General features: G+C 36.1%; 3 protein-coding genes across 3 annotated transcripts; 1 reads left to right on the top strand and 2 right to left on the bottom strand.

Moving 5' to 3' along the window:
• Window positions 1-45,192: 45,192 nt before the first annotated feature.
• LOC131868334 (uncharacterized mitochondrial protein AtMg00810-like) lies at window positions 45,193-46,822 on the bottom strand. Its single transcript, XM_059215631.1, has 4 exons — window positions 45,923-46,822; window positions 45,705-45,814; window positions 45,412-45,505; window positions 45,193-45,297 (listed from the first exon to the last, which is right to left on the bottom strand). The coding sequence occupies exons 1-4, from the start codon at window positions 46,820-46,822 to the stop codon at window positions 45,193-45,195; spliced, it is 1,209 nt and encodes a 402-aa protein (XP_059071614.1).
• Window positions 46,823-49,041: 2,219 nt separating this feature from the next.
• Window positions 49,042-50,232, bottom strand: LOC131070388 (uncharacterized). The gene is made up of 2 exons (XM_059215630.1): window positions 50,004-50,232; window positions 49,042-49,922 (listed from the first exon to the last, which is right to left on the bottom strand). Exons 1-2 carry the CDS (start codon window positions 50,230-50,232, stop codon window positions 49,042-49,044), a joined length of 1,110 nt encoding a protein of 369 aa, XP_059071613.1.
• Window positions 50,233-53,372: 3,140 nt separating this feature from the next.
• On the top strand, window positions 53,373-58,056 carry LOC131078713 (homeobox-leucine zipper protein ROC7-like). Its single transcript, XM_059215629.1, has 10 exons — window positions 53,373-53,503; window positions 54,542-54,659; window positions 54,790-54,978; window positions 55,068-55,481; window positions 56,242-56,343; window positions 56,439-56,648; window positions 56,850-57,012; window positions 57,173-57,405; window positions 57,500-57,595; window positions 57,679-58,056. Exons 1-10 carry the CDS (start codon window positions 53,373-53,375, stop codon window positions 58,054-58,056), a joined length of 2,034 nt encoding a protein of 677 aa, XP_059071612.1.
• Window positions 58,057-72,089: the final 14,033 nt, after the last annotated feature.

Genomic DNA, 72,089 nt, shown 5'->3' with positions numbered 1-72,089 from the left:
AAAATTCTGCAGAGATTCGGGTATGATGGAAAAAGTCCTCTCGGACTACGCAAAGAAGGTGTCATGGAGCCTCTACAACCTGAGCTAACTACAAGAAGGGAACGCTCTAAGGGGCTTGGTTTCCTAAATCCCAAGATTCAAAACAAGAGAACAAAACAGATATGGCTAGTCAAAGTGGCTGAAGTTCAACAAGAGGATAATTATTCCACAGACTCCAATGAGTGGGAATGGGGTTCAGACAAATCCTCCAGCGACTATGAACTTAATGAGACATTTAGAGAGCCAGATGAACCTACAGAGGAGGAGGAGTTTTACAAGAAATTCAGAGTTGGTCAAGAACCGACCTATAAGGATCCCGCACAAGCTTCGTTTCAAGGCCCTAGGTCAGGATCACATAGAATGAGGACACCTGTCCCTGAGGGTGCTACTAGTGATGATAATTTGGACTCACTCACGATCGACACTGATGAGGAGAGTGCCATTGACGACCTCGATGACTACCTTGACATACCTGAATATAACCACATCTTCACTATCAGCCTTGCGGACTCTAAAAACACTAAAGACCTTCCCCTCGTTCACCCCCAACTCATTGACTGGGATCACGATGGACCACCACAGTTTGATACATTTCAAAATGACGAAGCTATTGTTGATTATCTTGGCATTCGCGATGATCTTCCTCTTGGAGACCATAAAGCGGGATACGCCATAGAGCTAAATAACATGGCATACTTTGGTGAGGGTGTCGGGCCTTCTAGTCGCAAAAATGTGAAAATAAAGACAAAACAAGGGTCTTATGGCGAAAACCACACTGTGGCGCTCTCTGACTCTAAAAAAGTAAAAAGAAAGGACGTATCTGAGGGTGAAAACCTCTCTGAGGCGCTCGAAGATGGAAGGCTTGACATTCTCCCAGCATCATATGAGGAAAAATCATCCATGTTGGTAGAGGAGACTATAAAGACAAACATTGGTACAGCAGAGGTTCCACACAACATATTTTTGGCTCAATCATTGACAGAGGCCGAGAAAGCAAGGTTCATAAGCTTCTTTAAGGAACGACAAGTCAACTTCGCATGGTCTTATGCTGATATGCCTGGACTAGACCCCGACTTAGTAATGCATCATTTAACAGTCAAACCGGGGGCAAAACCAGTAAAACAGAAATTGAGGAAAATGCATCCACAGGTGGCATTGCTAGTCAAGGCAGAGCTGGAGAAATTACTAGATGTCGGATTCATACGCCCAATTGATTATCCTGAATGGATTTCCAACTTAGTGCCTGTTAGCAAACCAGATCGCAGCATCCGAATATGTACAGACTTCAGGGATATCAACAAGGCTTGCCCGAAGGACGATTTCCCATTACCAAACATTGATTTAATTGTTGATCTCACAGCAGGCCATGAGATGTTATCTTTAATGGACGGATTCTCTGGATATAATCAGATCAGGATTGCACCTGAAGATCAACATAAAACATCATTCACTTGTCCATGGGGAACCTTCTGCTGGAATGTCATGCCCTTTGGGCTGAAAAATGCAGGTGCCACGTATCAACGAGCCATGACTACTATCTTCCATGATCTCATGCATGTAAAGGTGGAAGATTATGTCGACGACCTTTTGGTTAAATCAATAGACAGAAATACACACTTGGACATACTTTCAGTTGCTTTTGATAGGCTGGAAAAATACAAGGTAAGATTAAACCCAAAGAAATGTGTCTTTGGAGTAACCTCCGGGAAGCTCCTAGGATTCATTGTGTCTAAAAGAGGAATAGAAGCGGATCCAGCAAAAGTCAAGGCTATCTTGGACATGCCGCCACCCAAGAATATCAGTCAACTTCGGTCTTTACAAGGGAGACTCCAGTCCATACGAAGATTCATAGCATAACTTGCAGATAAGTGTAATCCTTTCCAGCACCTGCTACACAAAAACATTAAGTTCAAATGGGACGAGAACTGTCAACAGGATTTTCAGGCACTTAAAGACTATCTTTTGAACCCGCCAGTTTTGATGCCACCAATTCCGGATCAACCATTGCTACTTTACATATCAGCTACTCCAACAGCACTGGGGGCACTACTAGCACAGCAAATACCTGACGGCAAGGAAAAAGCAGTCTATTATATCAGTCGCACATTGGTGGGATATGAGCTGAACTACACACCAATTGAGCGCGCATGTCTCGCTGTGGTCTTCGCTTCACAAAAATTACGACATTATATGCTCACTCACAAAACCAAGTTGATTGCCAGAATTGATCCACTAAAATATTTGCTCAACAAAGCTACACTTACTGGGCGACTGGCCAAGTGGGTAATGATTTTGAGTGAATTCGACATTGAATACGTGGACAGAAAAGCCATAAAAGGAAAAGCCATTGCAGATCAACTGGCAGATGCTCCCATGATAGATGATGTTCCTCTACAGTCAGAATTTCCAGATGAGTCCATTCTAACAATATCACCTGCAAAGCCATGGCAACTATACTTTGATGGCTCATACACACAGCATGGGGCAGGAGCGGGTATACTCTTTATAACTCCCCAAGGCGATTCTATACCAAAGTCATACCGCTTATCATTTCCTTGTACCAACAATATAGCGGAATACGAGGCATTAACAACGGGGTTAAGAATTGCAGTTCAGTGGAAGATCCAGGAACTTCGTGTTTTTGGCGATTCTCAACTTGTCATCCGTCAAGCAACTGATGATTATCAAACAAAAGATGAAAAGCTAATGCCTTACAAACAACTGGTAGATGATCTGAAACAACACTTTGCAAAGATAGAGTTTGAGCAGATACCAAGAGAACAGAATCGCGCTGCTGATGCCATGGCTACAATTGCTTCACTCATTGACCTACCGCAAAATGAGACCTGTTATGAGTTCCTGGTTGACAACCTGCTGATTCCGTCATATGAGATCACTCTTACGGAAATGATATGTGTTGTTGGTCCTGAATCCCAGTTATATGGTTCCATATTCACATACCTTCGCGACAACATCTTACCTCCCGATTTATCGAACAACCAACGCCGCACTTTCATCCGCCAATCCTCCCGATACGTTATCCTAGCTGATATCCTATACCGACGAGGTCTAGATGGCACCCTCCTTAGATGTTTAGAGAGTGACGAAGCTCAGATTGCATTACGAGAAGTGCATGAAGGGATATGTGGTCCGCATACTAGTGGTCCTACCTTGGCCAAGAAACTCATCAGGACTGGATACTACTGGCCTACTATGGAAAAAGATGCATATCAGTTTGTCAAGAAGTGTAAGCAGTGTCAAATTCATGGAGACCTCATACACGCACCAGCACAAGAACTACAGCCACTTGCATCTCCTTGGCCCTTTTGTCAGTGGGGACTCGATCTCATAGGCAAGATTCACCCTCCCTCTTCCAATGGACATAAATTCATTATCACAGCCACAGAGTATTTCACAAAGTGGATTGAAGCCGTGCCTCTCACGCAAGTTACTGGGAAACAAATCGCTACTTTCATCCTGAACTACATCATTTGCCGATACGGGATTCCTACTTCCATTATCACTGACAACGGGCGTCCTTTCAAGAACCAGGATGTTCGTGAACTCTGTGAGCGATTCCATATCTCTCATCGTTTCTCCACACCATATTACCCCCAAGGTAATGGCCAAGCTGAGGCGTCTAACAAAATAATTCTCAAAATACTTAAAAAGACAGTCGACGACGCTGGCCGTAACTGGCATGTCCAACTCAATCCCGCACTTTGGGCCTATCGTACCAGTGTCCGCACACCTACAGGGGCTACACCTTACTCACTTGTCTACGGTGTTGAAGCCATCTTGCCTATTGAGGTCGAGTTACCTTCTTTACGGGTCTCCTTGAGAAACATAATCAACGATGAAGACTACAGGGTCTCTCGCTTACAAGAACTAGAACTGCTGGAGGAACGACGACACACTGCTTTTAATCATCTCAAGGCTTACCAACAACGAATGAGTCGCAGTTACAATCACAAGGTCAAGCCTCGCACATTTGAGGTAGGTGACTTAGTCCTCAGAGAGAACCCCAAGAATCAGCAAGATAGAGAAAAGAAGGGCAAATTTGAACCCAACTGGCTTGGTCCTTACATCGTCACAGCAGCATATGGATCTGGGGCATATCAACTCTCAACTACAGAAGGGGAATCTTTGGAGGATCCTATCAATAGCATGCACCTTCACAGGTTCTACACATAAGCTCTTTTTGAGTATCCTAATGCAAAAACACAAAAAAAAAAAAATCAAAAAAATTCAAAAATACAAAAAAAATTATAAAACAAAAAAAAAATTGTTACTTGGTGAAAACCTGGCAAACAGGCGCCTTGTAACAACAAAAAAAAAAAAAAAATTGCAAAATCCAAAAAAGTAAAGAGAAATAATTTCGTCCAACGGTGAAAACCACTTCGGTGGCGCCCTGGGCAAGTACCATGGTGAAAACTGGGTCACCAGCGCCATGCGTAGAGACTTTGCTCCTCCCTCTTTCAGGATTCTCTTTCATCTTTTCACTTCGCACACACTCACGACCAATTCACTCACAATAAACTTACCCATTCCCATCATGGCTTGTTATTGATCTACCCAAGATTGGTTAGCCATTCATAATAAACCCTCCCTTTTCACTCCCTTTCCATCCATAATAAATCAGATCCTATCTGTGACTACGGCCAATTCCTACGTCTAGTAATGGGTGTGGAATTGAGAACATCACATGTTTCGAGGAGTACAGTTTCTTTCAGCTTTCTCCAGTCTATCCGCGCACAATTCGCAATAAAGCAACATTTTGCATCGCAGATCCGCAATAAAGTTCCATCTTCTCCATAATAAAGTTTCAGTTTCATGGATTCAGTCAGTTTCCAAGGAGACACAGCAGCAACAATGGGCTTCAACAAAATCAAATCTTTCAACAGACTCGGACAACATTATGGTTCAGTGCTATCTATCCTTTTTGTGAAAGTGAACATTGTGACCACAATCAAAATTTGACTTAAACAAGTGACAAGAGACACAAACTTGAGGACTACAGTGGATGTTGGTGTCGAGTCTTGGTTTTCTTTTGATTTTATCTTTAGGGTGACATGTCTTTTAGCTTTTCCGGGATGTCTTTGACTAGAGATTCTATCTCCAGGATGTCTTTGACTAGAAAGGCGAGGATGGGGTATCGTCACCTACTTGCATTTGCTGTCTGTGGATTGTCTTTTAGTAATGCTATGACTTGTCCAAGGATATGAGGACACTGTGAGTCTAGTATGAACTGGGGCATTCCTTGTTTGTGACTGTCTTATCTCCATGCAAACAGGTACAATGACTTTCTGGGCCGAACATATGCCTCGATTGTCATAACCTATTCTGCCATAATAAAGCTCAATGATGATAACGCACAAGAAGCTCTTTCACGTTCATATCTTCTGTCTTCCATCCCCCTTTCTTGATTGACTTCCATTGTCCTTCTCGAGTCCGCGTAGCCCGCTATCACATGACTGAGTATAATGACACACCAAAAACATTTGCATTTCATATAGTTGCACCTGCATCACCACATATAAGCATTTCATACATATAGATATTACAATTGCATCACAACAATTTACATTTGCATTATCATATTCATTTGCATCACATACATTTTCATTTGCATCATGCATCACATATACAACATAAAAGAACAAAAATATATGGCATTGCATCATATAAGCATCCATATCATAAAACATACATCACATAAGAACATCTCATCACATAAGGTACACATGCATATAGCTGCCGCAAAAGATGAATCATCTCATATATATAATCAAATGTGTCATAATACAATGATGTCAAAAGAATCATATGGCTACAAAAGAATCACCCGCAGGTGTCTACAATACAACAATGATACATCTACTGATACAATGGGAGCCCACTATAGCTATGAGGAACTCCCTCCCTTGGAGCCGCCTCGCCTCGACGGAGTCTGAGCTATAGATGGACCCGCCCCAGGATCCCCCTGTCCCTCTGGTGGTGGTGGAGGCCCCATAACCCCACCGCTGGATGCCTGTCTCCTGCGGCTCCCCCCCGTAGCCGTCGCTGTGCGCGACGATCTCTGGAAGCTCCTAGCCCGCTGCTCTGCTGGCATGGCTGCGTAATATAGATCCCTCCAGTAGGCGATCTCCTCTTCGGCTCGCAAAACATATGCGTAGCCTGCCCCTGCATCCTCTGCTGCCCACCTACCTGCCCTCAGAGCTGTCTCGGCCTCGGTATATCTCTGGATGGCCTGATCCCTCTCCCACTCTGTATCTCGGACCCTGATCCTGAGGTGGTTCCTCTCTCGAACCAAATCCTCAATCTCATCTGCCTGGCCCTGGCAGATCTCCCGTAGCCTAAGCACCTCATCCTCCTCAGAGTCTCCACTCTCCGTCCCTGCCTGTGGCTCCTCCTCTACAGGTGCCTGTCCCTGTGCCTCTGCCTGCACCTGTCCCTGTGCCTGTATAGGTACCTGTGGCTGTACCTGTCTCTGTCCCTCTGGCTGCACCTGTCTCTGTCCCTCTCTGGGACCCTGTGCTGCTGGCACCTGTAGGGGCAGTCCACCCCGTCCTCTCACCACTGGAGCTGCTCTCTCCTGACCTCCCTCCCTCCGAGGTGCTACCCGTCTCTCTCCCACCACTCCCCTCCGCCTCCGCCGGCCCCTACCTGCATCCCCTCCTCCATCATCATCATCTCCTCCACCCTCTCCATCCACTGGCTCTGCTGGATCTGTCAACCTAGGAAATGGATGCTCTGCCCAGTACGCAGAGTACTCTGCGTCCATCCCTGCATCATCTACCTCTGGCCACATGTCCCATGGCATCGGCATCATCTCCGCTAGCTGCATAACTGCCTGATCATATGATAGCAGTGGGCCAAACTGCACCTGATCTCTGACCGTACGGGCATACATGCCCGAGCCTCGGGGCATCCTCTGAATCCTGCCATACTGCCTGCATACCCTGTCCACCAGCTGTCTCTCTAATATATAGGGCGTCCGCCCAATCAGGTACCTGCTCTGGAAGGTGTAGGGCAGCTCCAGTGCATCGTCCCCCCACTCCTCGCACCCCAGGTACGGCCTCCAGATCACCATGTCAATGTCATCAATGACTCTCCTCCAGTGCTCCAATCTCCCAATCCGAGGCTGGGATGTAATCATCGCATATAGGTGCACAAAACTCTGTCCCTGTCCTTTGCCTCTGAAATGAATAGGCCGTGTGATGGGAAGGTGCTCATAGGCCCACACCTGCAAGAGAGTCACACCGCAGCCCAAACCCACTGATCCATGGTATACAAACTGATGCAGCTCATAATACAAATGTGCTAGGACACATGGCCCCCATGCATACCTAGTGTGCTCTGCCATCAGCGTCTCCAAGGCCCCTCCCCAGCCCACTGCCAATCCTCGTGTGGCCCTGTCTGGACACAAGTATCCACTGATAACTCCCCCAACAACTGCCGGCAATGCTAATCCTGTGGCAGTCATGGTGTCCCAGGCTACATGGCCTGCTCGCATCTCCAACTCAAGATCCTGAAAGACCCGTCTCAAGGCCTCCCTGTCACCGTCACGGTCGTAGGGGATCAACTCTCCATCAATAGGAACATGTAATATCCTGTATACATCCTCTAAGGTCACTGTCATCTCACCCATCGGCAGGTGAAACGTGCATGTCTCTGAGTGCCATCTCTCGGCCAACGCAGTCAGCAACCCCATGTTTGCCCGAAACTCGGGCACATAGAGCATATGTGTGAGACCCATCTCCTCAACGGAAATCATGTCCTGGATAGACAACTCTGGTCGCAACCTCTGAGTCGATGGGGATCTCTCCCGTGACTCCAACATCGGCAAATACTCCTGCAGTCAAGCAAATCAATCTTGTCAGTTATCGTGGCATTCACTGTTTATCACAAAATGCTACTTGCTACCTAAATGCATATGGCTATCTACCCTAGTGACACTCACTGTTCATCACAAAGTGTTGCTATTTATCCTAGTAGTGCTCCCTGTTCATCACAAAGTACTACGTGTGTGACATTCCCTGTTCATCGCAAAGTGTCACTCACATTCGCACTCCCTGTTCATCACAAAGTGCTGTCTATCCTGGTGCTCCCTGTTCATCACAAAGTGCCTTGATCTATCCTAATCTTCCTAGAGGACCTGCTTGAGTGTATCCTCTCAGCAGCTTATCCAATCGACAGCGTATGTTCATCACAGAACTGCCGAATTGACCTAAAGGACAAAAACCATGCATTTAAACACACAAACGCACTGTTTCAACACACACGCGCTTTTAACTCATAAACGCGCTTATAGACTGCATAAACGCGCCTCTGCAACACAGACGCGCTTTCTGAACACAAACGTGCCTATGCCAGACACAAACGCGACCAGGGAACACAGACGTCCCCACATGACATAAACGCTATTCAAAATCACAGACGCTACTACATTTCACAAACGCGTCCGCATTCAACACAAACGCGGTTCCAGGCACAGACGCGCCTGGACCCGACACAGACGCGCCTGTTGGACACAGACGCGCCTGGAGCTGACACAGATGCGGTTGCGCGTTTTTGCACTTTTAAACTATCCTATTCCTAGCGCATTTATTGCTCCTAAAACATGCATTTATGACAAAACTCAAAATGCGTGAAAGTACGAGGAGGTTTTCGGGTACTTACCGGCTCTCCTGCATCGGCTGGTCGCTGGAATCGGTGGACACGGTCGAATCTATGAACGAATGCCATCGCTACTGACTGCTGCTGCTCTTTTCTCGCTCTGCACTGTGATCTCGTAAGGGTGTGGATGACAATGAGGATGTCTTTTGCCCGTGGCCTATCTTATAGCCTACCCTAGCCCTCACCCTCATTTCCCGAGTCAGTCTTCCTCATCCCGTGACTTTGTCACTTTATCTAATCAGTCCATTCTATCCCATCTTTCTTATCGAGAGATTGTCTGCAATCTTTTCAGACATTTTCATCCAATCTCTCGAGGGGGCATATCATTCCCATCCTGGGGCAACTCTGTATCAGTTCATCTTATTTTCTTTGAAACAATGCGACAAGCCGCATTGTCTCAAAGAGGGGCAAAATGTAGACACCCAAAATTGTCATGTCTAATTAAATAAATATTTTATTTATTTAATTATCTAAGCCTAATTCTTCTATTAATTAAATAAATCTTTATTTATTTAATTAATTCATTTATCCTCTTCTAGCCTTATTTCTCATTTAAATAAATACATTTATTTATTTAAATTATCCCTTTCCTAAATTAAATAAATATTTTATTTATTTAATTGCCCTACTTCTTCTATTAATTAAATAAATCTTTATTTATTTAATTAATTCATTATCTTTTTCTACACATGACACATGTCATTCATCTCTTATTTCCTACACTACCTACCTCTTTCATTATTTTGGTATTTCCTTTACCTACCCTCTAATCCTAGCTGACCTCCTTTTTACACCTCTCAATCTTAACCCTCCATTTTCTATTGTGTCTTCTATTTAAGGAGATGCTTTCTTCATTACCAAACCCTAACTACTGGATCAATTGACTACACTACAATTCTATTTGCAACCACATTCCGTTCTTTGTTGAGCTCTTGTGCACATAAAAATCTGAGAGCAAGCATATCAAACAAGATCAATGGAGATAGGAAGAATGGAGATCAAAACCCTAGTGGACATGTGATGGTATAATCTTTGTGTTTTTTTTGAGTTATTTTGCATTGTCTTAGGTTATCTTCATATGTTATGGTGGATCTTTGTTCATTGTTAGGCTAGGGTTTGGTGGTTGAATCCATTTTAGTCTTTCAATATTGTTGTTCATTGCTATCCATTTTCACCATATACAAAAGGTATTAAAGTTACTTCTATTCTGAATCCTATCATGCATTAGTAGTTTTTAGATGACACCATTAGTTTTGGGGAAGCTTACATCATTGACACTAGAGCCTAGAAGGAGATCCTTGATAATTATGCAAATATATCTTATCAACACATTAATTATGAAAGGAGAAAAATATATTTTCTAAATGTCCACCCTAATGTTCAATCTAAAATCGCTAAAACCTTGGCCTGCAATGCTACTTCCTTTTCAGACTCTTATCTGGGGCAACCTCTTATTTCTAAAAACCCCATGAATCTATTTTGGAATAACATAATTGAGAAGTTTTAGAAAAATATTTTAGAATGGAAAGGGAAACTTATAAGTCTAGCTGGTAAAGTCCTATTGGTCAAGTCTTGCTTACAGAACATCTCAGTCTACTATCTTTCCCTTTTCAAGATGCCTAGATGTTTGGCTGACAAAATTGAAAAATATCAAAAAAACATTTCCTTTGGACAGGTATGGAAGAAAAATCTCACATTTCCTTGGTAGCCTGGGATAAAGTGTGCGTCTCCAATAAATGGTGGCTTGGGATAAGAAAAATTAAACCTTTCAACAAGGCCTTAATTGGATGGTAGCTGGTTGAAAGTGTCAAAGACTAGGGCAAAATTTTCAAACCCAAATATTTAAATAATTCCAATAGCAACATTCTTGTTATTGACAAAGATGTGCCATATGGATCTTGCATATGGAACAATATATCCAAAATTAAGACTATATTACGAAAGGGAGGGAAAAAACTAGCTGGAGATGGAATGTGTACAAAGTTCTGAGATGATATCTAGTTAAAAGATAAAGCTCTTACTGACTTGAACCAATTCAGGATGATTAGAAAAATCCTAATCCAATGTAATGGCACCTTTGTTCATGGTTATGTTTTGTGGTAGGGGGATCAAGTTAGATAGAGAAACTTTGTAGATCATGTTAGAAACAACAAAACCATCTCTAATGCTAACATGAGACAAATGATGGAGGAGGCTTAGTCTTTAGCCTCTACCCTTGATGACTGCTCCTTTTTTTCTCCCTACAAAGAGGATGAATAGATATGATGTCGTAATTCCTTAGATCCATTCTTAATTAAATCTACATACAATGCTATTGAGGAAGATCCAAAGGATAAATTCAATTGGAACATGATATGGGTTAAAGTCCTAATCCTAAATAAAAGAGGCTTCTCTCTTGTCAATAAATGTACTCTTTGCTACAAGTATCTTGAAAGTATAGATCATATTTTTCTACACTACCAATTTGTAAAGGAGATTGGGAAGAGTTGCTGGCTCGTTTTATGATAATGTGGACCTTTTCAGAGAGTATGAATGACTTAATGGAGCAGTGGAATCATAATCCTTTTACACATCCAATTATCACAAACCTATGGTTTGAAATCCCCCCTTTCATTGCACACAACATTTGGTAGGACCGTAACCATAGGATATTCAAAGAGGAGGCTACGAACAGTAAAGTGTTTTTCCATATCATAAAATAGTAGATTAAAGAGATTATGAATGGTGCTTCGTTTAGCTCTTAAAAGGTAATGTGAACCTACTAGACTTAAGAATAAAACAATATCGGAGCATAAATCATAATCTTATGAACCTGAACAAGAACAAATTGATATTAAGAAAAGATTGCCATTGGAACCCTCCAGATGATGGATGGATCAAATGAAATTTTGATGGCTAATCTAAGAAAAACCCTACTTTATCAAGAGTGGGAAGCATTATCAGAAACAATAGGGAACATTTGATAGAAGGGTACTATATGAATCTGGGAAGAGGATCTAATAACAAGGTGGAGGAAATTACTTATGGGCAAGGACTTAGCTTCCTCTATAATTCAAATTGTCAAAATGTCTTCTTGGAAGGTGACTCCAAACTTATTGTGACTGCTTGAATGGAAAGATAAATATACCCTAAAAAATAAAAAATATTGTGGAAGAAAGTAAAAGGCTCATGGGCTTCTTTCCCAAAATTAAGATCCAACATATTTTCAAGGAGGGGAATAGAGCAACTAATCAAGCTGCTAATCAAGGATTAAACCACAATGAATGGTTTTTTTTCAATTTTCTTTAGAGCCCTACTAGACTAAAAAGAAAATTGGTGAAGGAAAGGACTCAGTCATATTTGACAAACTTGGTCTCCTATAATTGTATTAATGAGAAATGTTGTGGATGTTTTATTTTTTGTTATGAGAATGTGCACCAATCTTTTTTGAATTCAAAGTACGGAGATGACTTGGATGTTGACTTGGTTGTTATTGTGGAGGTCAAGTTGGAGTCCAACTGATTTTAATTTTATTTATGATGTTAGTGGTATGAAGAATTCTTTTCACCACTTGGCCTTCATTACTAAGGATGGGGAAATAATTAGATGGAAAGGCGACAGTTTTATCTCGTATATTGGCAAGTTTTTTCATGATGTGAGATGTCTTTTCATTTGTGTGGGCAATGGTGAAGATCATTTTAAAAATTTCCTTTTTTTGTAATTGTTCTTCATTTTGTGGGGTTAGTGTTATGAGTTGTGGGTTCTATCTATGTCACTTTCAGATATTTAATAAAGAGACTATGATTTTGTTAATTAACATGGGGGGTCGATTGAAGAGGTTGGAGCCAAAAATTTGCAAAGATATCCACAAAAATGAAGAGGTATGGGACCTTTTATCTAGAATGAGGATGACATGTTTTTTCTTTTCCATGAAAGGCTATAATAGAGCACTCTCATTGAGATTCTACAACTCCCAATAGAATGGTGTGTTATAATATTGGCATTGATGTCATTCATGTTTTTGGATTCAACAACATTGATTCAGAACATTCCAACATAAGCTTCACATGCAACATAATCCAACACAAGCATTCATAAGGTCTACCATGATTACTAGTCGGAAAGACACATAAGTCTTCGAGATCATAGTGTAAATACCTCTCCAGTTGACTACATTCAAACATTCTGGTGTTGATGCAAGATTACAACATTGTTATGGGTAAGGTAATAAGATAATATGTTTATTCTTGATTAATGCAACAAGGTGTTTTTCATCTAGTCCTATCCAGAATCATCAGCGGGTTATATGTTTTTTATGAAGGAAGTATTTTTTGTGTTATGATGGACTTCTTCAATATAATGTAATCAATATAGCATGGTGTATAAAGGATTTTTGGAGATTATCATTTACTCCAATTAAAGTCGACTTCATAAAGACTGATTCAGTATATAATATAATTAGATAGCAATGTTTTTCATGATGATATTTTTGATCATATGATATGGTGTAGAGTATTGATGCATGGTGTTAGCATTTCGCATTATAACAGATAATGGAAGATTGTTGGCATTTCAATAAGGATATTGAGAAGGTTGTTGATGATTATGGATATAACTGATTAAGGATGTTTACTATCTTGATATTATTATTTTGTCATTGATGTCAAGAAATTGATTTTCTAATTCAGTATGATGTTGCCATATCTTGAGAAGTATGATTTGAAGAGTATAAAGATGTTGGTAAAAGACACAGAAAGAATACGATGAATAAGGTATTCAATGGGCAACTATTACCGAGTCAGACAATGATGAGATCATGATGTTTAGATTGTTTTAACATCATACATATGTTGTAAATTGTAAGGTTAATACTATACTATGTTATCGAGCAAAGAACCTAGTCGATAAACCCTAAGGTTATCGCTATCGGTTAATGAAGGTAGAATGTCTACCGAGTGAAGTTTAGTATTTACCGAGTTGTTACCGAGGTGTAATTGAGCTATAACAGAATACATTAAATGGTTACATCCATTATTTAATGAAGGAAGCTGATGAGCTGGAACTAATTAGATGATTGGTATGCCATGCATAAAGTTCGTTAATGAATCTATGGCAAAGGAAAATCAGCATGAAGATCTATAGCTCAGATTGAAATGCAATACCCTTGCACAAGTTCCAAGAAATGTGTGCAAGTTCCAAGGTAGGGTAAAATGTTTTCAGATCGAAGGATACATTGAACCTAGATAAGATTGAATATTTGATGGCTATGATTGATCATGGGAAATGTGATCAAGGACATTAAGAGGTTAGCTAATTATTTATAAATAGGGAACTATTGATAAACAATGTATGTGGGAATATGTATGCACAAGGATGCTACATAGTGATTACCGAGCACAGAAGCTTGAAGACCTGTTTGAATAACAGAGTATAGAAGCCTAGTAGATGGACAAGGTTAGTTCTATGTCTTGATTGTATTGAACAAATAAGAATCTGCTTTAGCATTTTAGATGTGAAGTTGCAGATAGATTTTTATTACTGTTATTTTGTAAAAGTGACAGAAAATCTCTCAACCGAGTGGACTTAATAATCTTATTTGTAAAACCCTCTAGCAAGGTGACATTCTGATTGAGTGTTTGAAATCCTTTAACAAGGTCACTTCTAACAAGGTGAAGATCCTAATAGATTTGAGGGAAATCTGTTAACCGGGTCACATCTAGCAATGTGTTTGTAATCTTTAACAGGATTTGCTTTTAACCGACCATACTCTAGAAGAGTATATTTCTTAGTGGGTCCAAAATCCCACAGTGGTTTTTCCCTATTTGGGTTTCCATGTTAAATCTAGTGTTATGAGGTTTATGATGTTTATATGCTTTTGAGTTTGCATGTTTAGCAGTTTTGGTTATATTACTGAAGTATATGTTACTAAGTTTGAATCTGATGTTTTTATGGAAGATTAAGTTTGCATGATTCACCCCCCCCCCCTCATCTTGTTGGCTATTGGATTTGTACTTACATTAAGTATCAGAACTATCAGTTGGTATCAAAGCTTTGGACTCTGGAAGAAAAGTTTAAAGGTACTTGAGGCAAAGATCCAAAGATGTATAAAAGGGATGCACCGAAGCTGAACAAGTCAAGTTTATCTACATGGTAGAAAATGATGAAGTTGCACCTATCAGGAGTTGGAGAATATGTTGTATATTATCTGGAGAATGATTTTATCACACCGAGCACCTATCCATTGACAATGGAAGAGATAAAGGCAAAGCAAGAACATATCCAAGCAATGATTGAAATAACATCTGCATTGACCGACTCAGAGTTTAATGATCTAGAAGGCTGTAATGATGCAAAGGCTATGTGGGATAAGCTCATATCAGTATATGGAGGAGATGAACATGTTCAAAGAGCAAAAGTAGATAGTCTAAGAGGACAACTTGAATCTATGAGGATGAATGAAGGTGAGAACATAACTCAGTACAGTACAAGACTAAAGGAGATTGTCAATCAAATCAAAGGAGTAGGTGGAACTATTGAAGAAAAGGATATAACAAGTAAGTTGTTAAGAACCCTTCTACTGGCTTATGCAATCCAAGTCTCTGCAATCAATGAATTGAGGTTTGTACCTAATATGCCACTTTCTTTAGATGCTACTATTGGTAAGATACATGTATTTGAGTTAAGTAACTTTGATCGTAGTGGATCTTCGGTAAATAAAGTTGAACCTACATTTAGTTCTTTTCAGCTTGATGAATCTAATGATTACAATGAAAGAAAGTATAAGTACTCTGAAGGAGATCATAGTGGAGCAAGTGAAAGATTTCGTAAGAACATGGAAGAAGTACACAAACTATATGAGGAAATCAGAAAGCAGGAAGAGTTTGAAGCACTATTAGCCAAAAGGTTACTGAGAGGAAAAGGTAAGTATAAAGGAAAACTACCTTTGAAATGTTTCAATTGTGATAAGATAGGACATATGGCTTCTAACTATCCTAACAGAGATTCTACTGAAAAGAGAGATTACCGAGATGACAGACAGAAAGACAATCATTACAGAGGACACCGAGACTTCAGAAGAAGAGATAGAAAGACATGCTTAATAGCTGATGAGGAATCCAATGATGATAAATCAGATGAAATTGATACAGAGGAAGTAGTTTATGTGGCTATCAAAGATGGATCAGATGAAGAAAGGTATGAAGAAAAAGCCTTAATATCTCACATAAATACTAATGATTCTTGGATCATAGATAGTGGATGCTTACATCATATGATAGGTGATAAACACAAGTTTGTTATGTTAGAAGATTATGATGGAGGTGTAAAGCGGAAAATAATCGAACCCTAGTTGCTCTCCCCTCTTCCAACTCCGAGGAGAGAGAAGGGAGGTCACTAGGGTTGGCGGTTCTCACTTGGGAGAGACTTTACATTCAAAAGAGGGGTTGAAACCCATGAGATCCAATCCCACACAAGGAAAGATTGGATTCTAAATGAGTTTCAAGGGTTAAGACAGCAAGGCTACCCTCTTTTGTAAAGAATGTGGATAGAATGATTAAGCTAGGAATTCATGAAAAGTGAGAAAGATTCACTTATAAATAGAGATAGGAATATAGGATGAAGCTAGGGACCTGGAATTAGTAGTAAAATATCGAGACGGCGCTGTCCTGCAAATTTGAGTAAAAGTTGACGGGACGATGGTGCCCGACGTGCACACGGTCCTCCGAAAAATCCGCGAAACGAAGGGGGATCTGTTCGTCTCTGCACAAGGATTCCAGATCTTCAATTTCAGCCGCGTACCTGCAACCTACACACAGAAAAGCGGAGACGATTGGGGGGTTAGGGATTAGGGGTTTGCCCTTAGGTCAAACCCTGGTTTTGGAATTAACCAAGAAATGAGAAATGTTATAAATGTAAATGTCTGTAATGTAAAACAAGTACTAGTACCTTGTTGTAAGGATGTTTGTATCCTTATATGCGAAGGTATAGATGTTGTATGTTGTATGTTGTATGTAGTAAGTGATCTCCTCTTCAATGGTTGAATCCTTGTCTTGAATGCAACACTTAGCCTTGAATGGAGACTTAGAATGATCAATTGCTTGAAGGAATGCTTGAATGCTTGAATGCTTGAATGTTTGAATGTCATTTCCACGCCTATTTTTTCATCCTCCAAATGAGAGAGGAAGATGTAGTTTATATACTTGTCAATTAGGACTGATAGACTAATTTTCCCGACCTTAGGCCGACCAGGAAACAATATTTTCCAATTTGCAAACAAAAGGACCCGAAGGCCCATAGGAGACCGGGCCCAAAATAGGGCCAGGGACCAGGGCACTAGGCGCCATGGTCCTAGGGGACCAGGGCACTGGGCGCTCTGGTCCCACCTCCTGGGATAGCAGGGTGCAAGGAGGGATCAGGCCAAGGTGCAAGAAAATGCAGTTTTTGGTGTCGTGGACCAGTTTCGGGGTCTCCATTCAGGTTCCATGTTGCGTCGCCATCGTGAAGACCGAAATGTAGTCAAAATTGCAAGTGTCACAATTTTAGGACGCTACATTTAGCCCCCACTTTAGCGGGAGTATAGGCGTATGCTCATACTTCCGGTAAAGTACAAGGAAACAACATTGAAAGACTTTCACCACGTCAAGGAGGCAAGACACACCAAGCCCCCAATGGACTAAGGATCTTACGACTTCGATTGACAAAGTAAAAGGGAAGATCATGAGGGAGAACCATGACTGTCAGTAGTAAGGTTCCCTCACTATAAGTCATGCAAGAGAAATACCAAAAATTTTCAAGGCAAAGCTAAGTTCGTCAAGAAATTTTCAAGTATCTTGAAAGGATAGACGGGGTGTATGCCCCCCTACATTAAAGTGATCGCACACACCTCAACGGGGGTGATTGCTTTAAGGTATTGATACACATAAGAAATGAGAAGGGAAAGGAGCACATTATCGCAAGGATTTAGCCCCTAAGTGTGAGATAAACCCAAGGATAATAGACACAAAACATAAAGCATGAGGTGACTTCGCTTTCCTTGGGGTCAGTATGTTGTATGATAATTCATGTATATCATATGTATGTATGCATAATTGTTCTTCATTCCCCAATCAAGGAAGGTCACCTAGAAGAAGGGAACACATGTGTCTTTTGAGTCAACATGAGAGAGACCAAAAGAGATCTCAATGCTTTGCATTGTCCTCAAGTAGACAACACTAAGGACAACAAATAGAAGAATGAGGATAACACATAGAAAAAGTAACAAAATAGAGGAGGAGAGAATCTGCTATGCTAATGAAACTAGTCTAGCATGTCATCTACCCCCCGATCTTGCTGATCAATGTTTCGGGAAGGCAGGAAACACGCTAGAGGAGGAACATCCAACACAGCAGATGGAGCTATCACAAGATCCAAACAAGGGCTATGTCCATGTTCCAAGCCACGTTGTTCTTGTCTAGGAGCTAGGATAAGTGCTTTAGAAAATTCGTTAGATAAATGGTTATCAATATCAACAAGTTCATATTCACTATCAGAAACAAGAGGAGTAGCATTTTCATCATGAATAACATTTTCATCTATATCATCATCAAGATTTATAAAAATAGGATCTTTAACTCGCACAGGATCAAGACCATCATGCATCTTATGTTTAGGAGATTTTGGCTCAATTTCTAGTTGAGGAGAAAATGGAATAATGCTAGCTGAAGGTGTTTTTGGGGATTGCAAAGTTTGAGAAGCAGCTGCCTGAGCTCTAAGATGACGCTTTCGTCAACGTTCACGTGCAGAATGGTTTTGTCTAGTCTTAGTAGGAAGTTGAGAAGATTGAGGAGGAGGGATGTTCTCATCCTTATCACTTGGGTGTTTAGGTTGTGGTCTCTTAGGCTGGATAATAGGAGAAGAGGAAGGTCTCTTTTCTCTATAAAAGGAAGGAGGAGGAACTGCTCCATATAAAGGAGGAATATTTGGTTTAGGAAGGAGACCAAGTCCATCATGCCGAGGAGGTATAGGTCTACCCTTAGAAAGTTTGTTAGGCATAGACATAGTTACATCCATAGGGATGGGTTGGGAATCTTCTTGAGGAAAGACATTAGTTTTATCTTTCAAAGGAAGAACTTCCTTCTCAAGAACGATAGGAATATCAAGTTTGGGTGTTCTAGGTTCACTTAGAGATAGGATCATATCTGTTTTCCACTTTTGATAAGATTTGAAAAGATGATCACTTCGTGGAGGAAGAGATTGGAATTGTTTAGGCCAAAAATAATCAATAGGAACGCTAGAAGTTCTTTCAGCTAGTTTAAAGAGACTATGATTGATAGTAACAACTTCACCATTATGGGGAAATTTCAAAAACTTATGAATAGGAGAAGCAATAGCTTTCATGGAAGATAGCCAAGGATAGCCTAGCTTCACACGAAATTGTTCAGATGAAGGAATAATAGCGAAGTTCACATCAAGGGATTTGTTATGAACTTCAATAGGTAATGTAATAGAACCAATTGCAGGAGAAGAAAATGCATCAAATAATTTCACAATCACATCTATTTTGTCATAAATCACCTGATTCAATTGCAAAGTAAAAATAAATTCTTCAGTAATAACATTAACCATGCACGAAGGATCAATCAGCACTCCACGGCAAGGTGTATTCTTGACTTTTGCAACTATGTATAAAGGACCATCAGGTGCTCTGATAGTTTCACTAGAATCAAATGTGATGGAAGGTTCTTTAGGGTTTTCTTGCTGCTCTACAAAGTTAATCACATTCGGAGTCATAGACACAAGACCATCAGATGAGAGAGAGGAATAATTAGTCTCAATCACATTAGAGGTATGAGAAGGTAATGGATCAGTAAAAATATGAAGATTTTGGTTAGGAGGAGCTACAGATTTGTTGCCTTTATCATTCACTCCGGAAACAGAGATAGTATTATTATCAATCAAATCTTGAATTTTACCCTTTAAAGCAAAACATTTTTCAGTATCATGCCCAGGCTGACGATGAAATTGACAAAAAGATTTGTTATCAAAATAGGGTGAATTAATCTTTGCAGGATCTATTTGCCTTATAGGAGGAAGAGTAAGCACATTTTGTTCCAATAACCTATTCATAATACTATGCAATGATTCATTCAAAGGAGTAAACTTTCTTTCTTTCTTGAAAAACTTAGAAATAGAAGGCACACCTGATGTTGCATTCACATTGTTGTTGATGATGTTTTCATTGAATTTGATGGAATCTCTGTTCGGTTTAAACTTCCCAAATGGTTGTTGACTACTATCACCCTTATCACTCGGAGCCATACGATGTGATTGTTCCATTTGACTCATAGTCAGTTGATAATTGTGAAGAGTTGCACACAACTGTTGGAAAGAAGTAAACTCAGAAAACATAAGTTTGTCTCGAATATCTTTTTGTAAATTAGAAATAAAGATTCTTTGAATATCATTGTTAGGTACTGGAAAAGAAATTTGAGCATACAAATGCTTATATCTACCAATGAAATCAGTCACTTTTTCTTTAACACCTTGTTTACAATGCATTAAATCAATCAAAGTAACTTTAGGACTTATATTGTTTTGAAATTGTTTAATAAAAGCATTTGCAAGTTGTTCGAAAGAGGTAATAGAATAAGAAGGCAACGAGCAATACCATTGTAGGGCTTTGTCTCTTAATGTTCTAGTAAACAGTTTTGCAAGCAACCTTTGGTCATAAGCAAAATTGGTACATATTGTTTGAAAAGTCTTAACATGTGTTAGAGGATCACCTTTACCATTATAAAGCTCCAAATGCGGGATTTCAACATGTTTAGGAGGGATAGCTCGAACAATGTCAAGAGAAAGTGGGCTCGCAACATCAAATGTGGGCACACTAAACTTAGATTGATTCATAGAGGCAATTTGTTGTTGTAAAGAAGAGACAGTTTGTGCAAGATTGTTAATGGTCGCTTCAGTCGAAGAATTCATATTAGATGTGTTAGATTGTGATGGAGGTGTTATGTTATTGAAAGAAGGCAAAGAGTAAGGTGGTGGGACACTATGATAGTTAGTCATAGGAGATGATTGGACAGGAGGAACACTACAAGGAGGAATGGAATGGTTAAATGAATTGCCCCCTTGCGTCATGTTCATTTGTGGGGATGTAATAGGAACACTCATTGAAGGAATGAATGAAGAAGTCGGATTGAATGAAGAAAGAGGGTTGATTGAAGAAGACGGATTGCCTCCATGACTGGTGATCATAGGAGGAATGTCTTGTATTGAAGTAGTCATTATATTTGATGTAAAGGTAGGTATGCTAGCAATAGAAGTTGTCAGAGGAATAGAATGATTGACTTGAGTGGGAGGTTGTGTATAACCCAAATTTTCAGCACAACTCTTCATAGGCATCACATTCGAATCCACAATGTGTGCAATACCACGCAAAATATCAATTCCATTCTTATCACTTTGAAGCATATGTTTTAGACCCTCAATTAAAGGAAGAGCTTGACTATCAGGGTATTCTTGAGACATCCATTGTCGAAAATCGTCAAATTGGTTATCCAATTTTGAAAGTTGTTCAACAGAAACCTCATGGAGAGCTTCTTCATCATTAGGAGGATTAGAGGAATTACCCATGTCCTCGTTAAAAAGGCTATTCAAATTAGGTTCCATCTCCTCGGTAATTAAACCTCAGAAAGACTTAATTCTACGGCTTCGTCTAACGGGAGTAGTGTAAGTAGGGCTTATTGTTGTAAAACTCATGCACTAGAGAGGGAGAGAAAATTTTGAATTTTAGAGGTAGCAAATTTTAGTAAAATCAACCAATCTCCTAGATTTAAGCTGTTAAATGCAATCACGACAATCTCCCGAAATTTCAGAAAAAATGTCAAGGACCGTGGCGCTCGGAGTGCACACGGTCCTTGCAACTTTTTTCAAAATTTGCAGGGATGACAGTTATGATGATTTTAAAGATAATCTGAAAAAATTGAGTGATTATACGATCTGTAGATAGGCGAAATTAAAGTTGCAATCTTGAAATTGAACCCTACCCAGATTGTCGAAAAATGCAAAATTTGAATTTTGAAAAAGAGAGGGAAACTGATATTTTGAATTTTATGATTTTAGAGGGAATACCAAAAAGCAACGCAAGTTTTGAATTTTAAAAGTTGACTCAATTTCACGCAAAATTCAATTTTGAAAGTGGAAATCAAGGTTGTTGTAATTAAGCACTTAATTTCAAAAGTCACAAATTGCAAGAATTTGAATAAAGTACTGAAATTTCGAATGAATGTCAACACACTTTTCAGATTTAGGACAGTAAGAACACAATTTTGACACAAAATTTCAATTTCAACAATTTTTGAATGATTAGAAGCCTTAATCCAAGCAATCACTAGACCATCTTTGACTGTAATTTTGAAAGTGTTATAATTGATAAAATCAGCCAAAATTCTGGATTTTAGCAGAAAAATATAGTAAGATCTAGCTCTCGAAATTTCGAAAAAAATTTCGGGGACAATGGCGCTCGGAGTGCACACAGTCCTCGCAACTTTTTTCTAAATTTTCAGGCATGAAAGATATTATGATTTTGTTGCAAAATCTAAAGTTACAGCCAATTTGGAGATGTTTTGATCAGTGAAATTGTCGGACAAAGGTTGAATCAAGAGGGTTTTAAAAATTAGGGTTTTGACAATTAACCACTTAATTTTCAAAATTAAAGAACAAATATGATTTGATAATTTGCAATAGAAGGGTAGATCCAAAACAAGCATTAACAATTACACATTTCACAAGCTTAATTACTAAAAAGAAAATTTAGGGTTTTTATGCAATTAACCTCTAAAATTTGCAAAAGATCAAACATGGAAATGTAACCAAGGAATCCAATTTTCAGATCTAACCATGAATAATCAGAAAGGATGTTCACGTTGGGTTCACCAAAATGTAAAGCAGAAAATAATCGAACCCTAGTTGCTCTCCCCTCTTCCAACTCCGAGGAGAGAGAAGGGAGGTCACTAGGGTTGGCGGTTTTCACTTGGGAGAGACTTTACATTCAAAAGAGGGGTTGAAACCCATGAGATCCAATCCCACACAAGGAAAGATTAGATTCTAAATGATTTTCAAGGGTTAAGACAGCAAGGCTACCCTCTTTTGTAAAGAATGTGGATAGAATGATTAAGCTAGGAATGCATGAAAAGTGAGAAAGATTCACTTATAAACAGAGATAGGAATATAGGATGAAGCTGCGGACCTGGAATTAGTAGTAAAATATTGAGACGGTACTGTCCTACAAATTTGAGTAAAAGTTGACGGGACGATGGCGCCCGGCGTGCACACGGTCCTCCGAAAAATCCGCGAAATGAAGGGGGATCTGTTCGTCTCTGCACAAGGATTCCAGATCTTCAATTTCAGTCGCGTACCTGCAACCTACACACATAAAAGTGGAGATGATTGGGGGGTTAGGGATTAGGGGTTTGCCCTTAGGTCAAACCCTGGTTTTGGAATTAACCAAGAAATGAGAAATGTTATAAATGTAAATGTCTGTAATGTAAAACAAGTACTAGTACCTTGTTGTAAGGATGTTTGTATCCTTATATGCAAAGGTATAGATGTTGTATGTTGTATGTTGTATGTTGTATGTAGTAAGTGATCTCCTCTTCAATGGTTGAATCCTTGTCTTGAATGCAACACTTAGCCTTGAATGGAGACTTAGAATGATCAATTGCTTGAAGGAATGCTTGAATGCTTGAATGCTTGAATGTTTGAATGTCGTTTCCACACCTGTTTTTTCATCCTCCAAATGAGAGAGGAAGATGTAGTTTATATACTTGTCAATTAGGACTGATAGACTGATTTTCCCGACCTTAGGCTAACTAGGAAACAATATTTTCCAATTTGCAAACAAAAGGACCCGAAGCCCCATAGGAGACCGGGCCCAAAATAGGGCCAGGGACCAGGGCGCTGGGCGCCATGGTCCTGGGGGACCAAGGTGCTGGGTGCCCTAGTCCTGAAGGACTAGGGCACTGGGTGCTCTGGTCCCACCTCCCGAGACAGCAGGGTGCAAGGAGGGATCAGGCCAGGGTGCAAGAAAATGCAGTTTTTGGTGTCATGGACAAGTTTCGGGGTCTCCATTCAGGTTTTGTGTTGCGCCACCATCGTGAAGACCGAAATGCAGTTGAAATTGCAAGTGTCACAATTTTAGGACGCTACAGGAGGCTATGTAAGATTTGGTAATGATGCACCATGTCCGGTGAAAGGTAAAGGATCTATAACACTTCTTGACAATGCAAGATGCAATGATGTTTATTGGGTTGAAGGTTTGAAATACAATTTGTTGAGTGTAGCACAGCTAAACAATACAGATTACTGAATAGAATTTTAGAAAGGAGTTGTCAAAGTTCATGACAAGAATGGAAAGTTAGCTGCTACAAGGACACAAACAAAAGGTAACACATTTCACCTTGACTCAACTTGGAACAAGTGTCTGTATGCAAAGATAAATGATACCTGGTTATGGCATAAAAGGTTTTGTCATGTAAATTTTGATAATCTGATCAAAATAAGTAAGAAACACTGAGTAAGAGGTCTACCGAGTCTTGAAAAACCTGAGAATGCTATGTGCCGAGGATACCAGATGGGTAAGATGACAAGATCAAGCTTTACAAGTAAGTCTTACACTTCTAAGGGAATTTTAGATCTTGTGCACACTGATCTTTGTGGTCCTATGAAAGTTCAAAGTTATTATGGTGATAAATATTTCATATTATTTGTGGATGACTATTCAAGGATGATGTCAATAATGTTTTTAAAAGAAAAATCAGAAGCTTTTCAAATGTTTAAATGGTACAAGGTAAGAGTTGAAAATGAAACAGGAAGACAACTGAAATGTCTTAGATCAAATAGAGGAGGAGAGTTCACATCTGATGAGTTCAACTTATTCTGCAATGATCATGGTATTAAAAGACAAGTCTCTGCACCGAGAACTCCACAGCACAATGGAATACCTAAGAGAAGAAATAGATCTATTGTGGATTGCGCTAGAACATTGATGATTGAAAAGAAAGTGCCACAAACATTTTGGAGGGAAGCAATAAGCATAGTAGTTTACACCCTGAATTGAGTACAACTGAAGAAAGGTACTTTGAAGACACCATATGAAATCTGGTATGACAAGAAACCTAATGTAAGCTATTTTAAAATATTTGGAAGTAGATGTTATCTACACAAAGATGATAGAAATGGCAAGTTTGATCAGAAAAGTGAAGAAGGAACATTTCTAGGTTATTCTTCTAGAAGCAAAGCATTTAAATGTCTTATCAAATCATCTAACAAAATAGTGGAAAGTGCAAATGTGAAAATTGATGTATTTGCAGAAAGAAATGATGAAGGAAATTCCAAAGAACCAGAAGATTATGATGAATTTGTCTATGTTCAACTGACAAGTCCTACCAAGAGAACTGTTGAAGAAAATGAAGAAAATATCCAGTTATCGAGTGATAAAGAAGATCATATAGAGCCTATCGAGCCTATATTAGCCAAGTATGTCAGAAGACATCATGCACCAAGTCAGATTATAGGAGATAAGGATGATCCAGTGATGACAAGGAACAAATTGAGACAGCACACATGTTTGATATTTGAATTTGAACCAAGAATAGTGAAAGAGGCATTTAACAGTGAAGATTGGATAAATGCTATGATAGAAGAGATTGATCAAATCAATAAGAATGACATATGGACACTAATCCCAAGACCAAAGGACAAAAATGTAATCGGTACAAAGTGGATTTTCAGAAACAAGCTAAATGAAGAAGGAGAGGTCATTCAAAATAAAGCAAGACTAGTTTGCAAAGGTTATGCTCAAGAAGAAGGAATTGATTATGGTGAAACTTTTGCACTTGTGGCTAGACTTGAAGGAGTGAGAACATTGTTGGCATATGCTGCTTTCAAAAACTTCAAGGTATATCAAATGGATGTCAAATCTACATTTTTGAATGGAATATTAGAAGAAGTTTTTATTGAAGAACCTAAAGGATTTGTTGAAGACAATAATAAAGATCAGGTATGTAAATTGAATAAAGCATTATATGGTCTGAAACAAGCACCTAAAGCATGGTATGAAAGATTGCACTCTTATTTGATTAAGATTGGTTTTATAAGGACAAGTGAGAATAGCAATATATACATGATGAATGATGAAAATGGAATACTGATCTCAGCCATATTTGTTGATGATATTGTATTTTGTGGAAATGACTCTCTATGTAAGAACTTTGGAAATGAAATGAGTGAAGAATTTGAGATGTCATTTATCAGTGAGATAAAGTATTTTATAGGTTTATAGATGCTACAAATGAAAAATTAGATTTTCATTACTCAATCCATGTACATAAAGGAAATCTTGAAGAAATTTGGAATGGAGGATTCAAAACTAGTAAGTACTCCTATGACTACCAATTGTAAACTATCAAAGAATGATGAATTTGTATCTATTGATGAGACACTTTACCAATCTATGACTAGAAAGCTACAATATTTTGTTCACAGTAGACTAAACATAGCACATGCAGTAGGTATAGTTGCAAGATTCTCTGCAGATCCTAAGGAAACACACATGACAGCAATCAAAAGAATTTTTAGATACTTGAAAGGCACAGAGGATTATGGCTTAGTATATCAGAAAGGAAATGATTTTGGTTTAAAAGTTTATACTGATGATGATTGGGCAAGCAACATTGATGACAGAAAAAGCATAAGTGGAGGAGCTCTCTTTTTAGGAGAAAGACTAGTGAGTTGGCTTAGCAAGAAACAAGGATGTGTTTCACAGTCAACAACAACTGTTGGAAGGAATAAATGAGAAAGTTACCAAGCTAGTAACTATATTCTGTGACAATACTAGTGCCATTAACATTTCAAAGAATCCTGTTATGCACTCTAAGACAAACCACGTCTCTATCAAATATCATTATCTTAGAGAAGAAGCTCAAGAGAAGAAAGTGGTGTTGGAGTATGTTAGCACAAAGGAACAAATAGCAGATATCTTCACCAAGCCACTACTAAGGGACACTTTTGAATATCTTAGAAGTAAGTTAGGGGTCCTACCCCTATCTTCTACTCACTAACCGAGTTCGGTGAAAGCATCAATTCAATAACTCTATCGAATATCTTTTTAGAGTTGATGTTGATTTACACACTTTAGGATGTTTTCTAAAGGTGTACAGGGCATAATACATGAGACAATACAGGGAACAGGAATTGAAGACAAAATGTTCTAACTAAGACTTAGTTGATACACAACAGCAGGACCTCACTTCATACAGGAAGAAATTATGTTTTAGTTCTTTACTTTTTGGCATTGTTGTCAAAGCAGGAGAAGACTAATATAAGGGAGAGAAGACTGATTGAAAAGACTGAAGAAAATAGGAGAAATCTAATATATGGGGGAGAAAATATGAAGACAGCAAGAGAGCATTTCAGCATTTTAGAATCACAGCAATCCGAATCTTTTTAAGGTCAAATCAATTGTTTTTGCCATCAATGCCAAAGGGGGAGATTGTTAGCATTTGGCATTATAATAGACAATGGAAGATTGTTGGCATTTCAATAAGGATATTGAGAAGGTTGTTGATGATTATGGATATAACTGATTAAGGATGTTTACTGTCTTGATATTATTATTTTGTCATTGATGTCAAGAAATTGATTTTCTAATTCAGTATGATGTTGCCATATCTTGAGAAGTATGATTTGAAGAGTATAAAGATGACGGTAAAAGACACAGAAAGAATATGATGAATAAGGTATTCAATGGGCAACTATTACCGAGTCAGACAATGATGAGATCATGATGTTTAGATTATTTTAACATCATATATATGTTGTAAATTGTAAGGTTAATACTATACTATGTTATCGAGCAAAGAACCTAGTCGGTAAACCCTAAGGTTATCGCTATCAGTTAATGAAGGCAGAATGTCTACCGAATGAAGTTTAGTATTTACCAAGTTGTTACCGAGTTGTAACCGAGCTATAACAGAATACATTAAATGGTTACATGCATTATTTAATGAAGGAAGCTGATGAGCTAGAACTGATTAGATGATTGGTATGTCATGCATAAAGTTTGTTAATGAATCTATGGCAAAGGAAAATCGGCATGAAGATCTATAGCTCAGATTGAACTGCAATACCCTAGCACAGGTTCCAAGAAATTTATGCAAGTTCCAAGTTAGGGTAAAACATTTTCAGATCGAAGGATACATTGAACTTGGACAAGATTGAAGATCTAATGGCTATAATTGATCATGGGAAATGTGATCAAGGAGATTAAGTGGTTAGCTAATTGTTTATAAATAGGGAACTATTGATGAACAATGTATGCAGGCAAATGTATGCACAATGATGCTACATAATGATTAACAAGCACAGAAGCTTGAATACCTGTTTGAATAACAAAGTATAGAAGCCCAGCAGATGGACAAGATTAGTTCTATGTCTAAATTGTATTGAACAAATAAGAATCTGCTTTAGCATTTTAGATGTGAAGTTGTAGATAGATTTTTATTACTGTTATTTTGTAAAAGTGATAGAAAATCTCTTAACCGAGTGGACTTAATAGTCTTATTTGTAAAACCCTCTAGCAAGGTGACATTCTGATTAAGTGTTTGAAATCCTTTAACAAGGTTACTTCTAACAAGGTGAAGATCCTAATAGATCTGAGGGAAATCCCTTAACCAGCTCACATCTAGCAATGTGTTTGTAATCTTTAATAGGATTTTCTTTTAACCGAGCATACTCTAGAAGAGTATATTTCTTAGTGGGTCTGAAATCCCATAGTGGTTTTTCCCTATTTGGGTTTCCACGTTAAATCTGGTGTTATGAGGTTTATGATGTTTATATGCTTTTGAGTTTGCATGTTTAGCAGTTTTGGCTATATTACTGAAGTATGTGTTACTGAGGTTGAATTTGATGTTTTTATGGAAGATTAAGTTTGTATGATTCACCCCCCTCCACTCTCATCTTGTTGGCTATTGGATCTATACTTATATTAAGTATTAGAACTATCACATGGATTGGCAACTAGAAGGGTAGAAGACCCAAAATCACTCCTTTATGCGTTCTCTAAGGCCTAATAAAATCCCACAACTAGGGTTCTAAATAGATTAATGACAACCAGTCATGACTTACACTTCCTAAACGAGTATTCCCAATCAATTTTAGTGCTAGAACATATGTATTGTTTGTTCATTTTTATTATATTAACGGCCCTGACCCGTTACATATCCAAGTTAAAAACCATTAAAAATAGAAAAAAACCACCATAAGACTTGGAGAGAAAGACTAGAAAAGATCACCAAATGAAGAGTTTCTAAAACGTACATATAAAAGCTAAAATAACTAGAGTTTAAAAACAATCAAGTAAAAATAGCTAATAAAATTAAAATTAAAAAGAAGTGGGGTATTAAGAAATATAGCTAGTTGTCCAACATCTACTCTAGCAATGAGCAAGTCACTGCATCATAAACATGTTGGCTCTACGTCTTCTATGGTTTTGATCATTTCTGCTTGTTATGTTCTTTCTTGTACAATGTTGGATGGGAACGACAGGGCCCCCTATGAGATTTTGCACTCTACGGTGTATCATGTGACCCCTATGGATTCATTTCTGCAAAGATAGAAAGATAACTCTTTGGTCGAGGTGAATTTCCTTCCTTCATCCTCACCTGAGTACCATCTTGAATCCTTTTTTTTGGATGAGGAACCTGCCAAATTCGTTGTTAAGTTGTTAGGGGAAAGTTCTCCTAAAATGGGTAAATCCCCAATACAAATGACTCCTCCAATGGGTTGCATCCTGAAAGACAAATGAGTTGATGTTCTTGATGTGCAGCTCAATACGACTATTGTTGAGCTCAACCTATCTCTTGTTTGTAAGTTTTTGGCTATTCGATCTTCTATTAATCAGGTCAAGAAATGGGCTATTGCTAGGTGGAAACTTAAAGGTAGTATGTCTATCAATTTTATGGTAAATTAACTTTTCCTATTCAACTTTTTTAAGCATGAAGATTTGGTCAAGATTATGATAGAAGGTTCATGGACTTATTGTAGTAATAATTTCTTATTCCTATGCCAATAGAAACCTAGTCTTTACCGTTAGAAATATCTGGGAGTTGTTGCGCCTACTTGGACTTGTCTTCTTGGGTTACCCCTAGAGTTTTGGAATCTAGGTATGTTTAAATGGATGGCTAATTCTTTTGGAAATTTCATAGTGGTGGATAGAATCATCCAATCTAAATCTAGACTCTTCTTTTCTAGAAATTTTGTTAATGTGGCTATTAACATTATTTTGTTGACCTAGGTCATGCTCCTTTCTAGGCTTGGGTCTTGGGTTCAACCCATAGAATATGAAAATGCTAAAGCCTTCTATCAATCTTGCAGAAGATATGATCATCTCATTTCCAAATGCAAAAAGCAACCTGGCAGGAAACAACTGACGAAGAAGGACAGGATGACTTGGATTGGACTCAAGTAGGTTATAAGAACAAAAATAAGAAGAAATCTGGTGTAGGAGGTGAGAATAAATTTATTAGACCATCACAATAAAATGCCAGAAACAAGGATGCAACGAGAGATATTGCTAGAGGAAAATAGAAGACCATGAGATGGTCTATTGAAAGCAAAGAAGAATAAAAAAGTAAATGTGTGTCCCTCAAATGAGAGATGTTTATACTACTCAAGGTTGAGTAGCTTCTTGGATCCTATTTTTTGATGAAGATCTTATGTTGGAACATGAGGGACTTAATAGACCTATGAAAGAACACATGCTGAAATGTATGTCGTTGGATCAAAAAGATGATATTCTCCTACCATAGGAATAAAAAATGAGATCTGAAAAATTTTAGAAAATAGTCCTAGTCATCTTGCCTTCTATTGAGCTCTTTGTTAGTGATATTTAAGGAGCATCAAGGGGTATTGTTACTTTGTGGAATCTTGCATCCTTTTTAGGTAGATTGATCCACTTATCCAAAAAATGTCTTATTGTCAAACTAAAGTTCCTACAAACCCACTTTGAATGGATCCTCATAAATATCTACGCTCCCATTATGAGATCCCCTCGTGCTAGCCTTTGGTCTTCTCTGGCATCCTTTATTTGAAGCTCCACAGATGACTTTTGGATGTTGGCTAGGTATTTCAACTCCCCCCAATATCCCTCTGAGAAATATGGAGGCCTTGAAGACTATTCTAATAGCATGAATGACCTTGTATATGTTACTTCCTTGGCAGGCATGATGGATATAATCCTTGTTGGTTCCAAATTCACTTGGTCCAATAGGAGATTGGGACAAAACCTTATCCAGGTTAGACTAGATAAATTATTGGTCTCAAATAACTAGAGAGATGTTCAATCCAGCTCCCTCCCAAAGTCGGGATTGAACCATAATGTTATTATTTTGTCATGGGAGGATGGTGTCAAAAAATGGAACTACTCATTTAGATATGAGTTCATGTGGAATCTTTATCCGAACTTTAGAGACTTGGTTGAGCAATGGTGGAACATTCAGATTAATGGTACCCCCATGTTTTATGTGACCCAAACGCTAAAATTGCTAAGAAATAAAGTGAGAATCTAGAATAAATGCTCCTTTGGGAACATCTTTGAATGGAAAAAGACAATTTCAACCAAGTTGAAGGCTATACAGGACAAGATTGAAGGAAATATTTCATCTCATGATGATTTTTTGGAGGATATTTTGCTGAGGGAGCAATGGTTCAAATTAAATAAAAAATAAGAGATCTTTTGGAAACAGAAATCTAGGATTAAATTGCTCACAAAAGAAGACAAGAATACCAATTTATTTCACCTATCTACTATGAGGCATAGAAGCAGAAACAAGATACAATAGCTAAAGGAGGACAAGGTGGAGATTGTTGAGATTATTGTTTCCTTCTTTTGAAATCAAAACAATAATAGTTAGGGTGGCTTCAAGGACTATGATGGCTTGCTTGAGCTTATTCCTGAGCTTATCACAAATGAGGACTTGAACCTTCTTAATTCCATAGTTTCATTCTAGGAGGTGAGGGAGGTTGCCTTTTCTTTTGGGTATTATAAGGCCCCAAGGTTGGATGGCTTCTCCATGATATTGTTGGAGTGGATGTCTTCAATGTTTCCAAGGACTTCTTCAGGTTTGGTAAACTCCTTAAACAAGTCAATTCTACCTTTATTGATCTGATTAAAAAAAATGATAATGTTCTTTACATTAAGGATTTTAGACTTATTAGCCTATGTAATACCTTGTATGTACAATCTTATCTCAACATATTGTTAATAGGCTCAAATTAGTGCTATAAAATATGATATCTATTAACCAGAAAGGCTTTGTCAAAGAGAGACATATTATGGATGTTGTTATCACAACCCATGAACTAGTCCACTTATGGAACATATTAGAAAACCTAGTATGGCTTTTAAATTAGACATATCAAAAGCCTATGATAGAGTATCCTAGAACTTCATCTTTGAAGTGCTTAACAAGTTTGGTTTTAAAGAAAAAATTATAAGAATAATTACATAATGCCTTACCACTTTGATGCTCTGTATACTAGTTAATGGATCACCTCATAAATACTTCTCCTATGATTGTGGCCTCCTTGAAGGGGACCCTCTCTCTCCCTACCTATTTATCATTGTTTCCAAAGTATTGGGAAGGAATATCCAAAGGCTTAAAGAGGTAGGTAGATTAAAAAGTATTAAAGTTGCTTCTATTCTGGATCCTACCATGTTGGTATTTTGGATATGTTGATATGGTTTTGTCATTGATGTCAACACCTATTTACACTTATCAACTCTGGCACTTTGGAGAATTGGCAATGTTCACTGGCAAGCAAGTGACTTTATGCACAAGCACCGGTATCTGGTTCACTGATAGGATATATTGTTCACTGACACATGGAATGACATGGAAAAGACTTAGTTATGTTGAAGACATCGTTTGGACACTTTGTCTTGGAGATTTGTTCATTGGTATATTCATGTTTGCATATTTGTTGTTACCAACAAATAGGTCTAGAATAAGCACCGACAGGCTTATCTATTCTAGATCAGCACGACAGGCTTTGGAGATGATTTATCAATGTTGTAAATGCATTAAGCTGACATGTTGAATCGTATATTGCATCGGTTATTGATTTACTTATAAATTGTTTATATTGTAATATCTTTTAGAGCCGACCTACTAAAATTGGTCTTAGGTTATGGTATATATGTAAGATCTTATTTGTAAGATCGATATGTGATTGGGAAAAGGATTTGTAAGAAGGTATATGCGAGAATAACTAGAGCTATACACACAGACATCATTTGAAGGCAAAGGAAGGTTTTTGTGAAGGCATATCAGAACTACACCGGTATTGAATCTAGCATATGAAGATGCTATTTTGAGCAGTACTTTATTAATGGATTTAACCATCCAATTATAGTCAATGTGACTCCTATTTTTGTTTGAGCAGTGAGCTCTAGGAACTTGGGCTTTCTACATGTGCAGGCCCCATTTGTATACACATACTATCTGTAGCAGTATCATCTGATTGTGGGTAAGGTTTCCCACCATGGTTTTTCCACTTACAGGGTTTCCACGTACAAATATTGGTGTTATGTGTTATGGATGTTATTGTCTTTCTATTTCATGCATTAATCTTTACCGGTACTACAATTAACTGATTAACTATCTACCGGCATAAAGTTTGGTTTATCGGTATTAAGCATTAAGTTTGGATAAGTTTATTTTGGTTTGAATTTATTAGACAACTGATTCACCCCCCCCCCCCCCCCCCACTCTTAGTTGTCTCTGGGACCTAACAATTAGTATCAGAGCCTAGTCCTCTTTTTGCAGAAGTTTAACAGCATAAGGAGATCCAATGTCTTCTAACTATTTTTCAGGAATGACAGTCCTAAACTTCATGGAACCAACTATGGCATATGGAAGATCATGATGGAAACACATCTGAATTGCATTGGAAAGGACATCTAGGAAGTTACAAAGAATGGCTATACTGCTCCTACTCAAAATTAGCTTTATCCACCTACCTTAGGAAAAGATGAAGAAAATGATTGCAAACCAAGAGAAGCACTTTTGAGCACATTATCATATCAACAAATCATGGGATTATTAGATAGATCTACTGCTAAAGCTATTTGGGACCATTTGGAAACATTGAATAAAGGAGATTCCACAATCAAAATTGTAAAACTTGAAAGCTTCCGAGTCGGGTATTAAATGTTGTGGAGGAACCTTAAGTGAAGATGAATTGTTTCAAAAGTTTTAAGAGGATTTCCACTGGCATACAAAATGAAAGTTACTGCTATAAATGAGTTAAGAACAATGCCTAATACATCAGTAACTAGGGACACATTGATGGGAAAACTTTCAGCTTTTAAAATTGAGGAATTTGGTCTTGTTGCTACTATAAAGACAGATTTAGCTTTTAAGGCATCAACATCATCTACACCATCATTTGATAAATCTGATTGGAAACCCTTTTATGGAAGAGAACTTGAAGAAAGTAGGAGAGAAAATGAAGAACTTTGAAGCACTATTTGCAAGGAAAATGCCCAAAGGTCCAGTTGGAAGTAAGTATGAAGGTAAAGCACCCTTTATGTTTTAATTGTAATAAGATTGGTTATATGGCTTCAAGATGCCCTGATAGACATGCTAGACTAAGAGAAGAAGCTAGAAGAACATAGAAGCCTAACTAGAAGCCTAACCCTGAATATCAAAGATGCAGATTTAAGAAGAATAAAGATAAATCTTGTTATCTTGTTGATGAAGGAGTCACTGATGATTCTGATGAGGACCCGATACACAATGGATGGGTCTTTGTTGCTATAACTGAAGATCAACCGACACCTACTATTCAACCAGTAGAGCAGGCCCTAGCAGCTAAAATTGAAGTCAAGGATGAATCGATCATTGATTCAGGATGTTCACATCATATGACTAGTGATAAAAGAAAATTCTTGACTTTTCAGGAATATAATGGAGGTCTAGTAAGATTTGGAGATGATAAATCTTGTTTAATCAAAGGAAAAGGTACTATATCTCTTGATGGTAAGCATAATATTGACAATGTTTACTATGTTGAAGGTTTAAAGCATAATCTTTTGAGTGTTAGTCAATTAGTTGAAAAAGGATTTCATTACAATTCAAGAATGGGAAATGTAAAATTATGAATGGAACTGGTTTGGAAATTGCAACCAGTAATCAAACTAGAGGTAACATCTTTCATTTGAATAACAGTGAAAAGACATTCTTGATTGCACATATTGATGAAAGTTGGCTATGGCATAAGAGACTCTGTCATGTAAAGTTTGATTGCATTGTGAAAATCTATACTACCAAGGGAGTTAGAGATTTACCTAAGATTGTTAAACCTCACAATCCGGTATGTAAGGAATGTCAATTTGGAAAACAAGTTACAGTATCTTTCAAAAGTATTCCAAAAAAATCCAATAATGCTCTTGACTTAATTCATATTGATTTATGTGGTCCAACTAGAACTAAAAGCTTACAATGTGATAGATATTTCATGCTAATCATTGATGACTATTCTAGAATGTGAAGTAAATGGAATCAGAAGACAGTTATCAACTCCCCAGACCCCACAACGGAATGGAATTGTAGAAAGGAAAAATAGAACTATCTTGGATGTAGCTAGAAGTATGTTATTTGAAGAAAACCTACCACAAGTATATTGGAGAGAGGCAGTAAGCACAACAGTCTATACAATATATCCAAAATCAAGACTACTATGAAAGGGAGGGGAAAAACTAGCTAGAGAGGGAAGGTGTACGAGGTTCTCAGATGATATCTAGTTAAAAGATAAAGCTCTTACTGACTTGAACCAATTTAGGATGATTAAAAAGGTCCTAATCCAATGTTATGGCACCTTTGTTCATGGTTATGTTTTGGGGTAGGGGGATCATGTCAGATGGAGAAACTTTATAGATCATGTTAGAAACAACAAAAATATCTCTAATACTAACATGAAACAAATGATGGAGGGGGCTCAGTATTTATTCTCTACCCTAGATGACTACTCCTTTTTTTCTCCCTACAGAGAGGATGAATAGATATGATGTCATAATCCCTTAGATCCATTCTCAATTAAATCTGCCTACATTGCTATTGAGGAAGATCCAAAGGAGAAATTCAATTGGAACATGACATGGGTTAAATTCCTAATCCTCAATAAAAGAGGCACCTCTCTTGTCAACAAATGTACTCTTTGCTGCAAGTATCTTGAAAGTATAGATCATATTTTTCTACACTGCCAATTTGCAAAGGAGATTGGGATGAGTTGTTGGTTGATTTTATGATAATGTAGACCTTTTCAGAGAGTATGAATGACTTAATGGAGAAGTGGAATCACAATCCTCTTACACATCCAATTATTAGAAACCTATGGTTTCAAATCCCCCCTTTCATTGCACGAAACATTTGGAAGGAGTGTAACCACAGGATATTCAGAGAGGAGGCTTCAAACAGTAAAGTATTGTTACATATCATAAAATAGTAGATTAAAGAGATTATGAATTGTGCTTCATTTAGCTCTTCAAAGGTAATTTCGAACCTTCTAGACTTAAGAATAAAATAACACTAGGGCATAAATCATAATCTTACGAACCTGAACTAGAATAAATTTATATTAAGAAAAGACTGCCATTGTAACCCTTTGGATGATGGATGGATCAAATGTAATTTTTATGGCTGGTCTCAGGAAAACCCTAGTTTATCAAGAGTGGGAAGCATTATTAGAAACAACAGGGAACATTTGATAGAAGGGTACTATATGAACCTAGGAAGAGGATCTAATAACAAGGTGGAGGAAATCGCTTCTGGGCAAGGGCTTAGCTGACTCTATAATTTAAATTGTCAAAATGTCTTCTTGGAAGGTGACTCCAAACTTATTGTGACTGCTAGGATGGAAAGATAAATATACCCTAGAAAATAAAAAATATTTTGGAAAAAAGTAAAAGACTCATGGGATTCTTTCCCAAAATTAAGATCCAACATATTTTTAGGGAGGGGAATAGTGCAGTTAATGAAGATACTAATCAAGGATTAAACCACAATGAATGGTTTTTTTTTAATTTTATTTAGAGCCCTACAAGGCTAAAAAGAAAATTGGCGAAGGAAAGGACTCAGTCATATTTGACGGACTTGGTCTCCTATATTGTTATTAATGAGAAATGATGTGGATGTTTTATTTTTTGTTCAAAGAATGTGCTCCAATCTTTTTTGAATTCAAACTACGGAGCTGACTTGGACACTGACTTGGTTGTTATTGTGGAGGGCATTCTAGAGTCCAACTAGGACTTATGATGGATCAAAAGATTTTAATTTAATTAATGATGTTACTGGTATGAAGCATTATTTTCACCACTTGGCCTTAATTACTAAGGATGGGGAAATAATTAGATGGAAAGGCGACAATTTTATCTTGCATATTGGCAAGTTTTTTCATGACGTGAGATGTCTTTTCATTTGTGTGGGCAATTGTGATGATAATTTTAAAATTTTCCTTTTTGGTAATTGTTCTTCATTTTGTGGGGTTAGTGTTATGAGTTGTGGGTTGTCTGTATGTCACTTTCAAATCTTTTATAAACAGACTATGTTTTTGTTAATCAACATGGGGGGTTGATTGAAGAGGTTGGAGCCAAAAATTTGCAAAGAGATCCAAAAAAATGAAGAGGTGTGGGACCTTTTATCTAGAACGGAGATGACACATTTTGTCTTTTCCATGAAAGGCTACAATAGAGCACTCTCATTGAGATTCTGCAACTCCCAATAGAATGGTGTGTTAGAATATTCGGATTGATGTCATTGATGTTTTTGGATTCAACAACATTGATTCAAAACATTCCAACATAAAATTCACATGCAACATAATCCAACACAAGAGTTCATAAGGTCTACAACGATTACTAGTCTGAAAGTCACATAAGTCTTCGAGATTATAGTGTAAATACATCTCCAGTTGACTACATTCAAACATTCTGGTGTTGATGCAGGATTACAACATTGTTATGGGTAAGGTAATAAGATAATATGTTTCTTCTCGATTAATGCAACATGATGTTTTTCATCTGGTCCTATCTGGAATCATTAGCAGGTTAGATGTTTGTTATGAAGGAATTCTTTTCTGTGTTATGGCAGACTTCTTCAATATAATATAATCAATATAGCATGGTGTGTAAAGGATTTTTGGAGATTATCCTTTACTCCAATTAAAGCCGATTTCATAAAGACCCATTTAGTATATAATGCAGTTAGATAGCAATGTTTAGGATGATGATATTTTTTATCATATGATATGGTGTAGAGTATTGATGCAGAGATTGGAAACTAGAAGGGTAGAAGACCCAAAATCACCCCTCTATGCCTTGTTTAAGGCCTAATACAACCCCATAACTACGGTTCTAAACACACTAATGATAACCAATCACCAATTACACCTCCTATGGAGAGTTTGGAGTGCTTCACAACTAGGAAAATTCACCCTAAGATTCCAATCAAATTTGGAACTCTCCTTTGTGCACCTGGGTCAAGAAAACCCTATTTAGGCCTAGTTTTAGTAGCCTTGTTAGACTGGTATTTCCCACTTTGTTCAAAATTCCACTAAAACATCCTTGGAACAATTTGTATATTTGAATACTCTTTTGGGGCTTACACCCAAACCAAAGAGACTGAGGTTTGATCTGCTCCAGCAGCACTAAGCACCCACTGTGGACACAAACCTAATAGGCCTAATTAGGCTTGTTTTCCAAAGCAACCACTTGAGAATGGGTTTTCAAAACTAAACTTACCAATTAGACATGTTCCCCTATCCTTTAATTGACCAAATCAATCATCAAACTGGTCTCCATGAACTCCCTTGGTTACTATTTTCTCTTTCCTCCTTCTAGCCTAGACTAAACATTGTGTTGTTTAGCCTAGGGCTTGGTGGTAACCACACCAATCCTCACTCCTAGATTATACCCTTTTAGAATCTCAATGTACACTCCCCTAACTTGGATTTTCTAAGAATTTGTTGAATTCCATAATGGAATTTGCAAGTTAGGGCCACATCTTGCATGAAACCCTATGAACCAGGGTTTTGAATGACAGTTTTTAGGGCCACATTTTAGTAAGTTCTTGACTCATATGGATTGTAAGGGCTTTAAGTTATCTCCCTAAGTTAAGTTTTTCACCATTTAGTTTCTCCAATTCTTCAGCCAATGCATCAATGTTGGCCTCATTTGAAGAGTTGTTGTCAGAGATCTCCAATAATTGCTCAGTTAGTTCTCTCCTTTTTACTTTTGAAGCTTTGAATATATCTCTCAGGGGTTCAAGCTCATCCCTAGTTTCATCAAGTACTCTAGTCATATCTCTATAACTCATATCCTCCATAATGGCTTTAGGGTTTCCTTCCAAATGATTAAGGCTTAAAGAAGTTAGGCTCTGATACCAATTGATAGACTTATACAACACTAAGAGGGGGGGTTAATCAATGATTATGAAAACAATAACACTTTAAACCCAGAACGGTAAAAACAATTAACCAGTTTACTTAAGACTTTGCATGCAATCCAAAGTATTATAAATAATTCACAACAAGTAAAACATTCACCATAACACAAGTTTTTATACATGGAAAACCCAATTGGGAAAAACCATGGTGAGATGGGACTCACAAGTTAACTATCTACAAAAATAGGTAACTGACCGGTTAAGGTTTACAAAGTGTTTTGTTAGGAGCAAATCTTGTTAAACGTCCCAAAGCCCTATTAGGAGCTATACCTATTTAAAGGTAACCTTAATGGAGGATTTAGATCCAAGTTAATGAATCACCTTGTTAGAGGATTTCTACAATGAAGATTGTTAGAGCTTACTCGATTAGGGGATTTAACTATTGTAGTGATTAGGAAACAATAGGTGGTATGATCTAGGAATAGCACATTCTTCTTGTATAGATCCTTTTCTGCTCACTCAATACTGCATCACTGACATACTCTACAACTCCTTCGATAAATTGCATCAACTCTAACTCATAAAATCACTTGTAACTTGCATATCAAAATAACACATCACAATGTCTTTTTATAGACATTAGATTTCATGTCGGCTCAAGAACCTCAACACAATTTCCTAGGTTTAGTGAATCTGGACAATCTTTAATAACACATCACAAATCACCGCCATAAAATTTGGTTAGAGATAACACATCACGACTGGTGATAACTCATCACACAATCTATGAATCCGGTTGGAATAGCGATACCGGTAGAGTGTTGACTTAACTAATATGACACCTTCATAACGGTTAGACTTACTCTATACATATGATACTGGTTTGCAATATCAAGACTTAGGAATAGTACTAGTTTGACTTAACTAAGATGACTATGACAATATGAATACATGTGTGTGTGTGTGTGTGTGTGTGCCATCAATGACAACACATAAAGTCATCCAATACAAAAATCAGCATCAAGCCAACACAGACCCCTTAACATTTTAACTTAAAAACTGGGAACCGCTAGCAGCTTGTCAACCTAAAATTAAAACAACACCCAAAGGGAAAACAAAGACTTTGAAAAAAGGAAAAACCCATGTCCTAAAACCCTAAACCCTAGGATTTTCAAATGTCTTACATGCTATGCAAGGAAAGGAAAAACCATTCCAACACCATCTTTGTATGACTATGTGGTGGAGTGGTGGAGGAATGGAAGACCTGGCTTCGGCACTGCTATGTACACCTTTGCCAAATAGTTGCAATTTTTGAAGTACCAACTTAAACATTGGAACCATAAATGTTTTGGAAACATATTCTATGCTAAAGCGGCTGCCCAAGAAGAGTTGGATGGTATTACTAGAAAGATAACAGAGTTTTTTTTTCCTAAGGTCCTTAGCAGGGAGGAAGCTAAGGCAATGAAAAATTTGGAGGAAGGTGAACTTCGTGTGGAAATTTACTGGAAGCAAAGGGAAAGGATTGAATGGTTTCAAGAAGGTGATAAAAAAATTGCTTTTGTCTTTTAGTCACTGAAAGCTAGATGTCATGATAATTCTATTCATGCTCTTGTCAACAATATGGGTGAACAGGTGGCTTTGATGCAAGAGATGTCTCGAGAGACCATTCAGTACTTCGCTTCCCTATTTAGGGAGGATTCTGAAGGGGGTTCAAAGGAGGAATCCCAGGTCCTCTCTTGCATAATTTCTCTGGTTACTAGGGAGATGAATGAGAGCATCTTATGGGTGCTATCTCACTTGAGGAACTAGACAAAGTTGTTTTTCAGATGAAGAAACAGAAAGCTATGGGCCCTGATGGCTTTCCCATTGAATGTTTCCAGGAATTATGAGATATAATCAAGATGGAGTTAATGGAGGTGGTCAGAGATTCCTAGAGGAACAAACAGATGCTCCATGCTCTGAAATCCACTTTCCTTGCACTTATTTCCAAGTGCAGAGGTGTTGATCGGTTAAGTTAGTTCCACCCTATTTCTCTGTGCAATGTTTTATAAAATCATATCTAAGATGATAGCTAGGGGGATTGAAAAATGGCTGAAGTATCTAATTTTGAAGGAGTAGAGTGGTTTTATGGAGGGTAGATAGATTCTTCATGGGGTGGTCATTTCTATAGAAACTATTCATTCTATGGCAACTTCCAAGGAAAAATCCATGTTCATCACGCTTGATATGGCAAAGGCTTATGATAGAGTGTGGTGGTCCTTTCTCTGAAAAGTTCTTGGTGCCTTTTGTTTTGATGAGGAGTGCATCCTTTGGGTTACTAGTTGTGTGAATTCAACCTCTTTTTCTATTTTTGTTAATGGTGAGCCCTCTGAGCTCTTTAGTGCCTCTAGGGGTTTGAGGCAGGGGGACTCCCTTTCCCCTTATCTCTTCATTTTTCTTGCTGAAGGGCTTGGAAAATTGATGAAGAAGAACATGGAGAGGGGTCTTATTCATAGGTGGAGATGGGGAGATGGTGTGGCTTCACAGTCGCACCTTCAGTTTGTGGATGACATTTTTTTATGGGATTAGCTAAGATAAGAGAAACTGCAAATTTGTGCAGGGTTTTGGATATCTATCTTGTAGTGTCTGGACTCATAGGTGGTTGTCTTTTGCTGGACAGATTCAACTACTCAAGTCAGTGGTTCAAGCTCTCCCCACTTATAGATGTTAGATCCAAGTGGCTCATGTAGGATTTGTTAATGATTTGGATGCTTTGGCAAGACAATTCCTATGGCTTGGTAATTTTTTGGGCTCAAAGTGGAGCCTTGTTAAATGAGAAACAATGTGTACTCCGAAGTAGCTGGGGGGATTGGGTTTAAGGCATGCTACTCTATTTGGGCAGGCGTTGGTTGCAAAGATGTATTAGCGATTGTGTGTGAACAGGACCAAGTTTGAGCAAAGATTTTGGCCCATAAGTAGCTTCCAGGGGCTCCAAAGGAAGACATCCCTAGATATCCTGTGTTAATGAAGGGGTCTGTGATATGGAATACATTTAAGAAGGGAGTTTATCTTGTTAAGGAAGACCTATTGTGGATTTGTAAAAGGGGGGAGGAGGCTCTTTTCTCGTCTGATTCTTGGGATGTCTTTCCTCCCATTATCTCACAGTACCCCAATTTGACATATTTATGTCAATATTTCCAAGAGGCAGGTTGGTCTAGTGTTAGTGATTTCAAGTCTTATTATTACAATGGGATGTTGAAGATGGCAAAGTGGAAGGATCGCCTGTGATTGGTTTGCAGGAGGAACACGATGAGTCATATGATATTTTAACTAGTAGGTATTGTAACTCCATCAAGGAGAAGGATACTCTAGCTTGGATCATATATACCAAGGGAACTTTTACTATTGCTAGTGGGTATTAGAAACTTCTATCTCCACGGTTGACTGGGGGGGAGGTTCAGTGGTGGAAATATGTTTGGAATAAGTTTTCTTGGCCTAAGTGCAATTTCTTTATGTGGATGCTTGCCTTGAACAAATGTTTAACCTGAGACAATACTCAAAAGTGTGGCTTTCAAGGTCCTTCTAAGTGTGTTCTACGTGGTACAGGTGAGGAGAAATATTCAAATTTGTTTTTTCACTTCCCATTCTCCTTCTAGCTGTGGCATTTGTAGTGGAGTATTTGGAAACATCCTTGTGTCCATGCCTCATCCCTGGTGGAATTTTGAATCAGATGGGGTAAGCCTCCTACCTTGGTCCCTTTTCTTTAGATAATGTGGAGTATTGAACCTACATTCATTTAGTGGCAAATATGGTTGGAGAGAAATCAAAGAATTTTTTGGGGAGAAAACCTTGTTGTCTCCCAAGCTTGGCACAAAATTATGGGTATGACAGTGGAAGAAAAATGTGAGGAGATGATCCCTTTGGATAGAGAATATGTTGATATTGTGGAAATACTAGGCCTCAAGGGTTTGTTTCTGTCTTCTGCATGTGTTAGAAGAGGTAGAAGGGTGACGAAGAAGGTTCAAAGGGAGGGCAAATGGCTACCTCCTCCTGAAGATATTTTGAAGATCAATATTGATGGTTCTTTGTGTGGTATTCTAGGTTCAACGGGGATTGGTGGAGTAGGAAGAGACTGGACGGGTAAGGTTTTGTTCTTCTTTTCTATTCATCAAGGGCAGCAAGCTAACAATTTTATTGAGGGTCTTGCTATTCAAGTCATGCCCTTGAACGCGCTTTTTCTCTAGGGTGGCTTAAGGTTATGTATGAATTGGATTCCCAGATTATTGTCAATAGGCTAATTGTCAAGAAGGTGTTTGGTGTGAACTGGCAGCTTGCTTTGTTTGCTCAGCAGATCTTGCAGATTAGTTCTAGGATGGAACACATGACGTTTGTGTTGGAAGTAATGAGTACTCTGAGAGGGGGAGGGGGTAAATCAGAGTACACTAAATCTTTAAATTCAAAAGAACAATACTAAGATGGCCACAAAAACTGAAAACTAAGAGTCCATTTGAAAAGCTTGCATCAACATGTGACTGTGAAAAGAACTTAAGAGAACATGAAATTAGTGTATCAGAGAACTAAACATAACTAAGAAACCAACACAATGACACAGTTTTTGTGCTGAGTGAAAACCCTCGAAATCCAACTAGATTTCATCATAGGGAAAAAAACACTCCAATCCTTTTATTAATCTTAACCACCAACCAATACATCCAATTTAGCAGCCCTGCTGCAAGGAGCTTCAACCCCTATCCTTTTCAATAGTTTCTGAGTGGATTCATGATGACATATTTTCAATCTGTTCTGAAACTGTTGTATCATGAACCTTTATTACAAAACAAAAATATGATATCCAGTGAGTCCACCAACAACAGAGATCTCAAAATATATAATACAACTTTTCTTTTCTTTCCACCAAAATAATGCCCTCTGGATTCTCCTACATTTACATATATATATCCCTATCTTTTGAAAGAGACACATACATGTAAATGTACCCGAAGCATTAACAGAACCAGACAGTTAACCACTGCCCAAAGAAAAACTGATTTTGATTTAATTTAACAGACCATAACCCATGTAGGGTTTTTAATTAAATATCAACTTCTCAATAACTCTTATCCAACTGGAGGGAGAATAATAAGATCTTCTAAAGAAACCCTTGTATAGGGTAACCAACTGAACAGTCGTTAAAACTGGTTTAATAAATCTCGAAAATAATTTCCAAAAAATCCTGTAAAAACACTTGATATAATCATAGTAACAAACCCATAAAGGGTTAACAAGAATCTGCAACATGATTTCAATAACTACCTTTGAAATTCTAACAAACCCTTAACCTTTTGACAAATCATTTAAAACAACAAAAAAAACAGTTACTAAGCTTTTACAATGCCGGAAGATGAGGGAAGAACAAAAAGTTATCTACAACTAAACCAAAAAAGAAAACACTTACCTCATATTTCCTTTCGACATTCATCATTTCTCTTCAAAATAAATTTACTGTGCATACCTGTGATTAAAATGGACGGTAAGATTACCAGCAGTGAGCATGATCAGAGATCTAATCGAAACAGTATGTATTGTTGACAAGAAGCCCATCAATGTCCAGAGCAAAGACGGGAACAAGAAATAGAAGAAACCCATTATCATCAAAACATTCTCCCAGTTCCAAATCACCGAGCAAGTTCAGCTGAGAGTGGTAAAACAACACGGGCTTCAATAAACTGGTGCTTTCAAAATATCCCAAAACATAATAGATTTCTTTTTGACATCCGGAAGGAACTCATAATGCCAGCCACGTGAGTAAACTGACTCAAGTCAAACTCAACCATAATACATACGTGAGTTAAAGAATGTAGTGATTAACATGACGTGGCAAATAAAACCCACATGCTATCATCGAAGATGCCTTGTCATCAAGGACAAATAGAAAAGTCAACAAACTCCCCCTTTGTCCTTGATGGCAAAAACATAACCACCATTGAACAGAGGGATAGAAGTATATCAACCATATCATGTAATCCAGACTTGAGAATCAAATACTCATCAAATTATTAAGTGAACCAGAAGCACTTCTGACATGCTGAAGCAGTTTAACGTACAAGTGCAAACTATATTGCCGAAAGAACTGAAAATCAAACTGATAACCAAAATATCATTGTCAAGAATCAAAATCAGAGAACCAAGATATCATTGTAACTATGTAAATCTGAAATCTGAAACAGATCAGCCTATTCAGCATGAAAAGCATTACTGAACCAAAACACCTGTGTATAATTGTAACTGTGTAAATCTGAAACAGATCAACATGAAAAGCATTACTGAACCAAAACACCTGTGTATAATATCTGAAACAATGGAAATAAGCAATAGAACCATCATGAACCAAATCATGAACCAAAGCACAATAGAACCAATGCATTCTCCCCCTTTTTGTCAGCAAGGACAAAGAGGGCCTAGGTGGGAGCATGGTGAGAAGCTCCCCCATACTAAAGAAATCAGGTTGAAATAAAGGATTGAGAGTAAACTCCCAATCGATCACGCAACCGCATGAATGTATCCTTTGGTAAAGCTTTGGTAAAAATGTCTGCAACTTGTGCCTGGGAGGACACATGAACAAGAATGATTTCATTTGCAGTCACTTGATCACGTAAAAACTGTAATTTAAGTGCAACATGTTTGGTACGGGAATGCATCATAGGATTTTTTGAAATTTGAATAGCACTGGTATTGTCACAGAATATAGTCATAGGTTTTGATATCACAACACCTAGATCTGCCAACTGATAATACATCCAAAGCATTTGAGTACAGCAAGCTATGGCAGCAATATACTCAGATTCAGTTGTGGACAAAGTGACACAGTCTTGCTTCTTGCTATGCCAAGAAACCAACCGGTCACCAAGGAAGAAAGCTGCACCACTAGTACTATGTTGATCATCAATATAGCCTCCCCAGTCAGCATCAGTATACCCTATCAATGTAAAATCACCATGTTTTGGATACCATAAACCAAAATCCAGAGTACCTTGGATGTATTTAAAGATTCTTGTTATGGCATTTAAATGAGATTGTCTAGGGGCAGACTGATAGCGTGAGACCAAACAAACCGCTTGCATTAAGTCAGGTCTAGAAGCAGTTAGATAGAGCAAGCTTCCTACCATAGACCGATATTTACTTTGATCAACAAGTGGAGAATCATCAACCTTAACCAACTTACACCCAGTTTCCATAGGTGTACCAACATGAGTACACTGGTCCATCTGAAACCTTTTTAACATCTCTTTTGCATATTTAGTTTGTGAAATAAAAAGTCCATGTTCTAGTTGTGATACTTGGATACCCAAGAAGAAAGATAAAGGTCCCAGCATTGACATTTCAAATTCAGATTCCATAATAGTTGAAAAACTCTGTGATAATTCATCATTGGTAGATCCAAATATGATATCATCTACGTAGATTTCACTAGCTAGAAGATCATTGCTAACAACTTTAGTATATAATGTACTGTCAACATTGCCTTTAGTAAAACCTTTAGAAATCAAATGTGAATCAAGTCTAGAGTACCAAGCACGTGGTGCTTGTTTCAGGCCATAAAGTGCTTTCTTTAATCTATAAACATGATCTGTATAATCAGAAGATTCAAAACCTTCTGGTTGCTCCATATAAACCTCTTCTTCTAGATATCCATTCAGAAATGCGGTTTTAACATCCATCTAGTACACTATAAATTCCTTAAATGAGGCATAAGCAAGAAACATTCTAATGGATTCTAAACGAGCTATAGGAGCAAACGTTTCCCCAAAATCTATCCCTTCTTGTTGAGCATACCCTTTGCACACAAATCTAGCTTTGTTTCTAATAACTTTTCCTAATTCATCTAACTTATTTCTGAAAATCCATTTTCCTCCAATTACATTTTTGTCATCTAGACGAGGAACAAGTTCCCATGTTTTATTTTTCTCAATTTGATTAATTTCATCTTTCATTGCATTTAACCAGGATTGATCATTTAAGGCTTCAGAAACATTTTGTGGTTCAAAATCTGTTAAAAGACAAAAGTGCTCAGCCATCTGAACTTGTTCTATTTGTTTTGCCTTTCTACGAGTTATTATACCAGCATCTTTATCACCAATCACAAGCGTTTCAGGATGTCGTTTAGCAATTATCTTGGAAGGTGTTTTCTGAGGTATATCTTCCTTAAAGTTAGGAACTTCCTCTTGGTTACTTGAGCTAGTTTCATCTTCTTTGGTCATGACTGGTTCCTTTGATGTTGAGGCATTGCCAACTTCTAAATTAGAATCCTCATCAACATCTTGAATCTGATTTTTCATCACATTCCGATTTTCATTGAAAACTACATTAACAGATTCAACAATTTTATTCAAGCGTTTATTAAAACACTTGTATGCTTTGCTGTTTGAAGAATAACCTAAGAAAATTCCTTCATCAGATTTAGCATGAAAGCTATCAAGATTTTCAAAATCATTCTTGATAAAACACTGACAACCAAAGATTCTAAAATGCTTGACAGATGCTGTTTTTCCATACCAAAGTTCATAAGGAGTGCAAGTTGTTCTTATTATGATTTGTACTCTGTTTAAAATATATACAACTGTATGAACAGCTTCTTTCCAATATTTATCAGATAGATTAGATTCATTAAGCATAGTTCTTGCGATTTCTTTTACAGTTTTGTTTTTTCTTTCAACTACCCCATTTTGTTGGGGAGTCCGAGCAGCAGAGTACTGTCTTTTAATCCCATGATTTTCACAATACTCAACAAAATCTTGAGAAGTGAACTCACCTCCCTTATCTGATCTTAGGCATTTTAGTTTCAAATCAAACTCTTTTTCAACCATTTTTCTAAATATTTTAAACCTAACAAAAGCCTCTGACTTATGCTTGAGAAAGGTTACCCATACCATTCTAGTGTAGTCATCTACGAACAACATAAAATATTTTTCACCATTCAGTGACTATGTTTTCGTAGGACCACACAAATCTGTGTGAACTAATTCTAGTGGCCTTGAGGATAGAAACTCCTTAGATTTGAAAGATGACTTAGTTTGTTTGCCTTTTACACATTCACTGCAAACAGAGTTTGTAGGTCTACTGATCAGAGGTAGACATCGAACATTTTTATTTTTGTTGATTCTGACCATATTTTCGAAATTAACATGACCAAATCTCCTATGCCATAACCAATTTTCATCTATATAACTCATAAGACACATGCCTGCACTTTGTTCTTGATATTTGGAGTCTGACAAATGATACAAATTACCATGTGTTCTGAAACCATTTGCAATTATTTTCCCTGACTTTTCTTTAATCACACATCCATAAGAATTAAACACAACTTGACGTCCACTATCACAAATCTGACTAATGCTTAGCAAGTTATACTTTAATCCTTCAACATAATAGACATCATTTATAGGAGTGTCTTTGTTTATCATGAATGTTCCCATTCCAGTAATGTATAGACCTGTATTATCACCAAATTTAACAAAACCTCCTGGATGATTTTCTAAGGCTGAAAACTTGTTTTTGTCTCCTGTCATATGATGAGAACATCCGCTGTCCAAAACCCAAATAGAAGAATTGGTAGATATTAGAGCTGTTTGAACAAGCATAGATTGTTCAAGTTTTGGTCTCCACATTTTTGCAGGTTTTTGTAACTTTTTACAATACTTAGAAGTGTGACCATATTGATAACATGTAAAACATCTTATGTCTCTGACAAAACCAAAAGACTATTTATGACCAAAAATAGGAGCTCTAGCAAATCTGCAAGTATTTACTTTATGCCCAAACAGATTACAAAAACGCCAATAGCCATGGAAAAATCTGTTATTCGAAAACTGATTTTTGTTTGCTATTACAAAATTCTGATTTGACATTTCTCCTTTTTAGTAGAATGTTGTTGTTTTTCAAGAGTGTATACTTGTTTTTGTAGAGTACTAATTTCTTGTTCTTTTCTTTCAATAAGACTTCTCTGAGTTTCAATAACCTTGTTTGCATTTACTATATCAAGTTGTAAGATCTTATTGGAATCTTCATAAGAAATTACAAGTTTCTTAAATCTTTTTACTTCTTGAAGAGCACAAAGAAGTTCTTCTTCGAGATTTACATCTTCTATTTCAACTTCAGAATCTGATTCAGATTTTACTACAACTGGGTTTTCAAATTCAACTTTGGTCATGAATAGTGTTTCACAACCATCAACATTTGACTCATTAGATTCATCTTCAGTCTCTTCTTTTGACACAAGACTCTTCTTTTTAAAATTGTTCAACCTTTTATTAGGATTCCAAGGTTTTTTAATCGATTTTTCAGATTTATCTTCATCTTTACTTAGATCTAAATACGGACATTTTGCTGCAAAGTGACCGGTTTTACCACAGCCAAAACATTTAAACTTTCCTTGAAACTTCTTCCTAAGTTTCCTAACCAGTAAAGTTTCAAAAACATCAGATAATTCAGACTCACTCTCTTCCTGTTTCTCAATTTTAAAAGTTGTTTCCTTAGAGGTAGAAGGGGTATTACCAATTCTCATTTCATAAGCAGTAAGAGTACTTTGAAGCTGATGCACAGTCATTTTAGAGAAATTTTTCTTCTCTTCAAGAGCAGATATTTTAGTTTCAAATTTTGGTAATAATGTTCTAATTACTTTTGCAACCACATCATGTTCATTAATTTCTTCACCAAGACCCTTTCGAGCATTTACAACTTCATCAATACGAAGAAAATAACTTGCCACTGTCTCATCATTATTCATTTTCAAATCATCAAACTGAGTTTTTAACGTAATCAATTTTGATTCTTTAACCTTTTCATTACCTTGATAAATGGATTCAAGATTTGTCCATACCTCATTGGCTGATTTGAAGTACATTACTTTAACAAATACTTCTTTTGATAACCCACAAAGAATTGCAAAGCGAGCTCTCTTATCCAGTTCATATTTCGTCCTTTCATCTGCATCAGTAGGTACAATAGATGGTGCATCATACTTGTTAGAAACAACTTCCCACATTCTGACATCCAGAGAATGAACAAATGCTTCCATTCTAACTTGCCAAAAAATGTAATCTGTGCCATCAAATAAAGGAGCTCTAGTGAGCGAGGCACCTTCGGCTTGTGACATGATAACTTCCAAAATAACCAGGATCAATCCTAGGACAAACCTATGAGGACCCTATGCTCTGATACCAATTGTTGGAAGTAACGAGTACTCTGAGAGGGGGAGGGGGTGAATCAGAGTACACTAAATCTTTAAATTCATTTGAAAAGCTTGCATCAACATGTGACTGTGAAAAGAACTTAAGAGAACATGAAATTAGTGTATCAGAGAACTAAACATAACTGAGAAACCAACACAATGACACAGTTTTTGTGCTGAGTGAAAACCCTCGAAATCCAACTAGATTTCATCATAGGGAAAAAAACACTCCAATCCTTTTATTAATCTTAACCACCAACCAATACATCCAATTTAGCAGCCCTGCTGCAAGGAGCTTCAACCCCTATCCTTTTCAATAGTTTCTGAGTGGATTCATGATGACATATTTTCAATCTGTTCTGAAACTATTGTATCATGAACCTTTATTACAAAACAAAAATATGATATCCAGTGAGTCTGCCAACAATAGAGATCTCAAAATATATAATACAACTTTTCTTTTCTTTCCACCAAAATAATGCCCTCTGGCTTCTCCTACATTTACATATATATATCCCTATCTTTTGAAAGAGACACATACATGTAAATGTACCCGAAGCATTAACAAAACCAGACAGTTAACCACTGCCCAAAAAAAAACTGATTTTGATTTAATTTAATAGACCACAACCCATGTAGGGTTTTTAATTAAATATCAACTTCTCAATAACTCTTATCCAACTGGAGGGAGAATAATAAGATCTTCTAAAGAAACCCTCGTATAGGGTAACCAACTGAATAGTCGTTAAAACTGGTTAAATAAATCTCAAAAATAATTTCCGAAAAATCCTGTAAAAACACTTGATATAATCATAGTAACAAACCCATAAAGGGTTAACAAGAATTTGCAACATGATTTCAATAACTACCTTTGAAACTGTAACAAACCCTTAACCTTTTGACAAATCGTTTAAAACAACAAAAAAAATAGTTACTAAGCTTTTACAATGCCGGAAGATGAGGGAAGAACAAAAAGTTATCTGCAACTAAACCAAAAAAGAAAACACTTGCCTCATATTTCCTTTCGACATTCATCATTTCTCTTCAAAATAAATTTACTGTGCATACCTGTGATTAAAATGGACGGTAAGATTACCAGTAGTGAGCATGATCACAGATTTAACCGAAACAGTATGTATTGTTGACAAGAAGCCCATCAATGTCCAGAGCAAAGACGGGAGCAAGAAATAGAAGAAACCCATTATCATCAAAACATTCTCCCAGTTCCAAATCACCGAGCAAGTTCAGCTGAGAGTGGTAAAACAACACGGGCTTCAATAAACTGGTGCTTTCAAAATATCCCAAAAAATAATAGATTTCTTTTTGACATCCGGAAGGAACTCATAATGCCAGCCACGTGAGTAAACTGACTCAAGTCAAACTCAACCATAATACATACATGAGTTAAAGAATGTAGTGATTAACATGACATGGCAAATAAAACCCACATGCTATCATGGAAGATGCCTTGTCATCAAGGACAAATAGAAAAGTCAACAGTTTGTCCACATTCCACGCGAGTGAAATAAGGCCGTTGATTATCTGGCTAAGTGGGCCTCTGAGAAGGATGGTAACTGGAAGGTGAAGGGGTGGGATAACCTTTCTCCCGACTATCACCAGGAGTTTGAGAGGATCTTGGTGGAGGATATGAATGGTTATGAGGCTGGGTGAGTTTTGCTTTTGGAGCCTGGGGCTTTGGATTGTGTTTGTAATGTTCTTGTTTGGCTTCATGCTTGTATTTATATAAATCGCAGTATTTATATATCATGCGATTTAGGCATAAAATCCAGGCTTAGAGATTTTAATGTTATCTGAGAATTAGTTTCAATTTTTTTTTCAAATTTTACATCTGTTTCTAAGTTTTGCAACATGTCTTAACCAAAACTGATATTTTTAATTTGATGCTTGTTAACCATTCCGTTTAACTTCATATAACTTTCCACAACTTTCTATAAGTGTTTTAGGGTTTGTTTATTTGGTGGGTGTTTTGCTTTTCGTCAGTTGTCTTTTTTAATGTGTTTGGATTATAAGACTAGTCTGTCAAATTTTGCTATGGACAAGATTTATGATCCCTTAAATATAAACTTTAATATTTTGTCTTTTATAAGACTTTGGAAATATAACAAGGTTGGTTGGAAATGTAACAAGAGCAGAGACCTTGCAAGTTGTGTCTAAGGGGTTGGTGGTCACAGAAATGGTTTACTTCAACTGGTATGAATGTTTGTCTCAACAAAGAAAGAAATTAATGGTTTCTAAGCGAATATTTTCATAACGAAGGAATATTAATATGGTATGTCCTCGTGCAGATGTATGCTGAGCTACAGATTCTATTAATATGGTATAATTTTTAATATAAAAACAAGAATTTCAATATTAAATTTTAAATTTCTATAACACAAGCTTTCATTTATTATTTCCTGATTAATATTAAATATTGGTTGGTATTTTAATTTTTTATTTTATAAATATTAAATTATAATAAATTTTTTGTGCCTATAATTAATGATAAAATAATTGTTTCACCAATATTAATGTAAATCTAAAAATGCTAATATAATTTAAGTTGCCACTTATTTTGATATCTTGATGTTCCGTTTATATCCCAATAAAAATTAGGTAAAATTTGGCTACTAGAATACCAAAGCTTCCAAGCTCTTTTTTTTTGGGCTTCCCTAACTTTTTTTAAGTCAATTTGGCTACATATATAGTGAAAGTATCCATATTCTTCACTTGATCAACTAAACATAAATAATAAATAGATGTCAAGTATCAAGATATATATTTCTATTATTTTATTGGAAGTTGCGACATTTATTAATTCATTACTACATAACTGTTATCCATTATAAAGAACTAGAGGAATTCACTCAAACAAGATTGCTATCCAAATAAATTATAATTTACTACTACAGAACTCTTATATGAGGAAAAGTATTTCACTCAAACCTTTTTGATTAAAGGGAGGATTACTGATCAAAAAAGGAAAAATGAGTGATAATTGTGAAGGAGATAGAAATAGTGGCCACAACGAATATGGAGGAGCAAGCTCCACAGAGAGAAAGAATTTGGGCAGAAAACATACTCGTTATACCAGTGATCAAGTTGAAGTAATGGAAGAGTAAGATTTTTAACTTTTGAATGTTTTATTTCTTTTATAATATATTAAGTTGAATAAGATCATGACGTAATTTACATATTATAACAATTTATAATTTCTCTTTTTTCTTATGCACTCTCCCACAATCTAATACAAAAATATTAGATTATCAACATAATAAATGTAATGAAATATTTTTAGATTTGATTGTGTATTCATGTTGATGCTAAAAAATTGATACACAATCAAATCTAAAATCATTCATAACATTTTCATGGATTGTGGAAATCTATTATTTTTAACATAAAATATCTTTTCTTTTTTATCAGTAAAGGCAGAGCTGAAAATTCATATATTGAAAAGAGAGTTTTTAACATGTCTATTAGCCAAAACTTTAACAACACCAGTATCCATCAAAAAGCATCGAAATGTCTAAAAGCATAACCAGAATATGAAACCTATCTTTCAAACTTCATCAAGGGGCACAGCAGGGGGAGTCGAAGATCTTCCTCATCCCCACGACCCACTCTTCTGGCACCACCTCTCCTACCCTGTTGAGCCTGGGGATCCTCGTTTTCCATTTTAGGTGGTAGAATTCCGTTCAACCTTGCAAAAGAGATAAGTTCTTCCTCTCTTCCCAGGTCTTCTGGATTCTCGTCCCTGAAGGGGCACTTGAGGAATCTGAGCCACACCCCAGCAAATGCTCTATGTTTGTCCAGCTCCTTACCTTTCAGGGCTAGCAGAAACTGGTAATACTTTATTAGCTCCCCAGGGACATTAAACAAGATTCTCTCACTGAATCATGTAGCTCCTTGTTGAGAATTTCTTAGATCTTAGATTTAACATAATAAATCTTAGATCTGTGAAAATCTAATGTTATTAACATTATCTTTTGCTTTCTATTATAAAAAATATCAATTTATCAAATATTACCTCATCTATACATGAACATAAGCTTAATTATTTTATATATTTGTAAGGGATTCTGAATTGAAAACATTAATTCTTGCAGATCTAAATGAAACTGAAACTATTTTTTAAAATATTTTATTGTTGCAGAGTGTTTAAGATGTTGCAACATCCTGACGAAAAGGACAGACAAGAACTAAGCACTAAACTGGGTCTCACATCACAGCAAATTAAATTCTGGTTTCAGAACCGGCGCACCCAAGTAGAGGTAGTATATATATTTACTTTCAAAGTTAGGGTTAACAATTACGACTCTTTCTCTTTCAAATTTTTATTTCACTGATTTTTTTGATATATATGAATAATCTTCTGTTGAAAAATCCATTATTGTGGTCCAGGTTCAGCAGGAGCGTACTGACAACGCTAACTTGCGTACGGAAAACGAGAGATTCCGACTGGATAGACAGGCGCTGAGAAATACACTTAACAATATCAGGTGTCAAACGTGCGGAGGATCTAATTTCATGACAGAGATGGTTTACAAACAGCAAAGCTTGGCTCTAGAAAATGAGCTTTTAAGAACGGAGGTTTGCCAAAATAATTGCATGGGATTTTTTGCATTTATGTGTTGTATAAGTTAGTTTGGTCCACTGACGATCTTCTTCTGGTCCTGTAGATTGAAAAACTGAATGCAGTTGCCTCGAGTTGTGTTGGAAGAACAATCCCCTTGTTAGAAACCAGAGCAGATCAATCACAGATGATGTACTCTTCACACCATGAAGAGGGAAGCTCAGGACAGAACCAGATTACATTGCCCACACCCATTTGTGTTTCATTTGATGAATCCTCGGCAATGGAAGCTGCGCAAAAGGCCACTGAAGAATTTATCTGGATGGTAGACGCAAACGAGCCTGTTTGGGTGAAAAAACCTTTTGCGGATGGTACAATAGAAATTCTGAATACGAATCAGTTGTACGGAACATTTCCTCAGGGCATGGGGCTCAGCAGCAACATGAAGAGAGAAGGCAGCAGGGACACCTCAATTGTTTCTATCACAGGAGCTGAATTGGTTGATCTCTTCATGGATGTGGTATGATATTTTAAAGGTTTTAATTCAGAAATTTTTAGGATCCCTGCAATTTTTACATGTTCTATGACAAGATTGGGATATTCTGTACTAAATCATGATATTTTCCTAATAATTCCTTATAACTTGCACTGTTATGATTCCCTAGTGTCTCAAGATTTTATAGATCTATGTGTGTGATATTGTTTGGCTTCATGCTTGTATTTATATATCATGAGATTTAGGCATAAAATTCAGGCTTAGAGATTTTAATGTTATCTGAGAATTACTTTCTATTTTTTTTTTCAAATTTTACATCTGTTTCTAAGTTTTGCAACATGTCTTAACCAAAACTGATATTTTTAATTTGATGCATGTTAACCATTCCGTTTAACTTCAGATAACTTTCCATAACTTTCTATAAGTGTTTTAGGGTTTGTTTATTTGGTGGTGCTTTGCTTTTCGTCAGTTGTCTCTTTACTGTTTTTTTAATGTGTTTGGATTATAAGACTAGTCTGTCAAATTTTGCTATGGACAAGATTTATGATCCCTAAAATATAAACTTTAATATTTTGTCTTTTATAAGACTTTCGAAATACAACAAGGTTGGTTGCTAATTGTGCACACCACCAATAACTGGATCAGCTATTTGGAAGATGAGCATTTAAGGATTCGGCGGAATATTTGATTATTTGAAACAACCGTGGAAAGCACTACCATTTTAGATACTTAGAACAAATTTATATGCAATACATTAAATCGGATTTTCTATATGTTGTTGCAGAATAAATGGAAGAAAATATTTTCATTAATTGTAACAAGAGCAGAGACCTTGCAAGTTGTGTCTCAAGGGGTTGGTGGTCACAGAAATGGTTTGCTTCAACTGGTATGAATGTCTGTCTCAATAAAGAAAGAAATTAATGGTTTCTAAGCGAATATTTTCATAACGATGGAATATTAATATGGTATGTCCTCGTGCAGATGTATGCTGAGCTACAGATTCTATCTCCTCTTGTTCCCACGAGACATATATCTTTTCTTCGGTTTTCCCAGCAGCCAACCAATGGAATGTGGATACTGGTAGACTTTTCTCTAGAAAATTTGAACTACAGTATTTCGCCCTCCGTTGGATGGTACCATAAGCATCCGTCTGGATGTGCTATACAAGATATGCCTAATGGGTGTTCAAAGGTCTGTATTCTTTTTAGTTCTGTCGATTGGCCTAACTATAATAGTAGCAAAGAAATTGTAATGAATCTAAGTATAAGCTGATTTTTTCTGAAAAAATTTAGATGGATATATGTAATATATCTGTTGTATTCTTATTTGAAAATGACAACTTTAAGTGGGAATTTATATGTAACAGTTATCATGCCTTATAATATAATGCAGGTGATTTGGATAGAGCAGGGTGAGACAGATTATAGAATAGTTCATAAAATATTTGAGCAAGTCATCAACAGCGAAATGGCCTTTGGCGCCCAGCATTGGCTGACATGCTTGCAGAGGCAATGCTGTTGGTTTAAAACTCTAGTAGATCTCACCAGCGAAGGAGGTATTCAATTTTTTGAAAAGACATGTTTTATATTAAAGTAAAATGGTTTTTGATCGGTCCCAAATCCTGTTATAATAGAAGTACAGTAGAATTGTAGTCAGGCTATCAAGCAAGTCTTTTTAATTTGTCTGCAAATATGTAATGTATATAATGTTTGCAGATGTTTCCCGGACAAATATGATAAGATTGGCGCAGAACATAAGCAGTCAATTTGTTGCAAACATAAGTGCACTCTCACAATCCAGCAACGACCCTATTAAAATCACAACAAGAAACGCTTCCGAAGTGGGACAATCCAGTGGTGTTATTGTCTGTGTTGGAACTTCTATCAAGCTTTCTGTCCCCCCAAACGTACTGTTTAATTTTTTGGGGGATGAGCGAACCGCATCAAAGGTATACTATACGTGTTCCGATTCTTATTAGGAATCTCTGGATTGTATTTTGTTTATCATTCTCTGAGATTTTTTCTGTCCTTTATTCTGTGAAGTACAAACTATTATCATGTGGAGAATGGAAGGAACTCACAAGCATTGGAAATGGATCAGACCCTTCAAATTGCATTTCATTGTTTGATGTTTATTGTGTGAGTATAAACATTCGAGACTTTTCCGCAATTGTTTTCCTGCATTTCATTTGCCTTGAGTTAAATGCTTTTAGAATTTGCAGGAAGGCGAGACAGAGAAGATGCTGAAACATAGTTACAGAGACGCATCGGGGTCTTTTTGTGTGTATACAGCCATAAATGTTGACATCATCCATGGTAAGGATGCTTCTTCATTACCCATTGACGCTCATCATGGATTTGCAGTACTACCATATCACACTTCAACTGCCGTTAATTCACTTATACCAACCACTATATTACATGAGGAAGCCTCGGCCACCAGCCTTGACAGTGTAGGTTCAGTACTTACACTAATATTCCAAAATATTGAGACAGAGTTTACCAACTGCAGTCTGAGCGGTGCATATGTTGAAAAAATCCACAATACTATGAATAACACCATCCAAAGAATAAAAAAATTTCTGGCATTGTATAGATGATTGAGTGCTCAAATTACAGCAGTCTCAGGAATATATCATTGTCCTTTTACAGAGGTGGATTCGATTCAAACCCACAAAGACTAAAATATGTTTATTTTGATGACATAATTGAAATTTCCATGGTTACCAAAATGGGCGTGAGTACCGTTTGGGTGGATTTATGCAAGTTCTAGTGGAGTTAAGATTTGAGTTCTGGGTGAATTTGAACTCCTGGTATAGGAACTGAAATAGCTTGTGTGTCTCCTCTTGACACTGCTTCTATTTACTATGTAGTAACTGATGTTATATGTCTCCTCTACACAGAACTTTGCATTTGTGCGTTACTTTACTTATGTTTCTATGATACTTTACATATATAACACTGATTCCTGATATATGGCCCTATGATCAGGCCGTGACCAAATAATTTTCACTATTCTTTCTATATACCATTTATTGTAACTGTTCCCTATATTAAGATTTAATATAATTATATATATTTTAATTTTGTTTTTATAAAAATATTTTTCAATTTTTTATTAGTTTTTATATTTATAGTTTAATATGAGTATTATTAATGTTTTTAATAAAGATAAACAGGTTTTACAAGAGCTGAAATCTAAAGTTTTATATACCAAGGCCAGTAGCCAAAAAGACAATAATAACTAATAATTTGATTGGTGAGAGAAAGTTTTATTCATGTAGTGTTGGACTATGATAAAGTTTAATTTTTTTGGGTAGAAAACCTTCTTGGTATGCAAGGATCAAATCTTTGGATTTTCAATGACATTTTGTTAGGAAGTCTGTTTACCATTTGATGCATGAGTTATATAGTTTATCTATATTACAAATTCTCTCATGGTAAATGCAAAGTTTGGGTGAGTTTAAAACATTATTGTGGCTATAATTATAAAATATATGGTGAATAACAAATTAACAACTATATTTTAATTGTGCTATGTGGAGGTTGTACACTATAGTGTATAGATGAAGACTTTATACAAATTAACATTTCAATATTGTAGTTTGATATGAGATAGTTGGAGTTAGTATTTTTTGTTGTTTTCAGCAACAAACGCAACAACAAAGTGAGTTATATTTGTTAAGATAAATCATTATATAGTTACCTGATAAAGATAGTGCATAACTAGAGAAAGTGATTGACAAAGATAGACGAATGAGTGATAGGTATTTGCATAGGAAGTTGAGTTTGTCATGAAAGTTGTTGTCATTGGCTATGTGAGTGTTCTTATGTATTTTATTTGTTGATAGGTTCATTTTTTCAAATGGTACTTTGTATTGGGGAGCATCTCTTTGTTTGGAAATAATCTGTTGAGATTGTCATATCTTGTATTATATTATAGTTATCATGATCTTGTATTGTAAGTGTTTCACTTATATCATTTTAATTGGAGCAATGATGGATGTTATAAGCTCTTGTGAATTGACTTTATATGCATTAGAAGTTAATTAGTTTTAAATCCAAAACTATAATATTTTTCCAGTTGTCATAATCAGTGGCGAAAGTTTGAGGTAGGAGAATTGTTAACCAAAATTCTTTAGCCCTTTTGAAATTGTGCTTTCAATCTACCTACACTCAGAGGATAAGGTCTGCCTAGTTCTATAATAAATGTCATCATTTTAGTTTAATATCTACAAAATGAATGGTGACCACTTGGACTTTGGAGTTGTTTGAACAAATGATGAAAGTAATATAACAATAAAGTTTCATGAAGCAAGTAGCATACAATTTAGAGAGATTCCTTGGTCTAACATGTCAAAGGACCTCTTATAGCAGCCTCAACACAGTGAAGCCAATAAAGCCATTAGCTAACAAAGGTAAACTTGTTCAAGTTTGTCCCCTATCTAAGAGGAACAAAGCAATAAAGATATATTATCAATGCATGCACAGCTAAGATAGATTTAGAATGTTATCCATAGTGCAATCACAATTATAGCTGTAAATTATCAAACTAAAATTTGCAAACTGTGAACTAGAAGAAACTAGCAATTAGAAAGGATTTCTAGAGGGGAATAGAGTTTCCAAGACAAATTTTACATGTAGAAACCTGAGATCTGTGAACATATTTTACATGTAGAAACCTGAGATATGAGAAATCAGATTTACATATTCAATGGAAAGAATGCATGCCTTCAATCTACTAGCTATCCAAATAATATATTTATGTCAAATTTGAAAGTTAGTAGTAAATACACAATCAACTCTATCTGTTTTTGCAAGTTTTGAAATGTGGACAATGACTGATATAATGATCAAGCTTTTTACCAAAATGATGTGCACTATACTATTTTTTCAGGTATTTGGTTGCAGCCATACCTCTGTTGTCCTTGTAACAGATCATAGAATAGTGGAGGTTACTATAACTGTAAGATTTTCAATATAGCAATATTGACCATAACAATTCTCCTTTGCTGTGATTGAGTGATAGTTACAATCTGCCTTGTGTTTCACAAGTAATGAGATCTATATTATGATTGATATAAGGGTCCAGATTTGGAGTATATAAATTGAGATAAATTAATTATTGTATTAATAAAAAAAAATATACTCTATGATTATAAAGATCACATAGATATCGCCTGATAAAGCTTATAATTTTCAATCCCCAAGAATGAAAAATTTCCCCACTACTCACACAAACAGTATTGAAAATGAAATTTATGAAACTATTTACAATAAATTAACAACCGACCATTAGGTATATCTGTGTTAATAGACTATCAAAACTTAGGCTCACTTAAATTTATGTTGGGATAGTATCCGTTTTGTGTAGGTTGTGGGATAGTATTCATTCTAGATTGTATTGTTGCTTCATATGGTTTGGAGAAACCCTAAAAAACTGTGCAAAAATAGCAAAGGCTGAGAATAGAGAAACCCTAAAATATGTTCAGATAAATAGCAGAAGAAACATTATCGCCCATTTTCAAAACAACTAAAAAATTTCTGCTCGTCTCATCGTATGCAAGATTTAAACAATGAAAATATTAACAGAACAGATATTTGTATTCCCTACAGATATTTGTGCATAACAAGCAAAACAATATTCACCAATCATTTAAAGTTAAAAAATATGCATGTATACTTTAAAATAACTTTAAAAAGTTTTGAAAAAGAAAAATATTTGTTATAGTTGATCTAAATAAGCCAAAACAAGGGATAAACGCCACAAAGACCCAACACCATCACTATTCTTATGAAATACATTAATAATAAGCAAAAATAGGGGATAAATCCCACAAAGATCCAACACCATCAGTATTCTTCTGAATAATTTTCTTGTTGATTTTCTCAAATATTCTTCTGAATAATTTTCTTGTTGGTTTTTTATAATGAGTATTATTAATGTTAAAATATAAGGTTTGATAATATATTTAAATTTTAGTTAAATTTATAATAGTAGAGATATTTTAAATATATTCATCAATAGTGATTATATTATTATATAGATATATAAATGTTAATTTTAATTTTTTTACATTATTTATTCAACTAGAGAGGCAATACACATCAAAACATTAATATTTAATAATAAATTTAATGTTTTCAAAACAAGCAACACATAAAATTCTCTCAATGTCTCTAATAAAAGTAAAAAGAGTAAATAAAATAGTTTCAAATGTTTTTCATGAGTATTTTTATTTTAAGAGTTATTTTATTGATAACGATACTTCGTGGTTAAATTGTGTCCAAGATTTTTAAATTATTTAATTTTATGTATACATTTCAAATTTATTTTTGGAAAAAAATCATTATTTATTATTTTATTTTATATTTATTTTGAAAAATATAAAAAATTATTATATGTTTATAGATTTCTTTAAATTAATATTTAAACATAAGAGACATTCTACAAAACAATATTCAACAACATGAGATGTTAACAAAAATATGATAACGATGCTTGGTGGTTAAATTGTGTCCAAGATTTTTAAATTATTTAATTTTATGTATACATTTCAAATTTATTTTTGGAAAAAAATCATTATTTATTATTTTATTTTATATTTATTTTGAAAAATATAAAAAATTATTATATGTTTATAGATTTCTTTAAATTAATATTTAAACATAAGAGACATTAACAAAAATATAATATTGAATGTTTATATGTGTGCGTGTATGTATGTATACATATACATATACATATACATATACATATGTATATACATATACATATACATACATACATACATACATACATACATACATACATACATATACATATGGAAAGACATGAAATATTTTAAAGTTTAAATTTAATGATTTTTTTATTTAAGTCATGAGTCAAGGAATAAATATTTATTATATAGTTAAAAATTTTATGGGCATAAATTGAGTAAGATATAATCATCAAATAATTAAATAATTAAAAAATATATAAACAAAATAAAAATATAAAAAACAAACACAAACAAAATAAAAATCTAGAAACAAACCCATAAATAAAATAAAAATATAGATTCAAATTGATATCTCTTCACATGTTTTAGATAAATATATTTAAGATGTCTATACTACCAAATTGAAATTATTTTATTATTTTATTCTATTGAAATATAAAAATTGATCTCAATTTTTTACTACATAAATAATAAATATTATTTCACCAACATATCAAAAGAAGTTTTCAAATAATTATCTTTTCATCTTGATAATATAAACCTCATTAAAGAGTAATTTTTATTAATTATATTGTAACTTATTTATGAATTATGATATTTTATTTTATTTTTTTTGTTAAATCACAACTGCAGTGATATTATATAAATAATAATAAAAGTCTTATAGAATACTGCAAATGCAGTTCATATATGATATCTATAGCAGGATGCCCTATATGGCACCTTCAGACTACTGTCCAACAGCGACTATCATACCATTATAGTTCAGAAAAAGCTATAGTAGAGCACCATATATGGCACTTTCCTACTGCAAACTAAGCATGGATAACTAACAAATTTTTCATGTTTTCATTTCATTGATAAGAAAACCAAACTAAGCCCTATCTGAAGAGGAGCCTCAAGGAACTGGCCCTCATTTTTTTGCCCTTACCTTTCACCTTTAGCATATGCTTTGGTTGACATAAACACAATCCCCATGAGGGGCAAAGGCTATTTAGCAGCACGAATCGCCTCCTTCTGCAACTCACTCTGACTAGGCCGATCATTCCTTTTTTTCATTAGGTTCTACAAAATTTCCACCACCTCCTCCTCTTATCTAGACTCTGCCATCTCAGGGGACCATGGAACATAACCCTCAGCAAGCATATAATTCTTCCACCAATTGCCACCTGAGGTTGCTTTCTAGATGAGCCACATTTGCATAAATTCAATATTCCTCACAATACTTGCTTTCCTTTCTTCAAAGGCTACCTCATCCTTGATAATGCTGATGGGCCTTTTAGGGATTTGCTCCCTAATTTCTCTCGAGTCCCTCAAGCCAGTGTTGGCTTCTTATGCATTTTGTCCTTGATGTCAAAACTGGTTATGCATTGGCATTGATTGATTACTTGGCATACATGCCTTGGTTATTGTTATTGTGGTGGGCATATTTATTTGCCATTGGCACAGTCCCTTGCTTGGTATCTTGAGTTCCATTTGATGTATTTAGTTCATTTCTTTTTGGCTTGTTGTATACTCTCAATTCTTGCCCCATTCAGTTTGTTTGGTTGGACTAATCCTTTGGATTCATGTGCAGTAAGACATGTTGGTTATCTTCTAGGGATAATTATTTGTGACATTTGATAATATCACATTTGTTTGATTATAGTCACTATTACTTATGCTCTTTCATTGTATACTTGTTATGTTTTGACAAGAACAAATATTATTCAGAGTTTACTTCAGTGACATGTTTGTGATATCTGCATTGAGGATATTTGATGTATCATTTGTGCTTTGGATAATCACGTTTGGAATATTCAGATTTTAGTTTAGATTAAAAACTTGACCATCGAGCATTTCACATTGATGCACAATATGTTAATATTGTGATCGGGCTCTAGTTTGCATTTATATTGGCATCGACTTAACATTAAGTCGGTCTTCACATGAGCATTGACTTGTCACATATTACATGGCATTATCATTTCGATAGTCGACATCGGTGTTATATGTATCCTGGATAATTGGTTTTCATTGTCGTGTTACTTAGACTCAGACAGTCATTGGTTATCATATTGCATACACACTTGGACAATCGACAATGTAGGTTATGATTGAGGGCATTATATGGTTGATTCACATGGACAGTGTTGCACACAGAGACAATATGATGTGGAATTCAAATTGGCAATTGACTGAGCCATTATTATGGTGGTGATTTCATATGAATCACATGGATTTTAAATATTATGAACAGTTATACATGACCGGACTTGAAATGATTATGGAAAGGAATAAAGGTCTCAAAATTTTTGTGGGAAGGAGATTAGGCAAAAACATAATTGTTTTCAATTTGTGTTCTTATTCCTTCGAACCCTAGCCACCACTTCTGCTGAGTGACTCGTTGGTTGTTTGAGCTGGTAAAATGGTGGATTTGGGAGTTTGTAAGAGGAACTTGGACGAGCTGGACATGGAGGTAAATGTGGTAGATTTTGTGAGATTTTTGTTTAGTTGTTGACTACCTTAATGAGGTAAAATCTGCATGATATCTTTGTTCTTTGAAGTGAAAAATGAAAATGGTTTCTTTCAGTGAAAGGAAAGATTGGTAAATACTTTTCAGTTTGCATTCAAGTTATTGAACTGCATTTTAATTTTGATACAACCCGAGTTTAACGCGAGGGTTTGGAAATTTTTTGTATGAGGGTTTGTTAGAGATTTCATTGTTATTTAAGCATGCCTTTCAATCACTTCTTTGTTATAGATTCAAATGAGTTAAGAAAGAGTTATTAACATTTTTTTTTAAAAAATAAGAGGGATTTAGGTCTCTGATTTATATGCAGAGATAATATTTCGAAAGTGAGAGATTGAACATCATTGGACATCTTGAGAATATTGTATATTCTTAATTTACTGTCAAATACAATAAAGTTGTAATGGATTTATTGAAAAATCTTTATACAGTACTCTATTGAGATCTTGTGATTGCACAAACAATGCAATTATAAAGTCCTGATAGTTTACTCTATTATTGGAAAATTTTATAAAGGAGTTGGTGCTTTAGATTTTGGTATTGGGGTTGGTGCTCCACCTTTGTTATAGATCTGTTGGTGCTCTTTTTAATGAATAAAAAGGAAAATTTAAGAGTGGTTTTTTATACCTCATAAGGGTTTTTCCACTCAGGAAAGCTTCCAGTATTCATTTCATTCATATGTCAATCCAAATTTGAGTGTTACAAAAGTTCTTAAATGTATGCATAAAGTTGTGTGAATATAAAGCATTGAGAAAGAATTATTCAAGTATTGTTATATGAACAATGAACATTAAGTTTTGACATAATAATGTGGAGTCATTTGTGATCACTCATTCTATTTGTAAAAGTGCTTTAATCTGTCCATGTCCATTCAAAAATTAAAGGTTAAATTAAGCTACTCCAAGGTCATTGTGTTTCTTTTCAATTGCTACAAATCAAATTTGTGCATCAAGTTAAAATTGGGAAAGATTTTATAATAGTAACCAAACAATCCTCAGGGTATGGAGCCTTCATCTTCTCATCCATATTATCAACTGCCAAATTCAAGTTGCCCAAAATATCCTTTCAGAAAAGGGCACAACATAGAATTGTAGCCTCAAATTTAGGCAAACCCATCACTAGAAGGATAGAAACAAACACCACAGGGATGTCTGTGTTCACCTGATAATGATGTTTAGTCTTAATAAATTTGCCCAAAATCTCCTTTCAGAAAAGGAAACAACATAGAATTGTAGCCTCAAATTTAGGCAAACCCATCACTAGAAGGATAGAAACAAACACCGCAGGGATGTCCGTGTTCACATGATAATGATGTTCAGTCTTAATGAATTCATGCCCCAAGACTTGGCTCATGACTCTATTAACTAGGTCATCCTCCAATTCTAGGATTTCCCTCCATCTCTTGTCATTGATGACACCAAGAAATAACATTTATCGATTTTTTGACAAAAGGCACAGTGTGGACTCCATAGAAAACCAAATGATCTCTCAGCACAACCAAATTTCTCCTTGAATCTTTTACCACAAACCAACTTATAAAAGCATAAGCCTAGAGTGACGTCATCTCACAAGGATGGAAACAATCTCGAGGCAATCATACACATGTAAGTCCTCTCACAACTTGCCCAAATTAAAATTTGAGCCAACTTGATAAATCTATCCACAATCAATAAATATTTGGCTTAAATGAGGAATGATTACCACATACACCTCTTTTGATGTGAGTTTCATATCAAACCTTGGCAATTTCATATCGTGACTATAACATAAGAATCATGTCCATCCTATGTGGCATAGGAAGATGAGTTAGCTTCCAAGTTATTCATGACTAAAATCTCTCCATCCGCACCTCCATTGGCTAGTTTGTTAGTTGGCCCATTAGCCTCCCAATAAATATGATTGACTATGAAATCTTGAATCATATCCAAGATTCCAAGGGTACGATCAAGAAGGCCCCTAAGGTTTTATTTTCTATTTATTTTTAAAAATATAAAAAATTATTATATGTTTATAGAATTTCTTAAATTTATATTTAAACATAAAAGACATTCTACAATATAATATTTAAAGGCATGAGATGTTAACAAAAATAAAATATTGAATGTTTATCTTTGTGTGTGTGTATATATATGCTTGTGTGTGCATGTGTATATATGCATATGTATGTATGTGTATATGTATGTATGTATGTATGTATGTATGTATGTATGTATGTATGTATAGATATGTATATATATGTATATATACATACATATAGACACACACACACATGGAAAGACATCAAATTTTTTTAATTTTAAATTTAATGATTTTTTTTCTTTAAGTCGTGAGTGAAGTAAAAAATATATATTATATAGTTGAAAATTTCATGGGCACAAATTGAGTAAAATATAAACATCAAATAATTAAATAATTAAAAATTATATAAACAAAATAAAATATAAAAACAAACACATAAACAAAATAAAAATATAGAAACAAACACATAAATAAAATAAAAATGTAGATTAAAATTGATACCTCTTCATATGTTTTAGATAAATATATTTAAGATGTCTATACTATTAAATTGAAATAATTTTATTAATTGAAATATAAAAAATTGATCTCAATTTTTTACTACATAAATAATAAATATTATTTCACCAACATATCAAAGAAATTTTTAAATAATAATTTTTTCATCTTGATAATATAAACCAAGCATTAAAGAGTAATTTTTATTAATTATATTGTAACATTTTTTTGAGTTATGATATTTTATTTTTATTTTTTGGTAAATCATACCTGTAGTGATATTATAAAAATAATACTAAAAGTCTTACAAAATACTGCATATGTAGTTCATATCTGATATCTATAGCAGGATGCCCTATATGACACCTTCAGACTACTATTCTACAGCTACTACCATGTATCAGATAAGCCCTAAGCTGACCGCCATCTACTAGGCATGAGTATCTACACAAAATTCATGCATACCATTATAGTTCAAAAAAAACTATAGCAGAGCACCCTATATGGCACTTTCGAGGATCACGCATTCTACAAACTAAGAATGGATAACTAAATTTGTTTTCATGTTTTCATATCATTAATAAGAAAACCAAACTAAGTCATATCTGAAGAGGAGCCTCAAGGAACTGGCCCTCATTTTTTACCTTTACGTTTCACCTTTAGCATATGCTTTGGTCGACATAAACACAACCCCAATGAGAGGAAAAGGCTATTTAGTAGCACGAATCACCTCCTTCTACAATTCACTCTAACTAGGCCGATAATGCCTATTTTTCATTAGGGTCTATAGAATTTCCATGTCCTCCTCCTCCTATCTGGATTCTGTCATCTCAGGGGACCATGGAACATAACCCTCAACAAGCCTATAATTCTTCCACCAATTGCCACCCGAGGTCGCTTTCTAGTTGAGCCACATTTGCATAAATTCAATATTCCTCACAATACTTAGTTTCCTTTCTTTAAAGGATACCTCATCCTTGACAATGAGGATGGGCCTTTTCAAGATTTGCTCCCTAATTTATCCTGAATCCCTCAGGCCAGCCCTAACGAAATAATCCTTAGGGTATGGATCCTTCATCTTCTCATCCATATTATCAACTACCAAATTCAAGTTGCACAAAATATCCTTTTGGAAAAGGGCACAACATATCATTGTAGCCTCAAATTTAGGCAGACCCATCACCAGAAGGATAGAAACAAACACCATAGGGATGTCCATGCTCACTCGATAACAATGTTCAGTTTTAATGAATTCATCCCCCGGGACTTGCCTCACGGCTCTATTAACCAGTTCATCCTCGAATTCTAGGATTTCTCTCCAACTTATAAAAACATAAGCCTAGAGTGACGTCATCTCGCAATGACAAAAATAATCTTGAGGCAATCATACACATTGTTTAACTCCTCTCACAACTTGGCCAAAATAAAATTCAAGCCAACTTGATAAATCTATCCACAATCAATAATATTTTGACTTAAATGAGGAATGATTACCACGCACACCTGTTTTGATGTGAGTTTCATATCAAACCTTGGCAATTTCATATCATGACTATAACATGAGAATCATGTCTGACCTGTGTGCTATCGAATGCTAAGTTGGCTTCCAAGTCATTCATGACTAAATTCTCTCCATCCGCACCTCGATTGGCTAGTTTGTCAGCTAGTCCATTAGCCTCCCAATAAATATGATTGACTGTGAAATCTTGAATCATATCCAAGATTCCAAGGGTACGATCAAGAAGGTCCCTAAGCTTCTAGCTCTAAATATCTCTCATTCTAATTGCATTAATAATAATTTTTGAGTCCCCCTCTATTTCCACTTTTGAGATGCCAAGGTTCTTACATAGTAAAAGACCTTCAATTACGCCATGGAACTCAACAAAGTTGTTAGTGGCCTTCCCCAAGCAAACAATTTTGTATGCAATGATTTTCTTTTCCCATAATTGAATGATGCACCTAGCACCTAACAACACCATGCTCAGGCTCAGTTCAAACATAGAGTCTTATTTTACCTTGTGTTTCATCATTATTTGTGCCAAAGAAGGGGGGAATACTTAGACCTTTCCAATTATTTCTCAGTAGATTATCCCAATGCAAAAATTTGCAATCTTTTCTAACATGCTTCAAGTTTCTACTATTCACAACTTTAACTATGGTAGCCTCGATTTTGATGAAGACTTTATCTGCTTCTAACTCTTTATCTTTAAAAATTTTGTTGTTTCTCTCTTTCCACAACTCCAAAATCAAGATAGATGGGCTGCAAGTCTATAGATTGTCAAACAAACTCGATTTTTTCATGATTGGCCACCCTTTGAACCATTGAATAATGCTCAAGGACAGTGTTGTTGACCATCCTAGCTTATTGATTTGCCATTCCTAGCAATGCTCGAGGCAAATGAGCATGTTAGAAGCAAATGATTTGGTTTTTCTTCTACCCTTTTACACAAGACACAACTAGATGGGACTAAAAACATTAATTTTCTTGAAATAATCTGAAGTCCAAATCCTACCTTGGATGGCTTCCAAGGAAAAGGATCCTACTTTTGGTAGGCATAGTTTGTCCCAACAAATAATGATGGGTAAATTATCCCTGATCTATTGAGAAACATTGTAAACCACATGGAATCCATCCTTGGAATTGTATTGGCCATCTTTTTATTTAGCCCATATGACCTTATCATAGCCTTCCTAAAAGATCAAAGTCTTAGATTAGAGAATATAATTCAGTCCATCCTAGTCAACTTGACTCATGTGAGGTGGGAAATCCTTCCATCTCCAACCCCAAGGCGAGTGATGAGAATCCAAATCTACATAGAAGTGAAGAGTTGTTCCCCAATTCTAGATGAAGAAATCATTGAATGAACTAGTGTCCATCAATTTATTAATTGAGGGGATACCTTCCCATGAATCTTCTCAGAAAAGAGAAGACTTGCCATAAAATGGTATCCCATGAAATATGATGCAAGAGCACCTTCCTACTATTCAGGATGATGTTCCATATTCTAGATCCTTTCAGAGGGTTTGGTACTCTTAAAATCTCTTTTCTACTATCAGAGTTTAAATACTTCACTTGAATGAATCTTACCCTTTTGAGATTTGGTTGGGAATAGATTTTCCAAGCAAGTTTTGCTCCCAGAGCGTGATATTGCCAGATCAAGTTTCCGATGTCTGTACCCCCACCCTACCTAGAGATCTGCATAATTTCTCCCAAGATATTAGAGAAAGTTTCTTCTTTTTTGAGATTCCTTGCCAGTAGAATTTTCTCATAGTTTGGACTAATTTTTTGTTGGTCCCAATTGGGAGATCAAGACAAGATAACATGTATATTGGCATGGCTAATAAGATTTCTTTAAGTATCACTAATCTCCTTGCCCAAGATAGCCATTTATTTTCCCATGAGGTTGACCTTCTTTCCATCTTTTCATTGAGAGGTTCCCATAATTTAGGATTTCGAATGCCTCCATCTAAAGGAATTCCTAGGTATGAGCATGGAAGCTTGCCACTCTTGAACCTCATTCGATTGGCTATCTCAAGTTCCTTTCTTGGGTCCATATTAAAAAAGGATATCTTAGATTTCTCATTGCTCACCTCTTTGCCTAAGGATTTCTCATACTAGTTAAGAAACAGATTGAATTCTTGAGCCTCCTTTTTGCTGCCGAAACCCATCAACAAGGTGTCATCTGCAAGTTGCTGACGAGTGCATGGTTCCACCCCACTAGAAATTTGAATGCCTACAATCTTTCCTAGTCTTTTTTATTCAAAGAATCCCCTTCCTAAGGCCTCTTAGTCCTCTATAAGTTTCAAAGAATCCTTTTAGTGAGCCATTTACTAACATATTGAAGCAAGGAGTAGATCCACATGATAAGATTCAATCTATCCATCTTTTACTAAAGCTAAAAGCCTCCATGCATTTGCACAAGAAGCACCAGTCAACTTTATTATAATCTTTTTTGATATCAAGTTTGATAATAATTCTTGGCCTATTTTGACTTTGGATTGAATTAATGACCTCATGGGCTAGAATTATGCCATCCAGAATTGATTTGCCTAGGACAAAACCAATTTGTTCATCTGAGATAATGTTGGGAAGAACCTTTTTTAGTCTGTTAGCCATGACTTTAGTTGGCCATTTATATAGCATATTGCACAGAGAAATGGGTTTGAATTCTTCCCACCTTAAGGCATTCTCTTTCTTTCGAATAAGAGCTAAATAGGTATTTTTGATTTCCATTAGGAATCTCCAATCTTTTTGTGCATCTATTAAGGCTTCCACCACATCGTCACCTATGATATTCAAATATTTGTAATAGGAACTAGCTAGAAAGCCATCTAGTCTTGGTGTCTTGTCCATCTAAAACTAAGATAGGGCTACTTCTACCTCAAACTTGGATACTCCAAATTATTTTAGAATGATTCTAAAGTAGTCAACTACACTTTTCACAATCAAGGTTGGGTCCTCTAGAATCGATCCATCTTCTTTGTATATTCTTGTAATCTTGTTTATTGCTCTTGTTTTCTTGAAAGAGTTATGGAAGAGTTTTGAATTTTTGTCTCCGTCCTCTAGCCAAGATTCCCTAGACTTTTTCTTCCGAAATGTTTCCTAGTTGGCTAAGATGTCTTCATATTCTTGCAAGAGATTTTTCTTGAGGATGAAACTCTCTTGATCCATCCCTATTCTGAGAACTTGTTCATTCAAAGCTAACATCTCATTTTCTATCCCTATTTTTTTTGAGAAGATATCTTTAAATTACTCCCTGTTCCATTTTCTAAGTTTTCTTTTTGTTGCCTTTGATATTAGACACTAAACAAAAAAAATTGAACCTGAAAACTAATCCTTCCTCCACCATTTCTAAAGATTTTAAAAGAAATATTTGTGCTT

Source organism: Cryptomeria japonica, chromosome 2 (genome assembly GCF_030272615.1).
Source record: "Cryptomeria japonica chromosome 2, Sugi_1.0, whole genome shotgun sequence".
Classification (NCBI taxonomy): Eukaryota; Viridiplantae; Streptophyta; class Pinopsida; order Cupressales; family Cupressaceae; genus Cryptomeria; species Cryptomeria japonica.
The sequence above is the reverse complement of the archived record's forward strand: the minus strand, read 5'-3'. Positions and strand labels throughout refer to the sequence as shown.

What these genes read in the sequence shown, in the direction of transcription:
- LOC131868334 (XM_059215631.1), bottom strand. Translation starts at nt 46,822, where the DNA reads ATGGAGCAACCAGAAGGTTTTGAATCTTCTGATTATACAGATCATGTT. An exon ending in AGTTGGCAGATCTAGGTGTT is followed by an intron (nt 45,815 to 45,922) that starts GTGATATCAAAA and finishes CTTAAATTACAG; the next exon opens with TTTTTACGTGATCAAGTGAC. An exon ending in TACACAGGTGTTTTGGTTCA is followed by an intron (nt 45,298 to 45,411) that starts GTAATGCTTTTC and finishes TTTGGTTATCAG; the next exon opens with TTTGATTTTCAGTTCTTTCG.
- LOC131070388 (XM_059215630.1), bottom strand. Translation starts at nt 50,232, where the DNA reads ATGGAAGCATTTGTTCATTCTCTGGATGTCAGAATGTGGGAAGTTGTT. An exon ending in TCTTGAATCCATTTATCAAG is followed by an intron (nt 49,923 to 50,003) that starts GTAATGAAAAGG and finishes ATGATGAGACAG; the next exon opens with TGGCAAGTTATTTTCTTCGT.
- LOC131078713 (XM_059215629.1), top strand. Translation starts at nt 53,373, where the DNA reads ATGAGTGATAATTGTGAAGGAGATAGAAATAGTGGCCACAACGAATAT. An exon ending in ATGAGCGAACCGCATCAAAG is followed by an intron (nt 57,406 to 57,499) that starts GTATACTATACG and finishes TATTCTGTGAAG; the next exon opens with TACAAACTATTATCATGTGG. An exon ending in CATTGTTTGATGTTTATTGT is followed by an intron (nt 57,596 to 57,678) that starts GTGAGTATAAAC and finishes TAGAATTTGCAG; the next exon opens with GAAGGCGAGACAGAGAAGAT.